The 72,089-nt window shown below is 37.0% G+C and overlaps 4 protein-coding genes and 1 pseudogene across 4 annotated transcripts; 2 read left to right on the forward strand and 3 right to left on the reverse strand.

Annotated features, from left to right (window-relative positions):
* The first annotated feature begins 15,517 nt into the window (after positions 1-15,517).
* Positions 15,518-19,214, forward strand: LOC145159761 (rho GTPase-activating protein 5-like). The gene is made up of 5 exons (XM_079078797.1): positions 15,518-16,150; positions 16,525-16,645; positions 16,943-17,062; positions 17,202-17,432; positions 18,503-19,214. Exons 1-5 carry the CDS (start codon positions 15,732-15,734, stop codon positions 18,908-18,910), a joined length of 1,299 nt encoding a protein of 432 aa, XP_078934923.1. The 5' UTR covers positions 15,518-15,731; the 3' UTR covers positions 18,911-19,214.
* An 832-nt stretch (positions 19,215-20,046) lies between these two features.
* Positions 20,047-20,667, forward strand: LOC145157979 (protein FANTASTIC FOUR 3-like). The gene has a single exon (XM_079076944.1). It carries the CDS (start codon positions 20,047-20,049, stop codon positions 20,665-20,667), a length of 621 nt encoding a protein of 206 aa, XP_078933070.1.
* Positions 20,668-27,771: 7,104 nt separating this feature from the next.
* On the reverse strand, positions 27,772-29,225 carry LOC145159762 (copper ion binding protein). The gene is made up of 4 exons (XM_079078798.1): positions 29,083-29,225; positions 28,432-28,561; positions 28,271-28,309; positions 27,772-28,113 (listed from the first exon to the last, which is right to left on the reverse strand). The coding sequence occupies exons 2-4, from the start codon at positions 28,531-28,533 to the stop codon at positions 27,919-27,921; spliced, it is 336 nt and encodes a 111-aa protein (XP_078934924.1). The 5' UTR covers positions 28,534-28,561; positions 29,083-29,225; the 3' UTR covers positions 27,772-27,918.
* Positions 29,226-41,740: 12,515 nt separating this feature from the next.
* LOC145157980 (nucleobase-ascorbate transporter 1-like) lies at positions 41,741-44,373 on the reverse strand (annotated as a pseudogene).
* Positions 44,374-54,456: 10,083 nt separating this feature from the next.
* NF-YB11 (nuclear factor Y, subunit B11) lies at positions 54,457-55,750 on the reverse strand. Its single transcript, XM_079078799.1, has 3 exons — positions 55,441-55,750; positions 54,877-54,995; positions 54,457-54,747 (listed from the first exon to the last, which is right to left on the reverse strand). Exons 1-3 carry the CDS (start codon positions 55,638-55,640, stop codon positions 54,593-54,595), a joined length of 474 nt encoding a protein of 157 aa, XP_078934925.1. The 5' UTR covers positions 55,641-55,750; the 3' UTR covers positions 54,457-54,592.
* Positions 55,751-72,089: the final 16,339 nt, after the last annotated feature.

A 72,089-nucleotide genomic window follows, 5' to 3' on the forward strand; every position in this document is an offset into this window, starting at 1 on the left:
GAAGAATCGTACCCACTCCATACGATTGATAACCTCTTCGATCACATGTAGGTTGCATCTTGTTTCTCCAAGATTGATTTGAGGTCAGGTTACCACTCGATGAGAATCAGGGAGAAGGAAGTGGAAAAGACAACGTTCCGAGTTCGTGGTGATGCCTTTTGGGCTCACCAACGCACCAACAATGTTCATGGATTTGTTGAACCGGGTATTCGGGTCGATGCTCGAATAGTCAGTTATTGTTTTCATTGATGATATTCTGGACTACTCCAAGACCAGGGAGCTATTGGATTAGGTGTCTAAGCCCATAACTATAATTGGTATGTACTTGACCCGAGAGTAGCATGGTCCATTTGGGTTGCATATCACCAGGACAATTTGATAGGATGGACTTTTGAGATGAGGTTATTTATGATTTATTAATATATTATAAGTTCTAATATATTAATATGAAATCATATTATTTAATTAGTATTGATCAAGAATTAATTTGGAATTAATTTTGTGATCAAAAGAGACTAATTAAATATATGGGGATTGATTTAGTAAATCATTCATTCTTATGGTGTGGGCCAATGATCCATGATTCTTTAGGTTGGGCTAAACCAATGTTACAACCCATGGATGCTCCATGGGGGTTTAAACCCATGGAGCCTAAGGAATATGGAAGGTCATGCACATTAAGGTTTACATGGTGTAACCCTAATCTTGCCACACTATATAAGAAGCCCTTTAGCATCCAAAAATGTGCACTAGATACACTTGTGTTCTTGGAGATCATTGAGTCGATTTTGGTGTTAAGATATTCTCTCAAAAAGTCATCCTTTGTCCAAAGGTGTGTTGTGATTCCATTTGAGGTGCAACACTTGGGGCACTAAGTTCTTAAAGGCAAAACTCAAGAAGTTCTACAAGATACAACAAAGAGGTAATTCTATTACTCATTTCTATGTTGATTATGTCAATTATATGCTAGTTGTAGGCTTAATGCTTTGGAAACAATATTGCATGTATAATTAGAGAAAACATAGATCCAAAGCATTTAGGGTTGTATGTGCACCATAGGATGTTGTAGTATACTAAAACCCTTCAGTGGTATCAGAGCCATGGGTTGTTTTCCAATATACTTGATGTTTTATTGGTTTTCAAAGCAAAAAAATCGAATTTTCTGCATTCTGGGCAGTGAACTCGCCGAGTCCACTGGGGGACTCACCGAGTCCACTCAGAAAAAGTCCAACTCGACGAGTCCAGTTCATGTACTCGCCGAGTTGGTGCTCCAGTGGGCAGTTTTTCGACTTTTTTGGCCTGTTTTGGATTAGAATCATTACCAAAAAATGTTTTAGTTCATAAAATATGATTTTGTTGATATGGTAATGATGATTCTCATCCAAATAAAAGATAATTGTCAAAGTTTCATGATTTGTATTAGTTTATATGATTAGGCTAATTTCTTGAAACTTGTTTGATATGAACTATCTTAACTTATGAGTTTAATTAGATCATAGGCAAATTGTTTGATTTTGTTACTTGGAGTTTTTGATCTAATTGTTTTTGATGAAATCCATAACTTGTCCTCAAGTTATGGAAAGTGAAAAGTCTCATTTTTAATGTCATCATAAAATGGTTTTAAGTTTTCCATAACTTGTCCTCAAGTTATGGAACTTGAAGAGTCTTTTACATAAATGCTTTTATGAACTCCATAACTTTTCCTCAAGTTATGGAATGTCAAGAGTCTTTTCATAAAACCTATATTAAACTCATAAGTTATGGATTCCAAAAGTTTTTGAATAGTTCAAAACTTGCCCTCAAGTTTTGGAATTTGTAAATGCAAAGTCTCACTTTGAAACATTTAGTTCCAAACCCTAGAATTTTAAAAATGTAAAATTCAACCCTTATAATATTATAATATTATAGGTTTAATATTTATATATATATATATATATATATATATATATATATATATATATATATATATATAAGAGTAAAGTCAGTCTTACCGTTAGTAGGCCTCATTCACGAAGCCGGTCTATAAGGAGGGTATAAGGTTACTGCCTATAAAATGGCAGTTTAATGGGTGTCCACTCTCACCACCGCTTCCCTGACTGGTGGAGGGTCGTTAGCCGAACGGGTTTGACAGGACATTTAAATTTTCATTAAAAGTATAATGAATTACTAAGTAACTAAACACTTATAAATTCCTAATCTTAGTTACTTAGGAAAAATGTGAATTTGGTGCTAACCCATGAAATTGCAGTTTGCACATTGTTAAGTCGTTAGTGGAGCGTGTGTGGTTAACCGACACACTAATCTGGGACTGACAGTGCGTGGAAAAGGGTAGCTTGATGTTAATCATAGATCAATGGAGCGTGTGTGGTTAACCGACACATTGATTAGGTGGTTGTAATATTGGGTGTACCAAACTAATTTGCATGGTTATTCACCCCTTGTTTGTGATCCTCAGGATAACATAATCTATTCAAATAACTTATCAATAGCTCTCAAGTATAATTAATGCAAAAAAATTATTTTTAGGCCATTAACTAATACTCATTTTGTGAATTGTTTTCCAATTGTTCGTGACTGTCAACTTTGAGAAATTTTAAGGTATTCCATATGCAGTTTCAGGTATAATGACTTTAATTAAGAATAAGGAATACTACTCGATAGGTCCTTTCTACAGTTTTGTGGTCCTTATGTGATGGTTTACTAAATACCTAGTTTAGAACTATAACACACATAAAAAGTTTATAGGGTGCTTTATGATAACTATACACGAGCCTTAACTTTAGAATACAGTGTATGAGCCTTAATTAGAATCATCATTATGAGATTGGACCTTGATATTGATTTGGGTTGGGAAAAGAAACATATGCATTTGCTTATTTTGAAACTTGTTGAATTATTTCCTTGAAATTGTTGATATTGTCTAGATTGCCTTTGAAATGCTTTATAACTATTGAATTTTAAACAAATGATTTATTGAACCACTGAGTTTTGGAATCCTTGAACTACTGAAGCTATTGAACTTAAAATGATTCAAAACTTTTTCTGGGGATTTGACTTTGAGTTTAGGTGATCGCCATTACTCTTTAAGAATTGACCCTATGTATGCTCACTAGGTTTTCCAAACACAACACTTGTATTTCGACATGTACTCTGATAGTTTCTAAATGAAGGTTGAATATATATACTGGCTTGGACATTCTAGAATACATCGATTTTGTAATGTCTATACTTCATTTATATTTTGATATGGATTATCAGTTCCTCGCATCATAAAAAACTTTGTATTTGGACTTTGGGACCTATTTTCCGCATTTCAGATTTAGAAGGTGAATTTATAAATGTTTTTTAATTATCCCATGCGATAGTTGTTTCACTCGGGTGACCAAATCTTTGATGCCAAGTAAGTGGTTAAAGATATCCCTTGCTATTACATCTCATAACTGGACATGTCGTCCGAAAATCCTTCACGGTAAAACCAAAAGGGTCGAATTTTATGGAAGCATTATTTTCAATGGTAAACCATCCAACATAGATAATGTTTTTAATAGTATTAAGGGCATAAAGATTTTTTTTTAATTTCAGATTTGGTAGCATAATAACGGTATTGGAACCCCTGGGATCACCGTTGTTCACAATATTATTATTTTCATAATTTAAATAGGATGTAAAATTACTTTGGGATAGTATCGTATGGGAGACTTCTATTATATCCGTATACCATGTGTCATTACTTGGATTTATTGTTTGCATGGCATGTTTAATGTTTGTCGAGGCATAAAAATGAGGTCTGAATTACCTAAAAGCAGTGTGAGCTTTTTGAGGTCTAGAACCAAGAATATCAAGTGCCATTGGTCAAGTCCAATTTTTTGTAGGATGTGGACAAGTTAGGGTGGTCGAAAATTATGAAAAGGATGCCCAAAGGGGCTATTGGGTTCAAGGTTGTGATGAAGCTCACTGTTGGGATGTGTAATTTTGTTGGGTTGAGGATTGGTGTGTGGCGGGTGACGTACCTTGTTGAGCTATTGCAGTGGCCGATTTTTATAGTGTCTTAGGCTATTTCGATATCTCCCACGGTTTCCACCACCACTTTTTCGACTACCACCTCGATTATTATTTTGCAATAGGAGAATATATCTTTGAAGTTGTCAAGTAGGAAATTCCAAGTCTTTTGAGTGATTTTATTGAGTTTTAAGATGTGTCTGGTGTAACATCCCGGGTTTCAGGTATTTTCAAATCCATCCTTTGGTTTTTAAATATGTCATTTTGGGTCCTTGGAATATAAAGATGTAGCTCGAAGAAGCCCTAGTGGCAAAATGGTAAATTTAGGAGCATGAGTAGTACGCTAGGCGTACATGTGAGTACGTTGAGCGTACTAAGGGTGCACCCTAGTACGCTGGGAGCACACATATGTATGCTGGGCGTACTAATAACAGGGTGAAACCCTAATTTTTAGGGTTTGATGAGTATTTAAGCACCTTTATGGATCATTTTGCTTCACTCTTTCAGCCTCCAAGTCCTTGAGGCGTTCTTATCAAACCCTAACCCCATAAGTGAGTGTTTTGAACATAAAGTGTGTTATTTGTGTGCTTAAAGGAGAAGGAAGTGCATTAAGGAGTCGAGGAAGGAAAGCAAGCTTGTAGATCTTGGATCATCATCCCATTTGGAAGCTCCAGAAGGTAAAAAGTTGCTACCTTTGTGTTTGGTTTGCTTAGATCTCATCTTGGTAACTTTATGATGTTCTTTTGTCCCTAAAAGTCCCACTATTGTGCATGTTTGATTTTGGACGTTTTGGGTTGTCCTTCTAGACCCTAGGAAGGGTCCTTAGTTATAAAAATGAGGTCCCAATGGCCAGAAGTGTCTCATGCATTTGGAAAAAGGGTCTTAATGGATTAAGACCTTGTATTAAGAACTTATGGACATGTAAAGTCATAAAGTTGGAGACTTTATGACTCTAGGGTGCATTTGGACCTTGGATCTGTAATATGGGCTTAAGTGCTTAAACCATTAAGCACTTAATGGACTTTTGGATCTGCGAGGGTACGCCCCGCGTAGGGAGGAGTACGCCCCGTGTACTTGGTCATCCACCCCGATGGTGGTCAATGCGAGGCTCGCGTATGGCCTGCGTACCTCCGGTGTACGCCCAACGTACGTCGTTTATGGGCTTTTGATATTTGGGCTTCGAGGTTTTGGCCACCTTTTGGGATTGTATGGCTTGGGCCCTCATTGGACTTTCTCAGTATGAGTGTTTTAGGTCAGTTGGAGAGTTGGACCTTATGATAAGGCCCAATAAGGGGTTGGGTCCAATTTGGAAAATTGGGCCAATTATGGGTCATGAAGTAATTTAGGCCTTTTGGATAAAAAAATTAGGACTTGGGCCTTGGCCCAATTGGGGAAAAGGTAAAGTGGACATTTACCCTAAGTATGCATCCTTAGTCAAGGATGGTAATCCAATTGTTAATTGGATGTTTGTTTTGTTGTGATAGTTCGGGATTTTCGTAAGCCAGCAGCCGAAGGTTTTCTGTGTGGTTCGACATTGTGAGGTGAGTTTTCCTCACTGTACTTGCGGGTCGAAGGCACCAAGGCTGGCCCCTCAGATTTGATATCCTGTTATGTATGCTATAGTGTTGTAGTGATTTGATTAGATCGGTATCGTGGTATTTAAGATGTTGCCATGCTTAGTGATCTGTAAGATCTGTCTGTTTGTTTGTTGGCTGGTTAATAGTATGTTTATCTGTATTATGTGCACATGATTGGTTGGTGGCTGAGGCTTCGCTGCTTTGTGCGTAAGCCAACAGGCCGAGGGGCGGGGGGGGGGGGGGGGGGGGGCATTTCAACCTGATGGTTGAGGGCCTAGGGTATTCCATCTCGAGGATGATTGGACCCATAGTATGTTGGCATTCCAACCCGATGGTTGAGGGGCCTGGGGTATTCTAACCAAATGGTTGATTGGACCCATAGTATATTGGCATTCCAACCCGATGGTTGAGGGGCCTGGGGTATTCCAACCCGATGGTTGATTGGGCCCATAGTATGCTGTTTTGTATTTGTGTTATTTGTTATGTATTGGTATTTTGGGGGAACTCACTAAGCTTTGGGCTTACAGTTTTGGATTATGTTTCAGGTACCTCAGAGGACCGCGGGAAGGCGAAGGAGTGATCGTGCACCTCCTCATGTTTTACCTTATGATTTTGGGATTTCTCTGATATTGAACTTATTTTGAAAACAAGATGTAAACAATGATGCTTTTTGGGTTGTTTAAAAAGTTTAAATTTTTCATGAATTTTATGGGTGTTACAAGTTGGTATCAGAGACTTGGTTTGAGTGAATTGGAGGAACACTTGTGTGAATCCAGTCTCAAACTAAGGAAAAGATTTTAAAATGGTTTTCAAATGGTTTTCAAAATAATCTAGGAGGATGCGATGTGTATGATCAGTCGGATCCAGTAAGTAGACCCCAAAGTACCATATTATTATCTGATATTGTGATATGTTAGAACAACATGTTAATGATAGGATAGGGACCTTTAGGTATTGCGTGATAGAATTGCCTGATTATATGATGCCTCATAGCCTAGGGTTCTTCTCTAATGGAATTGACATCATTACTGTAGTTGCTCAGTGAATGCATCATGGTTATACATAACTAAGATCTTATAGCCTGAGAATGTTTGGTTTGGCCTTATTTCATGTTCTTGTTTGATGAAGGGCTTAGGGTAGGAACAAATATTCGAATGTCTATAGGGTCCAGCGTTATGTATGGCTAGCATGCACGAGTGTTGTAGGGTTGGTGGAAGTTTCATGGATGAGTCATGTGGGGTCAGCCAGCCAGTTTTGATATATATTTATATAGCATTCCTCTAGGGTGAGGGGACTGAGAGTATGAGTATGTTAGCAAGTTTTGTTAGGGTGTTGTGATGACTCTCTGAAGCAACTACGGGTAGGTGTGGAAGGTAGTAACAGAGAAGTCACAATCCCTAGGGATTTGTTGGGAGTTGGTTCCCCGTTATGATATGTGTGTTATCTGATATCCTCCTGGTTTATTTTTAGTATGATGACTACGCGTCGAGTTGAGGCAGGATCCGGATCGGGATCAGGAGCTGGTCGTCAGGGTGAGTCAGTTGCGTTGGATGAGAGGATCAGGGAGATCCTGCATGAGGAGGTTGTTGCTCGGTTCCGAGCTTAGTTGCCAGAGATGTTTAGGTCTATCAAGATCGCCATGGTTGAGTACTTTAATGAGCGTTATGTTGTGTTGTCTGAGACTGCTGTTGCTGCTGCAGCTAATGCAACCATTGCGGCTGCAAGGGTTGGATCGGGTCGGGCTTTTTAGTATCGGGACTTTGACAATACAAAGCCCCCGACTATCGATGGGGTGCAGGATCTGATCATCGCCATGAGGTGGCTATCTGATGTGGAGGGATGTCTCTTCACTTGTTTGTGCCCTGCTGACCAGAAGGTCAGATGTTCTCTGAACCTTCTGAGGACCGGAGCAAAGGATTGGTGGAGGCTCGCTACCAGTTCCTATTCTGCTGAGTAGAGAGTTGTTGTGACTTGGGAGCAGTTTTCTGAGATGTTCTGCTCCCGGTATGTGCTGCTGGTGGAGCGAGAGAGGTTGGCTCATGAGTATCTAGACTCCAGGCAGGGCTCTGAGACGGTGACGGCGATCACCAAGATGTTTACGGAGAGGGCTATGTTCTGCCCTGAGTTTGCTGCATCTGAGCAGACTCAGATGACCCGTTATTTGAGCATGCTCAAGAAAGAGATCAGGCAGTTTGTTTCTACTCAACGCTATGGTTCATTGTTAGAGATGCAGTATGCCGCCAGGCGGCGTGAGATTGAGATTGATTTGCAGACTAGGGAGTCGAGACCGGCCCCGACGCAGTCGCAGCTTGCGCCGAAGCGGTTCAGGGCCACTGAATCCAGGTCGGGGATTCAAAGGGGCCGCACTTGTGGGAAGTGCGGCAAGGTGCGTGATGGAGCTTGTCGGTCTTCTTCGGGTTGCCACAAATGTGGCAAGCAGGGCCACATTGCGAGGGATTGTCGGCAGTAGACTCCAGCTTCTGGCGTCAGACTTTGTTACCATTGTGATCAGGTGGGCCATATGAAGGCCCAATGTCCTTTGCTTGCTGCCAGGCCGGCGCAGGCTCCAGTACCGACTACTTTGAGGATACCATATGGGAGTTAGGGCAGGGCGGAGCCCCCGAGGGTTCGAGGGCGCGCTTTCCAGCTTACTGCCGAGGAGTGCAGAGCAGCACCAGATGTTGTGACTGGTATGTTTCTATCCGTTATCTTGTTTATTATGTTTGTATTATGCTTATATATTTTTACCTTTTGTAGGTACGTTCCTAGTGAACTCGTTGCTTGCTTTAGTGTTGTTTGAATCGGGTGCGAGTCGGTCCTTTGTTTCTCAATCATTTAGTAGGGAGTTTGCTATGCCCTTAGGGGAGTTGGAGTGCCCGTTGCAAGTTTTTATCGCCAACGAACACGTAGTTTCTGCTTCTTCAGTGTATCAGGGTTGCGTTCTGGAGATCTTCAGGCTATCCTTTCCGATCGATTTGATCCCTATCCCCATGGGGGATGTCTGCGTGCCTGTGGGTATGGATTGGCTGAGCCCGTTTCGGTGCTATGATCGATTGCGAGGGTCAGCGCGTGGTAGTTCGAACCCCAAGTGGGGGAGAACTGGTTATTTATGGAGAGGGCACCAAGATGGGTTCAGGGTTTTGTTTCGCAGCCAGAGCTCGACAGTATATTCAGCACGAGTGTGCGGGTTATTTGGCTTATTTGGTGGATATGCGTGTTGGGGATCAGGTTTCAGTTTCAGAGGTCCCGATGGTCAGGGAGTTTGCCGATGTATTTCCGGAGGAGTTACCCGGTGTGCCTCCTAAGAGGCAGGTCGAGTTCAGGATTGACCTCGTGCAAGGTGCGACCCCGATAGCCAAGGCGGCGTACAGTTTGGCACCGCCTGAGATGCAGGAGTTTTCATCTCAATTGCAGGAGCTACTAGGCAAGCAGTTCATCAGACCGAGTAGTTCTCCTTGGGGTGCGCCGATTTTATTCGTCAAGAAGAAGGATGGTTACACCGGATGTGTATTGATTACGGGGAGTTGAACAGGCTAACGGTGAAGAACTGTTATCCCCTTCCGTGGATTGATGATCTCTTTGATCATTTGTAGGGTGCATCTTGATTCTCCAAGATAGACCTGAGGTCTGGGTACCATCAGGTCAGGGTGAGAGAGGAGGACGTGGAAAATACCGCGTTTCGGACTCGTTATGGGCATTACGAGTTTGTGGTGATGTCATTCGGGCTCATCAATGCGCCTGCAGTATTTATGGATTTGATGAATCGGGTATGCAGGCCGATGCTTGATCGTTCAGTTATCGTCTTTATTGATGATATCTTGGTATATTCCAAGACCAGAGAGCAACATGAGGAGCATCTTCAGGAGCTTCTGGGGTTTTGAGACGAGAACGAATTTATGCCAAGTTCTCAAAGCGCAAGTTTTGGTTACGAGAGGTTCAGTTCCTTAGACACCTCGTTAACTAGGACGAGATATTGGTCGATTCGGTCAAGATCGAGGCGGTGATGCAGTGGGAGGTTCCGAAATCTCCTTCGGATATCAGGAGTTTCTTGGGATTGGAAGGGTACTACCGGAGATTCATTCAGAATTTCTCAAAGATTGTAGTACCCCTCACTCATCTGACGAGGAAGAGGGTGGATTTCTGGAAGGGCCCTGATCAGCAGTCAGCATTTGAGACCCTTCGGCAGAGACTATGTTAGGCCACAGTTTTGACCCTCCCGGAGGGAATTGAGGATTTTGTGGTTTTCTGTGATGCATCCATCACTGGGTTGGGAGCGGTCCTCATGCAGAGAGGACGAGTGATCGCTTATGCTTCGCGGCAGCTGAAGCCGCATGAGACGAGGTATCCCACGCATGATCTTGAGTTGGGGGCTGTGGTTTTTGCCCTAAATATTTGGAGGCATTATCTTTATCGGGTCCGCTGTACTGTCTACACGGATCACAAGAGCTTGAGACACATTATGGATCAGTAGAACCTGAACATGAGGTAACGCAGGTGGTTGGACGTAGTCAAGGATTATGACTGCGAGATCCTTTACCATCCGGGTAAAGCGAATGTGGTGGCGGATGCCTTGAGCCGCAAGGCGGCTGGACCTTTTGATGGGGTGTCATGTATGAGGATATCAGTGGATTCTCAGCTTGTGGGATTGATTAGGGAGGCTCAGGCCGAGGGTGTTCGGGAAGAGATTCAGAAGATTGACAGGATCAGGGGTGAGATCACCAGATTTATCCCGGATAGTCGTGGGCTGTTGACTCGTTGTGGTCGGGTATGGGTTCCTATGTCTGGTGGGGTCAGACAGATTGTGTCGGAGGAGGCTCATAAGTATCGTTTTTCTATCTATCTGGGGGCCACCAAGATGTATCAGGATCTGAGATTGAGCTATTGGTGGCCGTGTATGAAGAGGGAGATCGCCTGGTACGTTGATAGGTGTTTGACCTGCAGGATGGTCAAGGCCGAGCATCAGGGCCGCATGGCAAGCTGCAGACTCTGGAGGTTCCCATGTGGAAATAGGATCATATTTCGATGGACTTCATCACCAAGTTGCCAAAGACGACAAAGGGTTTTGATGCTATTTGGGTAATCGTGAATCGATTGACCAAGAGTGCCCATTTCCTGGCGATTCGGGAGAGTTCGTCGGCCGAGAAGTTGGCCGATGTGTATATTCACGAGATCGTTGCTCGCTATGGGGTTTCGGTCTCCATTGTTTCAGACCGTGATGTGCGGTTCACCTCCCATTTTTGGAAAAAGTTCCATGAGGAACTGGGCACTAGGCTACATTTCAGCACAACTTATCATCTGCAGACCGACGGCCATAATGAACTGACGATACAGACTCTTGAGGATATGTTGCGAGCCTGTGTCATTGATTTTGGTGGGAGCTAGGACTCCTACCTGCCTCTTGCAGAGTTCTCTTACAATAACAGTTTTCACTCCAGCATTGGTGCTCTGCCTTTTGAGCTTTTGAATGGGCGGAGATGTCGTACCCCAGTTTGTTGGGGGGAGGTTGGTCACATAGTTATGGGGTAGAACGAGGTGGTTCTTCAGACTACAGAGATGATTCAGCAGATCGGGAAGAGATTGCAGACTGCTCAGAGTCGGCAGAAGAGTTATGCCGACCGACGCTGATCCGAGTTGGAGTTTCAGGTCGGCGACATGGTGTTGCTGAAGGTCTCACCTTGGAAAGGTGTTATTCGCTTCAGGAAGAGGGGGAATTTGGGTCCCCGATATATTAGGTCATTCCGGGTTATTGACAGGGTTGTCAAGGTCGCTTACAGATTGGATCTTCCTGAGGAGCTCAGTCAGATTCATAACACATTCCATGTTTCGCAGCTGCGAAAGTGCGTATTGGACGAGGATGCAGTTGTGTCATTGGATGACATTCATGTTGATGAGTGCCTGAACAATGTTGAGAGACCAGTAGCTATCCTGGAGAGGAAAGTAAAGGTGTTGCAAAGCAAGGAAGAACCTTTGGTAAAGGTACAATGGGAGCATCAGAGGGGCTCCGAGTGGACCTAGGAGCTGAAGGCAGAGATGCGGGAGATTTACCCAGATTTGTTTGTTGCAGTAGACTTCGAGGACAAAGTCTAGATCAAGTGGGGGAGAGTTGTAACATCCCGGGTTTCAGGTATTTTCAAATCCTTCCTTTGGTTTTTAAATATGTCATTTTGGGTCCTTGGAATATAAAGATGTATCCCTACGAAGCCCTAGTGGCAAAATGGTAATTTTGGGAGCATGAGTAGTATGTTGGGCGTACATGTGAGTACATTGAGCGTACTAAGGGCGCGCCCTAGTACGCTGGGCATACTAATGTCAGGGTGAAACCCTAAATTTTAGGGTTTGAGGTGTATTTAAGCACCTTTATGGATCATTTTGCTTCACTCTTTCAGCCTCCAAGTCCTTGAGCCGTTCTCAGCAAACCCTAACCCCATAAGTGAGTGTTTTGAGCATAAAGTGTGTTATTTGTGTGCTTAAAGGAGAAGGAAGTGCAACAAGGAGTCAAAAAAGGAAAGCAAGCTTGTAGATCTTGGATCATCATCTCATTCGGAAGCTCCAGAAGGTAAAAAGTTGCTACCTTTGTGTTTGGTTTGCTTATATCTCATCTTGGTAGCTTTATGATGTTCTTTTGTCCCTAAAAGTCCCATTATTGTGCATGTTTGATTTTGGACGTTTTAGGTTGTCCTTCTAGACTCTAGGAAGGGTCCTTAGTCATAAAAATGAGGTCCCAATGGCCAGAAGTTTCTCATGCATTTGGAAAAAGGGTCTTAATGGATTAAGACCTTGTTTAAGAACTTATGGACATGTAAATTCATAAAGTTGGAGACTTTATGACTCTAGGGTGCATTTTACATTGGATCTGTAATATGGGCTTAAGTGCTTAAGCCATTAAGCACTTAATGGACTTTTGGATTTGCGAGGGTATGCACCGCGTAGGGAGGAGTATGCCCCATGTACTCGGTCAGCCACCCCGATCGTGGTCAATGCGAGGCTCGTGTACGCCCTGTGTACCTCCGGTGTACGCCCAACGTATGTCGTCTGTGGGCTTTTGATTTTTGGGCTTCGAGTTTTGGGCCACCTTTTGGGCTTGTATGGTTTGGGCCCTCATTGGACTTTCTGAGTATGAGTGTTTTGGGCCAGTTGGAGAGTTGGACCTTAGGATAAGGCCCAATAAGGGGTTGGGCCCGATTTGGAAAATTGGGCCAATTATGGGTTATGAAGTAATTTGGGCCTTTTGGATAAAAAATGAGGACTTGAGCCTTGGCCCAATTGGGGAAAAGGTAAAGTGGACATCTACCCTAAGTATGGATCCTTAGTCACGAATGGTAATCTAATTGTTAATTGGATGTTTGTTTTGTTGTAATAGTTCGGGATTTTCGTAAGCCAGCAGACGAAGGTTTTCTGTATGGTTTGACATTGTGATGTGAGTTTTTTCACTGTACTTACGGGTCGAAGGCACCAAGGCCGACCCCTCGGATTTGATATCCTGTTATGTATGCTCTAGTGTTGTAGTGATTTGATTAGATCGGTATCCTGGTATTTAATATGTTGCCATGCTTAGTGATCTGTTAGATCTGTCTGTTTGTTTGTTGGCTGGTTAATAGTATGTTTATCTGTATCATGTGCACATGATTGGTTGGTGGCTGAGGCTTCACTGCTTTGTGCGTAAGCCAACAGGTCGGGGGGGGGGGGGGGGGATTCCAACCCAATGGTTGAGGGCTTAGGGTATTCCGTCCCGATGATGATTGGACCCATAGTATGTTGCCATTCCAACCCGATGATTGAGGGGCCTAGGGTATTCCAACCCAATGGTTGATTGGACCCATAGTGTGTTGGCATTCCAACCCGGTGGTTGAGGGGCCTGGGGTATTCCTACCCGATGGTTGATTGGGCCCATAGTATGTTGTTTTGTATTTGTGCTATATGTTATGTATTGATATTTTGGGGGAGCTCACTAAGCTTTGTGCTTGCAGTTTTGGATTATGTTTCAGGTACCTCAGAGGATCGCGGGAAGGCGAAGGTGTGACCGTGCACCTCCTCATGTTTTACCTTATGATTTTGAGATTTCTCTGATATTGAACTTATTTTGAAGACAAGATGTAAACAATGATGGTTTTTGGGTTGTTTAAAAAGTTTAAATTTTTCATGAATTTTATGGGTGTTACATCTGGTACCATGATAACGGTTAGAACTCAATTTGATATCATTTTCATTAATTTGATATCTTATATATAAATCAGTCCTTACAATTATATTTGAAAACATTGTCGAACTATTGTTAATGATATGAGGAACCTAATTTAATACAAATACCATCTAATAGTTTCTAAAGAATACTTTCCAACTTTTTAAATCAAATTTTAATCTTCTTCGAGATAAGCTCGAGCATGAATCATTAAGTTTAATTGATTTGTTGACTTGTGTTTAAGCTTAGACTAAAAAGGTTAAACGAAGTTCAGACTCGTCTCAACTTATTTGCAATATTTTTATAAAAAAAAACTTTATTGGTATCAATAACTTTAAAACCGAACAAAAGATTCAATAACAAAAATCACCACCAAAAGGGGTGTTTGGGATTGCTTATCAATAAGAACTTTTTAATAAATATGCTTATTAGATTATCGTATGTCAAAAAAGAGTGTTTGAATTAGTTTATGTGGTGTCAATAATCTATAAGTTGATAAGTTATTTTACAAAAATGTTTGGATTAACTTAGAGTCATTTTTATAGTTATGTTAGCTGAATAAGTGATGAAAAGTCATAATTTCTAACTTTCAAAATGACTTTTTGAAAGATAGCAAAAAAACACTTTTGAAAAGTGTTTTTTTTAACTCACCAAACACTATTTTAGGTTTATTAGTTTTTTTTGAAAAACTAATAAGTCAATAAGTATTTTTGAAACTCAATCCCAAACATTCTCAAGCATCTCTAATGATTAAGCTATGTTAAACTTTTTTTTTTGGAAAGAAGATTCTCCCCTAACGAGGGTGTTCGAGCCAACTTTCGCACACCTCGACTAATCCATCGTGTGAACATGAAGCTATGTCTCATGCCCTGGAGTCACTGCAGACAAACCTCCATGACTACAAGAATGTAGGTGACGGGGCCAATGGATTATCTACACATTTTCCTAAGTCTTACCAAACCGGCCCCACCCTTATGGTTAAGCTATTTTAAACTTAAAAAAATTATCAACTCATCATTCCACTAATTTTAACATATAATTAAATAACCTCTCCGGTTGTTAAACTCTTCTAATATCTTTTTTTAAACTTAACTAATCTATTCTTATTAATCTAAAATGTTTTATAAAAACCCTTTGTTTACTTAGTCTTTTTGTAAACATACATTATATCTAAAATGTTACAAACAAACAAAAATATACATACAACTATGTCGAATTTTTATTTCATATACATAAAATACGAAAAAAATTATTAGGTCATAGTTATAAAAATAAAAAAGAATTGTAAATGTTATATAACCAATATAAAATTTATATTTCAAAAATAAATTGTCACTAAATATTTAATAGAAATAATTAGTTATTAAAAAATAATAAGTATTTAAAATTAAAATTAAATTAAAAAGGTAAAATACAATATAATTAAAGAATAACATAAGATCTACTAAGCATAAAAATATATTGATATTCAATATATATTTTTATATATTTTTATTGAATGATCAATAAAAACTATATGTTCTAGTGATTTGAAATGATGAATAAGAAATAATAACAATAAATTGAAGATGATCTAAGTTCCAATTCAATAAAATGACAATGATGCAAATAATTTATAATCAAACCAAACTTTTGAAATATCAAATGAGATTGGGATATGTAAATCAAAATATAATGGAGAAATTTAAAATATAATATTTTGATTAAAAAAAAAAAGGAAAAAACTTCCCCATTTCTCTATGGAGTTTAGACGCTCCATCCAAAAAGCATAAAAAAATCTCCCACTTCATGATGCTCACGTTCTATTAATCAATCCACAATTCCCTCCCAATTTTCCATTTCCCCCAAATCAAAATCTGCCCTCCAATCATTTCGTTAATCCCACCACCAAAGGCCAAATCTCAACCAATATTATTTTACTCAAAAATCTCTACAAATCCAAACAGACAAAACCCACCTTCTTGTTTTCTACAGCCATGACAGAGGTCCTCCATTCTCCATCTTCATCTTCTTCTTCTTTGCAAACCCACCATGACACTGCATTGTTTCAATGTGTAAATCAAGAATCGGAAGAATCAGTAGAAAGGGTTTCTAGGGTTACCGATTGCCAAGAAGATGACGACGAAGACGATGAATTGAATGTTCGAAGAGAAAGGGATAATCAACAGCTGTCGTTATTGGCACTTTTGTTTACCCTATTCAGGAAATCTTTCTGGGTTGCTGCTTCTTGCAAGACCACAGCTACAGAAGAGAAGCAAGATCTTTCTGCTATGGAGATTGGATGGCCCACTAATGTGCGCCATGTAGCGCATGTTACGTTCGATCGCTTCAATGGGTTCTTGGGCCTTCCTGTTGAGTTTGAACCTGAAGTTCCCAGAAGAGCCCCTAGTGCAAGGTACATTTCAAATTTACAATCTTGAAATTCAGGTCTTTTAATGTTTTTACTTGATTATTCTTGTTTGTTGAAGTCATTAGCACGTGTTAATTCTTCGCCATTTTCTTAATAGGTATCAATTTAGAGATAATAGTGTTCTTGTTGTTCATAGTTGTAATTCATTTAAAACAGCCGAATTAAAGAGAATCTTATATCAAACCTAATAACCATTATATGCAAAGTTTCATTAATTCTTGCATCTTTTTTCCATATGTGCCTCTAATCAAGAAAATAGACTTTTATCACATGACCAAATCTATAGCCCTATTCAAAAACCATTTTGAGTTCTCCAATCACATTTTGACAACTGTTTTTTTCTTCTTCTTTATTTATAGTGCTACAGTGTTTGGTGTTTCCACTGAATCAATGCAGTTATCACACGACTTCAGAGGTAACAGTATCCCAACAATCCTCTTGCTCATGCAGCATCGCTTGTATAGTCAGGGTGGCTTACAGGTATGCCAAAATTTTATGTTTTTTTTTTTTTTTTTATAATTTTAGATATCACAAAATAATAAACATTACCTATGAAAATCAAAATAGCTAAGAAGCTTAGGTAGTTAGGTCTTGTTTCTTTCTTTTTCCTCTTTTTTCTTGTTTCATCATGCCAAATTTACACATTTACCCTTGTCCCTTTTTTGTCATTTGACATTATAATCAGAAATTGTTAAACACTGAAAACAAACTATCAACTGATTGCAATTTGGTATCATATAAACTTATTCAAACACTTTTTCTATGCTATATTTTCAGGCTGAAGGTGTTTTTAGAATCAATGCAGAGAATAGTCAAGAAGAACATTTGAGGAATCAATTGAATAGTGGAGTGGTTCCAAATGGTATTGATGTGCATTGTTTGGCAGGTCTTATTAAGGTATATGATATATGGATTGAAGTGTTTGTTTGGTATGATGGAATGGAATCACATATTCCATTTCTATTCCGTAATCCTCGATTCCATTCCATTCCCTCTTTGATTACTACATTTTTTTTTATGTGGTTTTGATTTTCAGGCATGGTTTAGAGAGCTACCGAGGGGAGTGTTGGACCCACTTTCAGCTGAGCGGGTAATGCAGTGTGAGTCAGAGGAAGATTGTGGTGCCCTGGTCAGGCTTCTACCCCTGACCGAAGCTGCCCTACTTGATTGGGCAGTTAATCTCATGGCTGATGTTGTCCAACAACAACATTTCAATAAAATGAATGCTCACAACATCGCCATGGTTTTTGCACCCAACATGACACAGGTATATATTATTATTATTATTATTATTATTATTATATTCCATTCGTAAATTAAAAAAAATATATTCAAAATCGTTGACTTTGACTTAATTTCATGAAAATGTTTGACTTTACATTTGTTTTATATATTGTTTTTTTTTCCTGGAATAAACCTCATCGTTTTATATTTCTTTCCGAAAAAAAAAACCCTCAAACTTTTTTTGTTCGGAAAAAACACTTATGTTTAACAAGTTTTTTTTATGGGGTTAATATCGTAACAGATCTTATATATTGTATTTTTTTCGGATTAAACCTCAACTCTATTCTTTTTTTTTTTGAAAAAGACCTTGCATTTTCCCATTTTTCCCAATTTGACCCTTTTAGCAATTTATTTCGGAAAAAACTTGTCAAACATGAGGGTTTTTTTCGGAAACAATTAAAAGGTTGAGGGTATTTTCGGAAAAAAGTAAAAGATTGAGGGTTTTTTCCGGAAAAAATGAAAAAATACAATTTCGTTTTCATGAAAAAAGTAAAGTTGAGGTTTAATCCAGAAAAAAAAAAAAAAAAAAAAATCAATATATGAGGTCTTGTATGATATCAACTCTTTATTATGATAAGAACTACTAAAAGGGTCAAGTTGAAAAATGCAAGGTCTTTTTCAGGATTAACCTCAACTTTCTTTTTTTACTGAAAAGACCTTGCATTTTTCTTTTTTTTTGATCAGGATCTTTTAGTCATTTTTTTCTAAAAACTTGTAAAATGTGAGGGTTTTTTCTGAAAATATTAAAAAAGTTGAGGGTTTTTTCGGAAACAGTTAGAAGGCTGAGGGTTTTTCTGGAAAAAAAGACAAAGTTGAGGGTTTTTTTTTTTTTTGGAAAAAATGAAAAAATACAAGGTTATTTTCAAGAAAAAAAAATAAAGTTGAGGTTTAATTCAGAAAAAACACAAAATGTAAGTTTTTTTTTTTTTTTAAATCTACAAGGTGTTTGTTCAGGAAAAAAATTCAAGTTCAAGATTTAAATCGAAATAAAAAAAAAAAAATATATATATTAAGGTTTTTACGATATTAACCCTGGTTTTGATTTTGTGACAGATGGCAGATCCACTGACAGCTTTGATGTATGCAGTCCAAGTAATGAAGTTTTTAAAAACCCTCGTCACAAAAACCCTCCGTCAAAGACAAGATTCACTTGTGGAAGTGGAACCCTCTGCAAGTCCGCCACAAAGGCCGCCAGATGAGAACGACCACCACCACCACGGGCCGCCATGTCTCCGCCACAGTGAAGAGGGAGAAAAGGAGGTGGATTCTAGTGGCTCTGAGTCTGTTTTGTTGGATAATGTAACGGATGATGATCATCTCAGCTGCTCAACCTCCACTGAAGAATCTTATGGAACTGGGTTTTGTGAAACTCCGGTGGTGGTGGTGGTGGAGAAGACCAAGGGGATTGTGAATCTGAGCTCGATAACCGCGCTGATGGAGAGGATTGAGACGTGGCGGTGATCGGAGAGTGGTGGTGGTTGGAGGAGGAGGATGGTGGGTGTAAGTAGTAAGTAGTAGTGATTGTGTTTTAGGGTTTGTGAAGGGTTTGTATGAACTTGTTTGTGGAATTTCTTTTTTTATCAATTTAAATTCAATCATTTTTTTTTTTTTTTTTTTTTTTTTTTTTTTTTTTTTTTGAATTTGAACTAGTTCTCTTATATTTTTTGTCAATTTATACGTTGTGTTATTATATAACATATTGTAAATTTATCATAGAATATGTTTTTAGGGTTAAATGCAAGAAACAATAATCTAATTTCATTTATTTCTGTGTTATGATATCTTAGTTTCGATTATTTCTGTTACAATGTTATACTTTTGACTTTTTTCAAGGGATTATAATTTGAAAAATCTTATGTGAATTATATCATTGTACTTATTAACCTTTTTTCTTTGTTATGATATTACAATTTTGAAAAATCTACCTAATTTATTATGCAATTCCATTTTATTTTTCCTCATTAGAACATTAGATTTGGAAAAACATCAAAATAAAATAAGACTACTTAAAATTGCTTTGTATTTAATAACATTGATATAAATACAAAGAAATTTTCGACTTGGTTACAACTTATAACATTGTATTTTGAAAAAATTGTCTATTTATAGCGATATCTATTTATAGAAATAAAAATGGGATGCTAAAATCAATAAAGTACATCGTTATTTATTGTTATTTAAGCCTTCTTTTTGTTACTTTTGTCAAGAATCAAGACATTCACGTGGTGAACAATATATTGACTTTGGTAAGATTGAAATAATAATAAAGTATATTAGAAGGATGAATTTCAAAGAAATCTTGACCACTAATATATATCCACATCACCATATCAATTGACCACTCATCCCTTAATTGTTTCTTCAACTGTCAAACACATGATCACCTATTTGATAGCACCCCTTTCCCTCCTCACCTTGTGGACCTTGACCTAATCAACTACGCCTACCCACCCTACCCACCCCACCCCACCCCTCATCATGTTAACCTTGTATCTAGGAGGCTTTATCTGTGTTCCCACTTGTTTTGTGTATTTGTGTTGTTCATCACACAATCATCATCTCTAAAAGGATAATAAAAAAAAACAGTACCTGAAAATATGGCTGCCTGTGGAAGCCTTCGGCATATCTTTGATAAGCCATCGCCATTAGAGACCCCAAAAGCTTCCATTGATGATTCATGGAAACGCATCAATCCCAATAAAGCCATTGACGATATGTTCAGTGAGCTTCATTTCAATGAGAAAAACGATTTACTTCCATCCACCAACCATTATCAATGCACGAGTGTTGGCATGAATTCAGAAAGCTTATCCATGTGCACCGAAGGCCTTGGTTTTGAAAGCTTTGATGACGTGGTGGAAGATATGAAAGAAAAACAAGATGTTCATATTGATCATCAAGGTAAACAACAGGAGGAAAGAACGACAAAGCATGCAGTATCAGAGATATTACCAGGTGATCAGTCTAAGAGGTCGAGGATAAAAGGAATGGAATTCCCTCCACCAATTTCTTCTATTGGAATCAGTGGGAAGCCATGGGTGTACCTTGAATCTTTCCGTAGCAATGGAAGGTTTATTCTTAAGGAAGTAATGATCCCGACTCAAGAACTCTTGCATGCATGTCGAGAAGATGGAAGATTGAAGTTGCAGTTTATTCAGTCTGATGGTGAAGCATTAAATGGAGAAGACGATGATGAAGAGAGAAAAAAATGGAGGTGAAGTCGATAACAATGGTGATGGTACATGATCAAATGAGATTAGAGGAGAGTCGCCATATAGATGGGAAGTGTTTAATTTCTTTGTGAATAATCATTTGTTTTTTGCATGAAGTATAATCATCTGTTGAGTAGTGTTTATGATGTAAATTTCAAGCATTTTCATGATTCTAGAAGTAATAAAACTTTGTCATAGGTTCGAGAAGGATGTGTGTTCATATTTGGTGGAGCAAACGTTTATATTATAAATTTATGTGGGAAATAATCAATCTGGTTAATGCTAAGCCCCATTTACGGTTGTCGTTAATGGGGATGAATGTTCCTCAGGTTTTTGAAGAACTAAAGTGAAAACTTACTTTCGCCACTCAACACAAAGGGAGAGATTGTTAGGTCTTGCAGTTTACAGGTGTTGTGGTTGAGTCATAGTGCGAAAGGTTTCGTAATTGTATATCATAAGTCTTTTGTGTATATTGTGAAAGTATTGTTTGTTTCGTAATTTATGTAACCTAGGTTTCGCGGTAAGTGAGCTTATTAGTTTACAGTTGTCACTGTCTAGGTGTCTTGTTTTAATTGGTCAGTCTCTAACCGACTCCTTAGGTGTGAACTTATATAAAGGGATGTTAGTTAGATAGAGAGGATACATTTTGTCAAGTTCTTATGATCAATATTGTTACGAGCTCCGTATTCTCTATTTGAAATATTATTTACTTTCGTGTGTTGAAGAATCAAATGATGTATCTTCAAGATAAACGCTGCTACAAGACCACGAAACTGAATGGGATTCTTGCGAAGGTTGAACTTTGCAATGTGAATACAAATAATGATATCAAGTGTGTTTCCGACATGTTAAGATGGAGGATAACTGTTCGGATGATGGTGCTTGCGTATGTTCCTCGGGTTTTTGAAGAACTAAAGTGAAAACTTACTTTCGCCACTCAACAGAAGGGGGAGGTTGTTAGGTCTTGCAGTTTATAGGTGTTGTGGTTGAGTCATGGTGCAGAAGGTTTTGTAATTGTATATCATAAGTCTTTTGTGTATATTGCGAAAGTATTGTTTGTTTCATAATTGATGTAACATAGGTTTTGCGGTTTTACATGTCTAGGTGTCTTGTTTTAATTGGCCAGTCTCTAACCGACTCCCTAGGTGTGAATTTATATACATGGATATTAGTTAGATAGAGAGGATACCTTATGTCAAGTTCTTACGATCAATATTGTAATGAGCTTCGTATTCTCTATTTGAAAACATATCTTATTTACCTTTGTGTGTTCAAAAATAACCAAAAACCAAATTTGAACCCAAAATTCCATCTAATAAGAACCTTCAAACTCCAGTTTCTTGTAAGTATATTAAAAAATAATTTAAAGTGGGGTTATTGACATAAAAGTCCCTAAGTTTTTTCAAAATTGTGCGGTTTTGTCCCTGTAGCGAATTTGGGTGTGGTAATGCCTAGTATTGGGACTAATTGTGTCAAAATCGCCATTTACTAGTTACCCCGGTTACACTGCCTACCCACCATCCCTTTCTTCCCTAAACCTCCTTCTCTCCAACCTTCTTCTTCTTCTATTCTGAATCAAACCTCAATGAATCGAACACCTTTCTTCCCCATACCCCCACCCCCGTATTTCCCCCAAACCACCGCCCTGAAACCCAACTCCCACCGTCGCCCCTAATTGTTCATCACCATCATCCCCTTCACCTCTCTACTCTCTAAAATGTGAATTAGAGCAAAAAAGATGCAAATTTTGGTTTAGGTTCCATTTAGGTTTAACTTCAGTTTCGTGCACTCGTGTTTCAGTTTCGTACACTCGTGTTTCAGTTTGTGCATTTGTATTGCTAGGGGCTTGATTTTCTCTGTGATTTCTCAATTTATATTCTGGGTATGATATTTGGGTGTGAGCACCCACTGCATCAATCTGGGCACTGAGTTTAGATATGGGTAAAAAGGGAAGTTGGTGGTGGACGATTTCAATGTAAATATGGTGGCGACTGTGGATTTCAGTGATGGTAGCAGTGGTGTTTGATATTTGATGGTGATGGTGATCAATGTTTTAAAAACCGGTTTTTTAGTTGAACCGGTATGGTGACCGGTTCCCGGTTTAACCGGTTCGACCGCCGGGTTAACCGGTATCTATAATTTTCATATTTTTTCCTATTTTTCTATACATACATACATATATAAATCATGAATTTGATGTTTACAAGTTCAAACATTAAAAATATATATAAAAATAAGTTGTGGATCAATCCAAATACTTTAAAATAACACATAACCATAACTTTTAGTGTTTTACATCAAAATATATACGTCAAAAAGAAAATAAAATATAATGCCGAAACAAAACATAGTTTTAAATTAATACAAACACATCAAAAAACTTTATAACATTTACCATATGTTTTTATTTAGAAAAAACTAAATAGATTTGAAAAAAATCACAAAAGTTTATTATGCAAATGATTCTTTTCCATGTAGTTTTATTCGGTTTAACCGGTTTATTTTGACCGGTTCTGTAACGACCCAATTTTAAAAAGAAAATTTTCATTATATTTTTTTCCTTTTAAAACCAAAGCCAATCCCCTAAACCATAAAATCCCAAAACATTTATTTTCAAATCAACATTCATTACTTCATTGTTTTCCTTTTTAAAACATCAGAGGGTCCCAAACACATCAAAAGAGAGATAGAGTGCACGCCCCGTCATCATGCCTTGCCCTTGCCCTTAGGCTCAGAAGTACCTGAAACAAATCAACAACCTGTAAGCGAAATGCTTAGTGAGTTTCCCAGAACATACTACACACATTCGCATACATATATCCTGATAGCTAAAAATTAAGCTATAAACATGCCACAGAACTATGCAATACGATTCAACAAGAGTGCCATGGGCTACCCCACATGGTCTTTACCTAGGACCGTCATGGGCTACCCCACATGGTCTTACATCCAATGTCATGGGCTACCCCACATGGTCTTTACCTAGGACTGCCATGGGCTACCCCATGGTCTTATATCCAATGCCACGGGCTCCCCCCGGGGTCTTCCATACCAACATAATATCACACAACATATCAATTCATAAATGAATAACACACACATAACATGATAACATAATGGGCCGGCCTTGGTGCCGTAGACCCATAGGTATGGTGAGAAGACTCACCTCCGTCCAATGAATACAATTACTGCCCTCCCAATAATCCGCAACCTACCAAGCTGAATAATAACAATAATATATAATCAATGATAAGACCTTAAATTACCCAAGGAAAGGCCCAACCTTCAAACTCTACCCCCAAGGCCCAATTACCCATTTCTTGCAAATTGGACCCCAAAATCCAAGTCCAATATCCTTAATGGGCCCCTTGGCCCAATAAGGCCCAACCAATAAGTCCTTGGCCCAAACAAATGAAAATGCCTCAATCTTACAGAGTCCAAACAAGCTCATCAGCCAAATGAGGCCCAAAGGCCCAAAACAGATTAGGGCCCATCTGAGCTGCGTACGCCCAGCGTACCTCCCTGGTACGCGCAGCATACTGAGGGTCTAGTGACTACGCGCTGCGTACAGACAGTTACGCCCAGCGTACAATCGTATTAAGCACTTTTCCCATTAAGTGCTTAATGCTCGAATCTCTCACGTCCAAAAGCTAGATCTAAGATTGAAAAGATGTCCCAAGGCATAAAGTTGGCAACTTTATGCCCTTGAATGTCTCATACACTCCCAACCACCCCATTAAGACCTTTTCAAGGTCTTTTACCCAAGCATGAGGTCACAACTCTCATCAAGCTTCCATTTTTATACTTCTAAATGACCAGGGGACCTCAGATCTGACTTTCATATCAAAAGGGAAGGCTTAACTCAACAAAAGAGGTCCAAAGTTCATAAAAGGGACAAACCACCAAAACCCTAGCTAGATCTAAAGATTAGAAAGGAAAGATGCAAGCTTTTTACCTCCAGAAGCTTTGCAAGATGCTTTTGGTGCAGGATCTTGAAGCACCCTCTTGATCCAAGCTTGCTTGACCACCTCTTCTTCTTGAAATACACACAAAAAGGCCACAAATGCACTCTTTAAAGCCTAAGAATGACCTCGTCAACCCGTTTATTTATATGGATCAGATTCACAACAACTAATGATGTTGTTGCTATCACAAGGCCGATAACTGCAGCCCCATCCTGCATTTTCAGTTATATAGATGAATAATCTTGTTTCTCAAATATGTCTATGATCATTATAAGACCTGAGGGTATACCCATCTTTTACCTTTCACTTTTTGAGTGCCACATCCGCTTTCCACTCACTTACATTTCACTCACCAAAAGACAGGAAATTGTCACCTTTCATTACATTTCATTTTTTTTAAATAAAAATAATTGAATTTTTAGATTTATAATTCAAAAAATAAATATAATTCATTAATGATGATAAATAAACACAAAATTAATTAAAATAAAAATACTTCATCATTTAAAAAACAGATATATAAAAAATCAATCAAAATTAAAAAAAAAAAAAAACTAAAAAACTACCAAGATTAAAAAAACACAACCTAGATTTTTAAAAAACGACCTAGAAAACATAATTAGCAATTACATAATATCCGAATTTGAAAAAAAAATATGTCACTCGGAATCGTCGTCCTCGGCCTCGTCATCGTCATTTGAATCCTCACACGAATCCCTGATGAAAATATCCAAATCTTCATCTGATTTGTCAAACAAATCATCGTGTCAATACTCTGCTTGAGGCTGTATGTGAGCCCCATAAACGTGCTCCGCCAAATCCGCACGAAGGGAGTAGTGAATGTCGTGATCATGTACTTCTCTTCTATTTACCCTATACTCTTGCGTACCATTGCGTACCAATGACTACTCTTTCGACATTTGGCAAAGCTTCATTTTCGTTGTAGCGGCATATCGCTCTTCCTTCATTTTCTAGAACCATATTATGTAATATGATGCACACGTACATTATATGTTGCAACTTTTTCACTTCATATGACCGTGCCCCGACTTGTGGTACTTGCCAACCACGCCCATTGAGTACACCAAATGTTCACTTCATGTCCTTCCTAGCTGACTTTTATGCCTGTTTAAACTTTTTCCTTTTTTCGTCGTTCGGACATATGAACGATTTCACAAAAACATATAAGGTAAGATATATCCTGTCAGTAAGACAGTACCCGCGCTTATATGTTACCCCTTTTGCTTGAAAAGGTACATCGTGCGACTTGCCCAGGTAGATTTCGTTGAATACCGGCAACTGGTCTAGAACATTGATGTCGTTGTTTGCACCAGTTGGACCAAAAAATGCATGTCCTATCCAAAGATCATGTGATGTGATTGCTGCTAGAACAACCGTCGGCTCTCTGTGGTCGCATCACATGTATTGACCACGCCGTGCGTTGGGGAACAATGCCCAAGACCAGTGCATGCAATCGATATTACCCAACTTTCCCGGGAACCCAAGCTTACTTTCTTGTACCATGTACAATTGGTGGACATCGTTGACGGTTGGTTTGAGCAAATATTGTTGCCCGTAAACCAAAGTAATAGCTTTTGCGAACTTGTACGCACTTTCCCGTGTGGTACGCTCGGACATCCTCAAATACTCATCCCATTTGTCTGCGCCCATACGAGTCGTATGCTAACTGACAAATTGCGGTTGTGCATTTTCGAATTGAAGAGAAACATTTTTTGCGTCTTGCATCCCGCTTCCATTGGAAATATGAAAAACGGCCTTTGAAATCGCCAAATACGTAAAAATAACTCTTTCCTCATCCGGAACCGCCGTCAAAACTTTTCAGCGTACACGTCATCATCTGTAAAATAATCTTCTATAAGAAGATTGTGCTCGGCTTCGTGATTTCTCCGCAACTGAGGGTTTCTTGTTTGAGGTCGTGAACGTGAACTTTGACCTTGTCGGTTTCGGAAATACGCCATAGTTTTTGCCATGACGGAACCGACAAATAATGTCTCTTCTTAAACCATCGAATCCGACGACGAAGATGACGACGTTGTGTTTGAGTGGGTTTTTTGAAAGAATATGTAGAAATAAGTGTGAAAATTATGCTAGGTTTGTTTGGTATTTAACTATTTATAGGGTGATAAATGTATTAAAAAAATTGAAAAATTAAATGTTCCAGCCCTTAAAGTAAAAAAAAATCATTTTTATTTTACTATGACACTTAGAAAAAGAAAAAAAAAACGGCCATTGAGGTAAAGAGAGAGGAGACGGGGTAGCCTCCCCTCACTCCTAAACTGCACCAACGGTATAGTGTTTCCGGCCACGGTTTAGCTTCCCGCATCCCTTCCCTGCTTCATGCCCTTTGGCCTAAGTGGATAAAATGATGATGTAAAAATAAAAGCAACAAACATTTTTAACCTCTGTCATGACTGCAACAGACGTGGGATCAAGTCCACGCCAAATAATAAAAGTAAAAGGTTTTATTTTTTCCTTTGAATTCATTTATCATGTAGTGTGAAAATGTTTGTATCCATATTTAGTATCGGTGTCCCCTTCAATAATGAATGAGCCACCAATCACCAAAACTGCATACGATATATTTCCACTTTAATTTTAATAATTCAATATTTTTCTAATTTTTCTTATAAATTTAAATTTCTTAAATATGCATACAATATATTTCCACTTTAATTTTAATAATTCAATATTTTTCTAATTTTTCTTATAAATTCAAATTTCTTAAATGTGCATACAATATATTTCCACTTTAATTTTAATAATTCAATATTTTTCTAATTTTTCTTATAAATTCAAATTTCTTAAATATTTAGAATTTCATATTTTTTTTAAATGAACTCATGTAATACATGGGTCTTACACCTAGTATCCTATTCAAACATAATTCATATATTTGATGGAATATATTCTTAAATTACATCTAATATTTACATATCCTTCCGATTTTAATGAGATTAATGCAGCTAATGTCTTTAACTTTATGATCCCAATATCATAGTTAAATACCAAAAAAAAAAAAAAGGTTTTAGTTATTTGTCATTTGCTTATAAACCAACACAACTGCTCGATAAAATGCTTGAACCAAATCCAAAACCAATTTATCATCATAAACCAACATCACAAATATTAAATATACCTCCATACAAACAAGTAAAACTCTTATTCAGTTATTTATCATCTTAAACCATTCAGACATGACATAAGATCAAAGAGGAACATGAAAAAAGATACAATTTTACCTAAATCTCTCCCATTTTTTGACTTAAAGTATTCAGTCATGGAGATCCTCAGATTTCTTGTTCTTTGACTTAAGGTACCATCCAAGTGCTCCAACAGCTGTCACAACACCAGCTATAACCGCATAGTTCCTGTTCTTGTCTTCTGATACTCCAATGGCGGGCCCACTTCCTTTCGCTTCACCACCACCACCACCACCGGAGGTTGCTGATGTGGCATCCGCTTGGGCCTGTACAAAAAATACCAAAATCAGCATTCCTTAATATCAAATCCAAATCATAGCCAAACATTATAATCAGTACAATCTATTATGTCATGTCACTTGTGTTGTCCTATGTAAGAAACGGGTGTATAAGTAGATGCATTTGGGGTTGCAGTTTGTGAACCTTGCGTGCAAGCTTTTCCATCTTCTCTCTCTCAGTTTTCTACAGGATCAAGAAGGAAACAATTAGAGAGTAGAAAGAGAAATATGGATCAATTTAAACAGGACTTTTCTTAAGTTGAAGGATATGGAATTCAACGTGTTTTGAAGTGCTTAATTCATTACCTTGATGTAGACATTCTCTGCAGCTTTTTCCTCCTCGCTTAGTATTTTTCCACTGCTTGAGAGCCTCCGAGACATGTATCTAAATGCCTGCTTTGCTGCCATGGTTGTCTTCTTCTTCAACTGCTTTCACCTAAAATAGTCATCAGAGTTTATCAGAAGTTCAGATGATTAGGTTTAATACCAAGTGGAATTAGCCTTACATTGTTGGAATAATCGGAATTGGGAAAGCTAAAATGATGAGCTTAAAAATTGTTGATTCAGTGTAGAAGACAATCAACATAAACATACAAGTACTTATAATCAAATAGATGCCGAGTTTATAATTTCAATTGGAGGTGCGAATTAAGAATTTATTCGTGTATATCGGTATATGTAGAGCAATACAAAAACATAATTATGTCAAATCCATCGTAGCTTAATAGCAAAACATAGGCGAATGATCTGAGAGCTCCTAATTGAACAGTTCGAATCAAAATGCGTACGAATCGTAAGAAAATCGAGCAAAATGAAGGCCAGATAAAAAGAATCAGTTGGTTTGACGGTGAATTATGATAAATTTTGTATCGATTATCAAAACCTAACGAAAAAGAACAGCAAACATGATAATAAACAGGATGAAATACTGGAAATTGTTGCAGAGAAGATACTTACAAAGTTACAAGTGACGTTGAGATGATCGAGAAGCAAAAGAGGTTCTGGGTTTAATCTTCGATCAATTGGGAATATCAAAATGGAAGAGAAAGAAAGAAGCTACTAGCACACGTGACACGCCACACGGGCACTTGTCAACAATATTTAACTAGTGTCATACATTAGATCTTTTGTGGGGCTCGGTTCGACTTCTTAACGTGTGACATCTCCATTTTCACGGCTAGAAAAGACCGATTTGTTTATGATTTGTTTAAAAATCAGAGTAACCTTTTTATTTAAAAGAGTTGTGGAATTTGTTCCCAAAACAAAATATGATAAAGATTTATCAAAGCATTTCCGTAGAAATGTATTTCATTAAAAAGACTCGGGATGTCATGTTCAATACAGATCATAAGCATAAACAGTACAATATAAGTCTTACTACATTATTTCATATTTACAGGCCTATATACGTAATCTCTCATCCCAAGCATCACATCTATGCTCATGCGCCACTACCTGTAATACAAGAAACTGAGTGGGTCAGGCTTGGGAGCCTGGTGAACACATAGGGTTTTCAACCCACAATAAATAAGTTTATTATTTTCATCAACCAAACGAACCCGATTACCCGTTCCCGTTATCCTCACTTTACGTCCCTAAAACATCTAACACAAGGGACCTAGTCTAAGGACTTTCATCGGGGTGACAACACATGCTTCAGGGGTTCCTCAGCAATTCATGTCAAATAAGGCAACCATGTGGGGGATGGAGTACTTCTGGTGAGCACACAGTTCAAATAAACACCTAAAGGTTGCGAGCCTGCTAGCGTTCCACTGGACTGTCTAGAATAGTCTGTGGTTGTCATCTATACTCTGCTAGATGACTGGATTGTCAATAACATCTATAACGAGGCCTCTCATTATTTTATTTGGTCACACAGCAACTGTTACATCTATCCATGTTTTACCCAACATATTTTGTAGATATAACATACATATACAGTCTAAATCATTTAAAACATGTATAAAATCGTTCATCCAGCATAGATAGCAAGTATACATATAATATGCACACGTAACATGTAATTTATATAAAATATTTCATATCTATGTGTAAGATGAAAGTAACTATGCACTCACTTGATTAGGTGGTGATTCTGCACTTGAACAGCGCTTCGTTATTTCAAAATAATTTTCCCTCGACAAAACCTAGTATCAATACCATTAGGGTTTAGTCTAACGTTAACCGTAACTAATTAATAGTCTAGATATTATTATTATTATTATTATTATTATATAAGCGTTAAACAACACTCAATATAACTCATAATAATAGCCCAAATAATTATTTTAAGGTCCTAATAACGTTACTGTAATTAATTAAAAACTATATTAAAAATAGCGTAAGCGGAGCTCACTTACAACGGGTTTTCTTAAAAACCGGGCTTTGCTCGGAGCAGCGTTTCCGAACCGAAAGACTCTTTTTCTCGGGACTCCGGGAGCCTCAGGGCTTCCTTCAGGTGCTAGGGGGTTTACCTAAACTTTAGGGGGGTTAGGGGGCTTAGAGAGAGAAACTAGTGAGAGAAAGAAAGAATGGGAAATGTGTGAAGAAAATGAGGGTGGGAGAGGTTCTATTTATAGGGTGAAATATGGCTGAACTTGGTGCCACATGTCACCATCTGGTGGCAAGACTTGGGGAGAAAGCAATGGCCAAGATTGTGCCACGTCACCCATTTTCGCACAGCACACTTCCGACTTCTAAAATCCGTAACTTTCGCATACGAGCTCCGTTTTTGACGTTCTTTATATCCACACGTAGATGAAAATAAGATCTACAACTTTCATTTTGACTTCATCGGCTAATTCTTGACCGATCTTAAATTTAACTATAGGAGGAGATTATACTATTAAATGGCCGCGTAAAATTCATAACTTCTTCATACGAACTCCGTTTTCGTCTGTCTTTTTACCGTTAAGTTCCTATTAATGAGATATTCAACTCTCATTTAGGTCGCGTAAGCCAAAAACCGCTCGAACTAAAATTCGAGTTTCAGGTCGTGCACTGTTATGCCAAATCTTAGAAAAATCATAACTTCCTCATACGAAGTCAGATTTGGGCGTTCTTTTTATGGACGCTCTCGGTTTAACATATACTACAACTTTTGTTTAGATTACTAAGGTCAAAAAGTCTTCCATCGTAAATTCACTATTTACGTTTCCTGGTGTCGTGCCGGTTCTGTCGCGAAACTTCGACGGGTCATAACTTCTTCGTTATAACTCGGATTTCGGCGTTCTTTATATCCCCGGAATCCTTGTTTCGACCACTAAAACTTTATGTAAATATATCGGGTTTATCTCACACTTTAATTTTGACGCTTATTTGTATCCTTTATTTATTATATATTTATATATAAGTAATAAGCACATAAATGCACATAATTCACATAATACTCAAATAATTCATCTTTATTACTTCCAAAAAGAGTTACAATAGTTGACCTAGACTATTACATCATCTATTAATGCTTAGCCCCGAAACCCGGGCATTACATAATGTTAACCCGTGATCTTTGATGGTACATTGTTTATTTTGATCAATGTCGATGATTTTACCCCTGATAATATTTGGAGGATTTCTTAACCTAAATTTTGGCATTTGATTCTAATCATTTGGATTTGGTGCTAGTTGTTGAGTAATCGCCACATAGAATATTCCAACCGGGAAAAGTGCTTTGTAATGTTGTTTCTTTGCATGGTCCGGAATTTAGACCATTTTGTAACACGTTTTGTTTACCAACAAACCAACAAAATATACAAACATACTAATTAAAATTGAAAATGCACTACAAAATTTCAATAGTTAAACGATCTAAGTTATCCAATTTCAGAAAAATCATATACTTTTTGTGGCATATAGTACTTGCCAACATATCAAAAAACATTAAAAAAAGACAAAGTAATAGTTAATATGAAGTTGAAACCTTGTATCACGCTTTTATGTGTTCCAATTTCAGAAAACCCGACTACTTGAAGCAAAATGAAGAAACTTAAATAGAGAATGTTTTGATGTTCTAAAATGGACATATTTCATTTTATTCATTTAAATAGTAAGAATTTAGGTGCAAAGAAAATCCGGTCAAACAGGTTATAGAAGAAACCATTGTACTTTGATTTGTGAATGTACTTTTTTTTTGTCTAATTATATATTTAACATTCATTTCTAAATCTTAATTTTTTTAATTTTTTGTTTTATTTTCTTATTTAACCATTGTACTTTGAAAGTACAATGCTTTAATAACAAAAACAACATAATTTTTTTTTGAAAATATGAATTAAAAATGAAAGTATGATGCTATATTTAGAAGTACAATGCTTAAATAAGAAAATAACATAAATTTTATTGAAAATAAGTACACTACTATTATTTTCAAAGACGAATTACCATTTTGCCCCATCCCCATTTATACATTTGTTTAAAAAATGACAATTGTCAAATGACCGTTATGCCCCCCCCCATTGTGATTTGTGAATGTACATTTTTTGTTTGTCTAATTATAAATGTAACATTCATTTCTAAATCTTCATTTTTTTCTAATTTTTTGTTTTATTTTCTTATTTAACCATTGTACTTTGAAAGTACATTTTTTTTTTGAAAATATGAATTAAAACTGAAAGTATGATGTTATAATTAGAAGTACAATGCTTAAATAAGAAAATAACATAAATTTTATTGAAAATAAGTACACTACTATTATTTTCAAAGACGAATTACCATTTTGCCCCCATCCCCATTTATACATTTGTTTAAAAAATGACAATTGTCAAATTACCGTTATCCCCCCCCCCCCCCAATTGTAATTTGTGAATGTACCTTTTTTGTTTGTCTAATTATATATTTAACATTCATTTCTAAATCTTCATTTTTTTTTAATTTTTTGTTTTATTTTCTTATTTAACCATTGTACTTTGAAAGTACAATGGTTTAATAAGAAAAACAACATGATATTTTATTTGAAAATATGAATTAAAAATGAAAGTATGATGCTATATTAAAAAGTACAATATCAACTTGAATCTAAACCAATTAACATACCCTTTCCACTTTAGGAAGGTATCTTGACTGATAATATTCTTTTCCTTTCAATTTTCAGGATGAGTTTAACCCATGAGCTTCCATCCTACTGCCAAATAAACCCGATTTCAACAAAACATGGTAAGTAAGTTGCATAAATTGTTCATTAATCAGGAAAAGGACACAAAAAGTGTTTACCTGATATCCACCAATTAAGTGAAGGAAAACACATGCATTAGCCAAAGGTTCAATTCAACGATTGGATGTTACAATTCTCTCCCCCTTAGGATGATTCCGTCCCAGAATCATGCATCAGCAAACAGATGTGGGTAGCGACTCATCATGTCACTTTCTGTTTCCCAAGTGAGATTCAGCCCATTCGAATGCTTCCATCGGACTAGCACTAAGTCGACCATCTTGCGTCGTAACTTCTTAGTCTTACGGTCAACAATTGCCTCGGGCTCTTCAATCAGCCTCTTATTCTCATCCATCCTTAACTCTGAGATTGAAAATATGTCGGGAACTTCTCCCGTGAACTTCCTCAAATAACACACATGGAAAGTGTTATGAATACCATCTAGTTCTTTGGGTAATTCGAGCTTGTAAGCTTGGTTCCCAATCCTCTTAAGAACTTTGAACGGTCCAATAAACCTTGGACTCAACTTTCCTCGTTTCCCAAATCTTATAAATCCCTTCCACGATGAGACTTAAAGCAAAATTGAATCCCCAACTTCAAAGGTCATCGGCCGTCTTTTCTTATCAGCATAACTCTTCTGACGATCCTGAGCTGCTAACATACTTTCCCTGATCACCTTCAACTTCTCAGCAGTCTCATGGACTATCTCGGGGCCCATAAACTGCTTTTCTCCGGCCTCAAGCCAAAAAGACGGCGTACGACACTTTTGTCCGTATAAAGCTTGATAGGGTGCCATCTTGATGCTCGAGTGGAAACTATTGTTGTAGGAAAACTCTACCAAAGGTAAGTGCTCGTCCCAGTTCCCTTGGAACTCCAGGGTACATGCTCTCAGCATATCTTCCAGTGTTTGTATCGTTCTTTCGCTCTGACCATCAGTCTGCGGATGATAAGCCGTACTCAAACACAACTTCGTACCCAATTCCTCTTGTAGACTTCTCCAAAACCTCGATGTGAAACGACTATCACGATCTGATACAATCGTTTGAGGAATACCATGAAGTCTCACAATTTCCTTCACATAAGCATTTGCAAGCTTATCCATAGACCACTTTTCGTTGGCTGCTATGAAGTGTGCACTCTTAGTGAAACGATCCACGACCACCCAAATCATGTCGTGACCGTTCTTCGTTCTGGGCAGTTTAGTCACAAAATCCATGGTGATGTCTTCCCATTTACCCATGGGTACAGGTAAAGGTTCTAAACTCCCATACGGTTTATGATGTTGTGCCTTAACTCTTGCACAAGTCACACACTCGGCCACATACTTTGCAACATCGAGCTTCATCGTTGGCCACCAGTAGTAGGGTTTTAGGTCCCTATACATTTTAGTGCTACCGGGATGAATCGAGTACATGGTCTTGTGAGCTTCTTCCATCAGAAGATCTCTTATTCCTCCCATCTTAGGTACCCAAATTCTATCTTGGAATACCTTCAGTCCATGACTGTTTGTACCGAACACCAACGTCTTTCCTAAACGTTCTTCTTTTCGGTCATTCTTCTCAGAAGCTTCCTCCTGAGCTTTCTTTATACTTTCCACAATTGTCGAGACAACTTCAATTCTCAACGCTCTTGGCCTTTTCATTTCAAGGTTTACTTTCCGACTGAGAGCATCGGGGACAACGTTTGCTTTACCGGGGTGGTAAAGTATCTCGCAGTCATAGTCCTTGAGTAATTCTTGCCAGCGTTGTTGTCTCATGTTCAATTCCTTCTGATTAAAGAGATACTGGAGACTCTTATGATCAGTGAAAAGCTTGCACTTCGTGCCATAGAGGTAATGCCTCCATATCTTTAAGGCAAATACTACCACTGCCAACTCTAGATCATGAGTGGGGTAGTTCTTTTCGTGCTCTTTCAATTGTCGAGATGCGTATGCTATCACCTTTTCTCTTAGGGTCAGAACACAACCCAACCCGACTCCAAATGCGTCACTGTAGACTGCGAAGTCTTCGACTCCATCGGGTAGAGAAAGAATCGGTGCTTCACATAACTTTTTCTTTAGTTTCTCGAATGCCTCATCGTGTTTCTCACTCCATGAATATGTAGCTCCTTTATGGGTCAAAGCTGTCAATGGAGCAGCTATCGAAGAAAAGCCTTGGATAAATCTTCGATAATATCCGGCTAGTCCCAAAAAGCTTCGAATTTCTGTGGGACTTTTCGGTCGTTCCCACTTCATCATAGCTTCGATCTTTGCTGGGTCAACCATTATCCCTTCTTGGTTAACCACATGACCCAAGAATTGGACTTCTCAGATCCAAAAATCACACTTGGAGAACTTTGCATACAACTTCTCCTTCTTCAAGACTTCCAACACTTCTCGTAGATGCTTGCCATGCTCCTCTTGGCTTTTCGAGTAGATCAGAATGTCGTCGATGAACACTATCACGGATTTATCGAGGAACGGTTTACAAACCCTATTCATCAAATCCATGAATGCTGCTAGAGCATTGGTTAGTCCAAACGACATAACCAAGAACTCGTAGTGTCCGTACCTCGTTCTGAATGCGGTTTTCTCAATATCTTGCTCTCGCACCTTCAGCTGATGATATCCTGACCTAAGATCGATCTTTAAGAAATAGCTTGAACCTTGCAGCTGATCGAATAGGTCATCAATCCTCGGCAATGGGTACTTGTTCTTCACCGTTGCCTTGTTCAGCTCTCGGTAGTCTATACACATTCTCATGCTCCCGTCTTTCTTCTTCACGAACAGCACCGGGGCTCCCCAGGGTGATGAACTAGGTCGAATGAAACCGTTGTCCAACAGCTCCTGAAGTTGCGTCATGAGCTCCTTCATCTCCGTTGGTGCTAATCGGTATGGTGCCTTTGCTATCGGTGTCGTTCCTGGTAACAAGTCTATACGAAACTCCACTTGTCTATCAGGTGGTAATCCAGGAAGATCTTCGGGAAAGACTTCCGAAAAATCACACACGACTGGTATACTCTGCACCTCCTTCTTTTCCTTCTTAGTGTCGATAATAAATGCCAAGTACGATGCACATCCCTTGGACAAACATTTCCTGGCTTTCATCAGGGAGATGATTCCAGAATTTACTCGGCGTTTGTCCCCGTACACCATAAATGACTCTTTTCCGGGTGGGTTTATCCTTACTATCTTCTTTCGGCATTGAATCTCAGCATCGTTGGCGCTAAGCCAATCCATACCCAAAACGATATCGAAACCGTTCAACTATATGGGTAAAGCTCTTCGTGGAATTCATTTCCGTTTAGGTTGATGACGATGTTCCTAATACGGTTACTAACAGGTACGAACTTGCCACTGGCAACTTCCACAATTAGGGCATTATCAAGTTTTTCTACAGGCAATGCTAATTTCCCACCAAATTTATGCGACACAAAGGAGTAGTTGGCTCCGGAATCAAACAATATATTGGCAGGCAAACCATTTACAAGAAAGGTACCTGAAGCGACGTCTGCTGCCTCCTTCGCAGCCTCGAGCGTCATCTGGAAGGCTCTCGCCTTCGGCTTCGGTGGAATGTTGGGCCTTGTCGCATCTTTCTTATTCATCCTTATCAATGTGCCCTTCTTCACGACACTCGTAGCACACCCTCTTGTTGATGGTGCACTCATTGGCATAGTGCCCCGTTTTCCCACACTTGTAGCAGGTCACTTCCTCGCTATATTTTCCCGAGTGCTTCTTCTTGCACTTCTCGCACCATTTTGCTTCGTTTCCTCCTCCACCAAACTTCTTGGAACTGAACTTGCTCTTCTTATTGTTGGGTTTAGCAGACCCCTCAAATTTTCTCTTCTCGCCAACCTCAACCTTGCTGGCATCTCTTCCCTTGATCATCTCCTCCACAGACTTGGCAGCCCAGATAGCTGCCTCCAGAGTATGTGCCTGACGTACCAGCACCGCATACTCCCATGGGAGTCCCTTGGCGTACTTATCGATTTTTGTCAGCTCGTCCGGGACAAGACGCAAGGCAAACTCCATCTTTTCTGTGAAGTTATTGGTGTATTCATCGATTGACATGCTTCCCTTCTTCAGGGTCAGGAACGGGTTCTCTAGCTCGAGCAAGTTTTGGGCTGAGCAGTACTTGCGTTTGAATTGTACTAAAAACTCCGCCCATGTCAGCTGCAGGGGCTCATTGGGGCTCAAGGTCTTCCCCAAGGTATTCCACCAACGCACAGCGCCCCCTCAGAACTGACGTACAGCAAATGTGGTTTGTAGTTTGCCTCTGCAACCACACGTCATGAAAGCTAACTCCATCTCCGAGATCTAATCCATGACTCCGATCGGATCTTCCTTTCTAGTGAAAGTCGATGGCTTGGAAGTCAGAAAATCTTTGTACTTGCATCCATTCCTCTCGACTCCGTCATCTTGGTTGTTTTGTCGAACTATCGGTGGGTTGACTTGACCAACGGTCCCACTGTAGTTCCCCTCCTCAGACTGCCCTTCGTTCAACTCGGGCTATTCGATTGGTATGGTAGCTTCCTCTCGATTCTATTGGAGCAAACGTATGGTTTCCTCCATTTGACGATCTAACATCGCCTGGATCATTGCTTGCACTCCGGCCATCGTTATTGGCTCAGCAGCGGCTACCACAACCGGTATTTGCTCAATCACTAGAGGTTGGTTTCTGTTCACATTTGCATTCTCAGCTCCACTGCGGGTTCTTGCCATTTTGATTTATACACCGAATAAGGTGAATTTAGATCTTTATTTAGGATAGACGTTTAAGTCATCATTATCGCTCCGAAACGTATACATGCTAGTTCTAATATCGTAGTCGTACGTTTAGAATCCTAAACACATAAGGTTTCCAGATCCGGTCGGCAATAGACCATAGATCCGAACAAATAACAGCATATCAGGCACAAAACATTTAGCACATAAAGCATATTAGGCATACTTCCTAAATAAGCTAGTGCTCACATCTCACAATCATCGCTTAGCATTCTAAGTTTAAGTCTAGAAATCCTACCAATTCCTAGTTCACTTAAACTAATGCTCTGATACCAACTGTGACATCCCCATTTTCACGGCCAGAAAAGACCGATTTGTTTATGCTTTGTTTAAAAATCAGAGTAACCTTTTTATTTAAAAGAGTTGCGGAATTTGTTCCCAAAACAAAATATGATAAAGATTTATCAAAGCATTTCCGTAGAAATGTATTTCATTAAAAAGACTCGGGATGTCATGTTCAATACAGATCATAAGCATAAACAGTACAATATAAGCTTTACTACATTATTTCATATTTACAGGCCTATATCCGTAATCTCTCATCCCAAACATCACATCTATGCTCATGCGCCACTACCTGTAATACAAGAAACTGAGTGGGTCAGGCTTGGGAGCCTGGTGAGCACATAGGGTTTTCAACCCACAATAAATAAGTTTATTATTTTCATCAACCAAATAAACCCGATTACCCGTTCCCGTTATCCTCACTTTACGTCCCTAAAATATCTAACACAAGGGACCTAGTCTAAGGACTTTCATTGGGGTGATAACACATGCTTCGGGGGTTCCTCAGCAATTCATGACAAATAAGGCAACCATGTGGGGGATGGAGTACTTCTGGTGAGCACACAGTTCAAATAAACACCTACAGGTTGCGAGTCTGCTAGCGTTCCACTGGACTGTCTAGAACAGTAGGAGGAGATTATACTGTTAAATGGTCGTGTAAAATTCATAACTTCTTCATACGAACTCCGTTTTCGTCTGTCTTTTTACCGTTAAGTTCCTATTAATGAGATCTTCAACTCTCATTTAGGTCGCGTAAGCCAAAAACCGCTCGAACTAAAATTCGAGTTTCGGGTCGTGCACTGCTATGCCAAATCTTAGAAAAATCATAACTTCCTCATACGAAGTCAGATTTGGGCGTTCTTTTTATGGACGCTCTCGGTTTAACATATACTACAACTTTGGTTTAGATTACTAAGGTCAAAAAGTCTTCCATCGTAAATTCACTATTTACGTTTCCTGGTGTCGTGCCGGTTCCGTCGCGAAACTTCGACGGGTCATAACGTCTTCGTTATAACTCGGATTTCGGCGTTCTTTATATCCCCGGAATCCTTGTTTTGACCACTAAAACTTTATGTAAATATATCGGGTTTATCTCACACTTTAATTTTGACGCTTATTTGTATCCTTTATTTATTATATATTTATAAATAAGTAATAAGCACATAAATGCACATAATTCACATAATACTCAAATAATTCATCTTTATTACTTCCAAAAAGAGTTACAATAGTTGACCTAGACTATTACATCATCTATTAATGCTTAGCCCCGAAACCCGGGCATTACATAATGTTAACCCGTGATCTTTGATGGTACATTGTTTATTTTGATCAATGTCGACGATTTTACCCCTGATAATATTTGGAGGATTTCTTAACCTAAATTTTGGCATTTGATTCTAATCATTTGGATTTGGTGCTAGTTGTTGAGTAATCGCCACATAGAATATTCCAACCGGGAAAAGTGCTTTGTAATGTTGTTTCTTTGCATGGTCCGGAATTTAGACCATTTTGTAACACGTTTTGTTTACCAACAAACCAACAAAATATACAAACATACTAATTAAAATTGAAAATGCACTACAAAATTTCAATAGTTAAACGATCTAAGTTATCCAATTTCAGAAAAATCATATACTTTTTGTGGCATATAGTACTTACCAACATATCAAAAAACATTAAAAAAAGACAAAGTAATAGTTAATATGAAGTTGAAACCTTGTATCACGCTTTTATGTGTTCCAATTTCAGAAAACCCGACTACTTGAAGCAAAATGAAGAAACTTAAATAGAGAATGTTTTGATGTTCTAAAATGGACATATTTCATTTTATTCATTTAAATAGTAAGAATTTAGGTGCAAAGAAAATCCGGTCAAACAGGTTATAGAAGAAACCATTGTACTTTGATTTGTGAATGTACTTTTTTTTGTCTAATTATATATTTAACATTCATTTCTAAATCTTAATTTTTTTAATTTTTTGTTTTATTTTCTTATTTAACCATTGTACTTTGAAAGTATAATGCTTTAATAACAAAAACAACATAATTTTTTTTTTGAAAATATGAATTAAAAATGAAAGTATGATGCTATATTTAGAAGTACAATGCTTAAATAAGAAAATAACATAAATTTTATTGAAAATAAGTACACTACTATTATTTTCAAAGACGAATTACCATTTTGCCCCCATCCCCATTTATACATTTGTTTAAAAAATGACAATTGTCAAATGACCGTTATGCCCCCCCCCATTGTGATTTGTGAATGTACCTTTTTTGTTTGTCTAATTATAAATTTAACATTCATTTCTAAATCTTCATTTTTTTTTTAATTTTTTGTTTTATTTTCTTATTTAACCACTGTACTTTGAAAGTACATTTTTTTTTAAAATATGAATTAAAAATGAAAGTATGATGTTATAATTAGAAGTACAATGCTTAAATAAGAAAATAACATAAATTGTATTGAAAATAAGTACACTACTATTATTTTCAAAGACGAATTACCATTTTGCCCCCATCCCCATTTATACATTTGTTTAAAAAATGACAATTGTCAAATTACCGTTATGCCCCCCCCATTGTAATTTGTGAATGTACCTTTTTTGTTTGTCTAATTATATATTTAACATTCATTTCTAAATCTTCATTTTTTTTTAATTTTTTGTTTTATTTTCTTATTTAACCATTGTACTTTGAAAGTACAATGGTTTAATAAGAAAAACAACATGATATTTTATTTGAAAATATGAATTAAAAATGAAAGTATGATGCTATATTAAAAAGTACAATATCAACTTGAATCTAAACCAATTAACATACCCTTTCCACTTTAGGAAGGTATCTTGACTGATAATATTCTTTTCCTTTCAATTTTCAGGATGAGTTTAACCCATGAGCTTCCATCCTACTGCCAAATAAACCCGATTTCAACAAAACATGGTAAGTAAGTTGCATAAATTGTTCATTAATCAGGAAAAGGACACAAAAAGTGTTTACCTGATATCCACCAATTAAGTGAAGGAAAACACATGCATTAGCCAAAGGTTCAATTCAACGACTGGATGTTGATAATCTGGCACTTATGAGATGCTTTCTGCAAGATGTGTTCATAGTTATTGGTTTTTTCACATATATGAAAAAAGAGAATTTAGCATCAATCTACTCAAATTGAGACTAAAAAAGCATTAAACAAAAAAAACCTTCTCCAAAAGCGAAACCCAAACTGGAATAAAAAAAATTCTTCTGATGCATTTTGACCGATATCCCCCTAATCGATAATAATTATAACATTTTAGTGAAAATTATTAAAATAATGACAGTTAAGTTACTAAATAACAACTTAAATTAAGCCTTAGACCATTATTATAAATGTTTTTAAAACGAATAACAATGTCATGAAATCGGTTCCATCACTTGCTAAACAGTAAAAAACTTGAATAAAACTAACCTAAAAAATCACTTCATATATAGAAACATTGTCAAAAACCAATAACTATAAGTGTTTAATCATAAAATCTTGAAAAGACTAACCTAATATGGAGAAAAAAAATCATGAAACCAACATAAATCTGAACAATTCTTCGACTCCCAACTCTGGTTAATCCAAGAAGACCCACATGTTCCCTGAAATAAGATGATGTTTCAAACTTGTTCTTACAAAAGAAATTTCCCATAGTTCATAAAATTTAGTCTTGTAACACTTTCTGATATATGCAACCTACTTTCAAACTTTCCATAATTCATAAAGTTGTCGATTTATACCAAATAAAAGTCTATTCAATTACAAACATTTCATCAACTTATACCCAATTCTACATATTAGTTTTCAGATGTCTAATAATTATGCATTTAAATGACAATTTTCATATAAAGACATGTAATATCATCAAACATGTCAATTTTCATTCTAATAACACCAAATTGGCAAATGGTTCATACACTGACACTATGGATCCAATTCCAGTTCCATAAAGACCATCTAGAAGCACACTTATTCCCTGATAAAAACAAATTTGACTTCCAGATTTAGAATTTTTTTGACCTTAAAATTTTCATCCTTTTTATATAATATAAAGAACTCACCTGCCATCTAATGCCTCTGCAAAGTACATAAGCAGGAGGTGGAGCTGCAATTGCCAGCCTTATAAGCACTCTTATTAAAAAAACAAAAAAAAAAAAAGAAACAATTTTTTTAACTTTTTTTTATAATTATGACACGCACTTACCTCATCCATTGACACAAGAACTAAAGACATCGTCGCGAACGAATGGCCAACCGAAGAAGTAGGTGGACCTCACTATAACGGGTATGGAAACTTAAGCCTGAATGATTTTACTATTTTAGGACAAAATCAAATATGTAAAAAGGATATTAAATGAATCTATTTAGTTTATTAATACTAACCATGGAGCAGTGGATGTGAGATTTGCTTTATCTGTTCTACAACTTATTTGAGCTGTATTAGGTCTATTTCTATATGCTCCACTAGTTTTTAGTATGATTGAATAGATCCATATAATTGATATGCATATTAATACAGGGAACCTCTCAAAAATGGGAACATCTTTCAGTAGTCTTGTGTGCTTTAAATACTGCAAGTTTTGAGGAATTATTAGATTCTTTAAGGCAATAATAAGACATCATTGAAATGAATTATCACATAAAAGAAAAACTTACCTGTGAAACTCCAATAACTAAAAGTAGCATAGTCAACCTGATTTCCACACAATTTCCTAGCTGAAAAAGGAAACATACAACAAAATATATTACCAAAATGGCGCTAACATTAAGTCATGCATTGAATTAAGTCTGAATATGAATAAATGACTATTTTACCCTTTTTTTAGAAATGACATAAAAATAAACATACCATGGGAAATCCACGCTCAAATAGCCCTAAACCAACTAAACCAACAACAGGAGCCATGCCAAGTGGACTGAAAATTCTATGAATTTTTTTCCAAAAAAAAATGAAAAATTAAAATTAGAAAATGGAAAATTAGTAAAGAAAGAAAAATGTTTAAATATACTGTGAAAATTAAGAGACCCCAAAGCTGGCTATAACCAGCAACAATTTGAATGCTAGAAGCAACGATTAAACCTCCTTGGTTAGGTCTCATTGTTTGTATAAATATCTGCAAAACCAATTGAACACAAAAATTTCTTTCACGTTATACGTTCTCATATTTTGACAATGAAGGGTATAAAAGACATTTTACAACATACATCATGATGATTGGGGATCCGTTGCAGAGATGAATCATTTATGATGTAAAGTATGGGCATAACATAAGCAAATGAGCTTCCAACAAAGAAGGTAACCTGGTTCCAAAGAGTCTTTGAAGAAGTGTGTTATTCCAGCTACAAATAGTAATGTTTGTATAACACACGCCTTATCACCCTACAAGAAAAATATTAAATAAACAGAGAATTTGAATTAAAAATAGGAGAGAGAGAGAGAGAGAAAGAGAGATGAAGGAAATTAAAATATGCTTACATTTGATCCACCCATCAATGGGACTAATAGTGAAGGGATCATTACACTTGTTCCAAGCATAAGAATGTAGTTTTGAAATGCTAAAAGAATTGTTTCAACTGCAGTACAATGTTATATAAATTGAGATATAAATCTTGATTTCACATTTATTTCTATTTATTCTTTGCTAAAAAAACACCGATCATGATTTAAAAGAATGGATCGGATAGAACCCTAATTATGGTTCATAAAGATCAGCATTCAAATCATCATGATTTCGGATTGATTCCAATCCAAAAAAGATAGATTTGTTCTTTCTTTGTCATTCTATGCACCAAAATTTCTGTTCATCAATGAAGTGATAGTAGGAATCAGTAGAAAAAACGAAGTAAAGTCTGTAACAATTATTAAATAACCTTTTAATAGAGTTTCTTCTCAATTGTTGAACAATTTACTTTTGCTTCAGCTTCTCTCTTCATAATTTATGCTCGATCAGAATGTGGAAATGGCGATTATCAATTAACCAACATTTATGACCATACCAGATTCACTGGAGGACCATTTTGCCCCCATCAGTACATATGACAACTCATATGTATGATATAATTCTATTATTTATGCTCAGCTCTTCTGGTTATCTCAAGCATCCACAATTACATAAAAGATAAATCATAAAATCAACCCTCAATCTAAAATAAATTGAATAAATCAACAATTACACAAATGATAAACCCTAAACTAATGATTTCATAAATAATACATATATCTTTTCTTAGGAATCATGATTGATGAAGAAATATAGGGTGTGAATTTGGTGATTACTGATTCCCAAAATTGACCAAACATTAATGGCCATAGGGGTGTTCAAAACCGGATATCCGAAAATTCGGATATCCGAAAATTCGAATAGTGTTTATTTGGTATCCGATTCCGTATCCGAAATTCCGGATACGGATTCGGATACTAAAATCGGATATCCGAAATTCTTACTTTTGGTCACTATCAAATATCAATCCAATTAATTAAACAACCACTATTAAGTTTTATTAGAATTCATTACCCGTTTGAGACACATTAAACTATCAACCATTCATAGCCTACTTGATTAAACTTAAATAAAACAAATTCAAAACCATCGATTATTAATTTAAGACACATAAAACATTAAAGCATTAAGTATTAACGAAAAACATTAACGATGAAGCTTCATTCTTAAAAAGCTCACTGACTCATAAATTAAATTGTTGTATATTAGAATAGAGTAGCATGTTGTTAGTCATTAGAATATCATCTCATGGTTTAAACAAAATGAAATATCTATCAATTTTAACAATTTGTCACCAAATCACCGAATAATAACATAAAAACATTAATCCTAACATTAAATCTTCCTAATTTATATTTTCAAATAATAGCATAAGATAATAAAAAAATATAGAAAAGTGTATATTTTCGGATATCGGATATCCGAAATATCCGAAACTTTATAAAACTAATATCCGTATCCGAATCCGGAAAAGCGGATATCCGAATTTTCGGATATCCGAAAATCCGGATATCCGAAACTTCGGATAATTTCGGATCGGATTTCGGATTTTTCGGATCGGAATTTCGGATACGGATATTTTTGAACACCCCTAAATGGACATTAGCTTCAATTATATATCGAACTTGATTATACAATCGACTAAATATCAAAGGAATCGAGACAATAAGCTAACCTTACGTGAAGAAAGAATATACGAATTGGCAAAAACATTAAATCAAACGAATCAATTAGTTTTACCAATTGAAACAAACAAATGCAATGAGATACAAACAATCGAAATCGAGTAAACAAATGATTTTTTACCTTAAGTGAAAAGTATGTCAGACGAATCGGAAGCCATTGGAGCAACAGAAGCAACTATTTATTCCAACAATTGTCAATCGACAACTATGATTCAAGCAATTACAGTGAAATTCAACTCTTTATATAGGCAAGACAGTTAATCAAAACCACCTGATTTCTAGCAATCATGGAATCGTGTTGTGCAGTTGTTGATTAAAACCAATTTGCGGTTAAGAGTAAAAGTCCGACGCGTTTCCAAATCAATTGCTTCTTGAGGAAACAACAGCCAATTGTGTACAACGTGAGTAGAGACGGAATCGTGGGGGAGAAGAACCAGGAGGCGATGAACTGCAAAAAACCGCCAAAATCAAGTTTATGCGGACGAGATTGAAAGAACGTGGAGTTTAGACGGCTGTGATTTTGAGGACGACGGTTAGACTCACCGTCGTCAATAGTATTAATAATTTGTTTATTATAATATTTTTTGACTTATTTATCGGGTCTCTAATTTTTGAGTTTTTCGTGGAGTTTTTTTAGGAAGGATATGAAAAAAAAAATAACTTTTTCTTTCCTTCCCCTTCTTTTCATTCTTTTTTCCTTTTCCTTTCTTTCTCTTCCAATCATCCCAAAAAGAGAGGAAAAAAATCTAGAGTAAATTACACGAATGGACCCTATGGTTTAGGATAATTTGCACATTTGGTCCCTATCTTATTTTTCTAATTCGGAAGGTCCTTATTATTTGTTTTTGTTACGCTTTTGGTCCTCGTCTTACCTAAAAAAGACTATTTCCCTTGATTTTTTAATTTATTTAAATAAACACACTCCCAACCTCACCCTCTCACCTTACCTTAAATACCTCATCATTTTTTTCTATGTAAATAATAGTCTTTTTAGGTAAGACATGGACCAAGCGCGTAACAAAAACAAACAGTAGGGACCAAACGCGTAACTAAAACAAACATTAGGGACCTTCCGAGTTAAAAAAATAAGTTAGGGACCAAGCGTGCAAATTACCCCAAACCATAGGGACTATTAATGTAATTTACTCAAAAATCTAAGAAAATAAGTCCTTTTTTTCCATAACAATCCTTTCATTCTCTTCCTTTTTCCCTTTCTTTCCATAACAATCCTTTCATTCTCTTCCTTTTTCCTTATTAAATGAAACTCGAAAACACATATTTCATTCCCTTTCCTCCCATTTCCTTCTTTATAAAAACTTGAGAGAAGATACAAGCATAATGATATTGTGTTTTGTTTAAGGGAAATTGACTTATCAGACTAATTATCTTTTTGTTTTGTTCATATTTGGGTAACCTCCTTTTTTTGTACACATCTAGGTAACAAACTTGTTGGAAGTGTTCACATAAGACCATTATGAACGGTTGTAGCAAGTTACAATTGGTCATAATGATCATCTGTGAAATTTCCAATAAGTTTGTTACCTAGATGTATACAAAAAAACGAGGTTACATAGATATGAACAAAACGAAAAGTTAATTACTTTAATAATTCAATTTTGCTTTATTTTTTATTTTACATTCTAAATTCAACCTAAATCGTAAATATTTTCAAAACCACACAATTTTGGTAAATATATTTTTAAAATATACTACTTCGGAAGTATATAAAAAAATAAAATAATAATAATAATAAAACCCTTCAAATTAATAGGAAAAAAACACATTGTCGTTTTATAAAAGGGTTTAGGTCATTTTTGGTCACTTAACTTTTGGTTTTGTGTTAATTTGGTCACTTAACTCTTTTTAAGTTTTAAAAGGTAATCAAACTTTTGGCTTTGTGCTCATTTAGTCACTTAACTTTTGGTTTGGTCACATTTAGTCACCTAACTTTTAAAATTGTGTTCATTTAGTCACTAAACTTTTAAATTTTTTTAAAAGTTTAGTGACTAAATTAGCACAATTTTAAAAGTTAGGTGACTAAATGAGCACAAATCTAAAAGTTAAATGATCAAACCAAAAGTTAAGTGACTAAATGAGCATAAAGTCAAAAGTTTGATTACATTTTAAAACTTAAAAATAGTTAAGTGACCAAATGAGCATAAAACCAAAAGTTATGTGACCAAAAATGACCTAAACCCTAAATTATAGAATTTTATCGTTTAAGATATTAAATGTAAAAATTAAAATTTACTAAAAAACTAAAAGTATCAGAGATGAAGAACAATAACATGAAATAGAACATCGTCTTCAATAAAGTTTGCTTAATATATTACAAGAATTTAAAATATAAAAAATAGAAATAGTTTTTATCTATATCAATAGCATTGCTCTTGTCTTTTATATATATATATATATATATATATATATATATATATATATATATATATATATATTATGCTACAAAAAATGGCCCCGAACATGTCTTGGCCAATTTGAATGGTCATTATTTTAAGAAAATTTAAGTGAATATATTAATATTACAAAAATTATGATTGACCGTCTTAATAAAAAGGAAAATTGACTTATCTTGGTAGTTATATTTTTGTTTTGTTCACATTTAGGTAACTTTGTTTTTTTGTACATATCAAGGTAACGAACTTGTTAGAAGTGTTCATATATGACTATTATGACCGGTTGTAACTTGTTATAGTCAATCATAATGGTCATATGTGAACACTTCTAAAAGTTCATTACTTAGATATGAACAAAAAGAAAAGGTTTATTTTCTTTTAAACAACCAAAAAACAACTCTAAGACGCGACAAACACGATAAAATTAATATAAAATAATTATCATTTTATTTAATTTATATTTAATTATATAAAACATATCAAACATATATTAATTTCGTATAATCTCGTGATGGATTTTGAATAACATAACATCATATTTTTTACGCAGTTCAAATTTCGCTTGTATCATTTATTTTGTGGCGGTGTGTCTTCAATTGACATCCATAGTTATTCAATCACATTAATAAAAGAATAAAGGTATATTTGTTTGGAAGGGCGCTAAAGGAGGTACATATATGAAGATGAATATTATTTCAAACGCAAATTATATGAACTTTATTACATATTTTTAATTTAAGTATTATCTTTTATTTTTCTATAAAAATCATTCAGAAAAAAATAGACAAAAATGCAAAAATGTCCCTGTAGTATGCATTTTTTTCGGATTTTAGTTTAAACTTCGATTTTTTTGGCTTCGTGGTCCTTTTGTCTATGTTTCTACGTGGATTTGGTCATCATTAAACTGAAAATGACTAATATGCCCTTTTAATTTATTTTTCTTATTTTTTTAAAAAACTTTATCTTTTATTTTAATATTAATGCAATAATAAATGAAGTGGGCCCACCCGACCTCTCTCTCTCTCTCTCTCTCTCTCTCTCTCTCTCTCTCTCTCTCTCTCTCTCTCTCTCTCTCTCTCTCTCATATAAAAGTAAGAACCAACTTTTGTGTTCGTGCCTCTTTTTTGCTTCAAACACATCCACAAAACTTCATTTATTCAATTAAAGAATTGCACCAAATCGCTTCTTTAATACGTAGATTTTCTAAATTTTCCAGCAAACAAGAATTCTCTGCGTCAAGCCCTGCAAACACCCACTACATCAGAGGTTAAAACTCGTTCATCACTGCCCTCAGATTCAACAAATAACAATTTTCCTTAATTTTAACATTTTCAGATCAAACACTCTTGTTAACCCAACAACATTACAATCTTCCTCTGTTGCTGCTCTGTCATGTTTGTCGCTGCTCTGTCATGTTTTGAAGGTTCAAGATGGTCAAATCTGATGGAGGTTTCCATAAATTACCACCGAGCCACTGTAGTACACACAAATCCAGATACGCACAAAGATACATTGATCAGAAAATAAATAAAGAGAGTTAGGGTTCATAAATGGAACAATGGTGTAGATTTAGGGTTTAAATAAACAAACTTGCGTTCTGATTTTCTGCATTGAAACGTACAACGAAGCTTAAATCCAAGTAAATCACTTTAGGTTCGAACTAACCAAATTCCGATTTGGAATCTACACTCATAAACTTACAATGGAGAAGACGAATCTCCTGCAAACCCCCCACCATCTTCTTCCCAGTCAATTTTGATTTCATCTGCAAACCTTAAAAAACATATGGTTTGAAGATGCATATGGTTTGAAGTTAAACTGATCTGGGTCGGTCTGAATCAAGGATTGAATTCAAACGAGTTTCGAACTGGATTTACAATATGCATATGGTTTGAATATGAAATCAAAATCAACCCCATTTTCTTCTCCACCATAACCCTTAGGGATTAGAATTTGGCTCAGAAACCCGAACTGAACAGCACCGAACCAAATTTGTAACGTCCCAAAATTTAAGACTAAAAATTTCGATTTTTATATTAATAAAACCATTATCTAAAACATTATCATAAAACCATAGTGAAATTAGAGTATATTAAAATCATCCAAGTACATCAAAGTTAAAAAAATACGGAACAATATGGTATGTGCCACACAATCATCCCGAGCTCTTCCCTTTCGATTCGAGAGTACCTGAAACGTAAACTGAAAACCGTAAGCACGAAGCTTAGTGAGTTCCCCAAAATACTGCATACCATACATATATGCCAGCTCAATGCTGTGTTGGGTCTATTTCACCCCCGGATCTATTTCGCCCCCAAGTCTATTTCAACTCATGCGTCGGCCCCAAGCTGTACCGGGTCTATTTCACCCCCGAGTCTATTTCAACTCATATGTCATCACAAGGTTGTATCGGGTCTATTTCACCCCCGGGTTTATTTCACCCCTCATACATATAGCAAACAAGCACACAGACATATAACACATACAACAGGAGTCACAAAGACTACAAGCACATAACATATCCTAGTGTCCTATAGTATAGTAAACAAACTCACATCGATCCTGCTGATAACGAAATACATAGGTTTCTGCAACTGGTAATCACCTCACTAACCAAACAAACAAAACCCTAATTAATAATTAGGTCAATAACCATAACCGGGGCCCCTACTCCTCAACTTCACTCCTATGGTAAAAGACTATTTTACGCGTCCCTTACTAGGCCCAACTAACTTGGACCAAAAATACAATAATGGCGTAAGGCCCAAAAATGGCCCAACTCATAAACCTAAGGCCCAACCATGGCCTAACAAACATAAGGCCCAAAATCCAGTTAAAGCCCAAAGCCCAAAAGAATCCTGAGTCCAAAAAGGGCCCAAATCGCTAAAAGCCCACATCATCGAGTACGCTCGACGTACTCCTCATACGCATGACGTAGGAGTGTTGACTCGAAAACGTGTAGTTGATCCAGTACGCGCATCGTTCCAGGAATTATGCTTCGTGTACCCGCTAGAGTCCCATTTGTCCAACTTTTGTCTTAATCACTTAAGCTCTTGATGTCCAAACCTCAGATCTACTTCATTTCAAGGTATTAATACATAAAGTTGCCAACTTTATCACTTTGCACGACTTAATGGGACCCAAAACCCAATTTTGTCCATTAAGACCCATAATAAGGACTCTAACTCATGCATGGTCCACTATGATTCAACAAGATAACATTTCTTTTCATAAGGAACATCATAGGGGTTAAGATCTAGCATTCCTAGATCCTGAAGTGACTCAAACTCACAAGGAGACTCACAAGACCATAATAAGCTCAAAAGAATGCCCTAATCTCAATCTAACACAAAGAGGTATCTAGATGAGAACTTTATACCTTCTGAAGCTAGCAAGTTTGATGGAGATTCTAGATCTACAACCTCAAGTCCAAAAAAAGCTTGATCGCCAAGCACCACCTTCTTTAATGCACACAAAAACAACACAAATTTACTTCTAAGCTCAAGAACACACTATGGGAGACTAGGATTTCATGGGGAACCTTTAGAAGGAAGGAGAGTGATGAAGAAGCAGTCTCATGCCTCATAATGATGATTATATATGGTACAAACCCTAAAAATTACAGTTTTCGGTTTATGTTTTAGGTACTTCCAGCTCGAAGGGGAAGGATCCGGCATGATCACACTGCATTACCCTCTGATTTCCGCATTTAGATATTTTGGGAACTTTTACGCTGATAACATTTTGTTATGACATGCTTTTGACTATTTTGATATGATTATTGTATGTTTAACATAAATTTTAAAATGAAAATTGTATCTGTATTTTTGGGTTGTTACATTAGGACTAGGAAAAAATGTTATCTTTTAAAATTGATGTTTTTTTTATTGTAAACTTAATTTTAGTTTTTAAAAATTATGTCTTTTTTGTTTTTTAAATATTATGTTTTGTAAAAGTATATATGTTTTATTAATTAAAAAAAGAAATACGAAAAAGAAAAAAAAACAAACTTGAAAAAAAAATTCAAAAAAAATGATATGGAAAATATTGGTGTTATAACATTGTTATAACATGCAAATCATGTCGTTGTTTGGTGTTATAACATCATTGCTTATCTGACATGTGATGTGACACCAAATTGGTGTTACATCTAGTTGCTTACATCCAATGCTCTAAAGAAAGTCTTTGTGTTTTCTCTATTCTTCATTTGAACAAGAAAGCGTGTATATCGACGTTGTATATGTCACGTGATGGTCCAGTGTGTGCAACAATGTTTTGTGTGTGTGTGGCCCCATTTTTAATTAATAAAATTTTAAATTAAATTTAAAACACATAAAAAGAATGTATTAGAAAAGTATTTTAGTCTTTTCAAATTTTCAATGGACTAAAATCACAAACATACATGATCAAAAGGATCATGAAGCCAAAATAATGAAGGTTTGGACTAAAAAAAAGACCATTCTTGCAATTTTGTAAAAAGATATCTATTATCCTTTATTTAGAGTTTCAAGCAAGGTTTTAAATAACGTAAGACGTGACTTAGCGGCAATATCAAGTCTTAAGCTTTTCAGAGCCTTGGCGAGCCACGGCATTTGTAAGGCGTGACTTAAGGTGACAATTTTCTATATAATTAATATTTTTATACACATATATGAGTTAAGACGGCGTTTTGATAAAGTTTGGCGGCAGATGCAAGCTTTGAAGCCATAACGCGCCATGGCGGAGCCATAACGAGCTTTTTAGAACATTGGTTTCAAGAGTTATGATGGTACACCATTAATTTACTTAAAAACTACATGGGACTTCGCCAAAGGAGGATTTTCAAAGACTTAGCGAACTATTTTTTAGTCAAGCATGATAGGAAAAAAATTGAATGGGAAATTACCGAGTTCCACTATTCACAAAACATAATTCTAAAGCTCTAGAACTGAGCATGAAAGTAATTCATAATTATGCATTACGCAAACTATTCGCAAAATCACAATATGTAAGAAAACATCATCTAGCAAGATTTTCAAGACTTTTTTCCGCGAAACAAGTGATTATTTTGTGAATCAACATAAATATAGTTTAGCACTGATCATTTGGTATGAAACACTTCAAAATTGAGTTACACCAAGTTCGAATCTAATAGATTTCAATCTTTTTCTGTCGTTAAAAAAGAGATTCTTTTGTCAAGCAAAGTCAATTTTTTAATTATTTATGACATACCTAAATTTATTAATTTTAATTATATCTTATAAATACTTCTATTGGTTTGATATGTTACTTGAATATAAAAAAGAAAATTTAATTTTGGATATAAGGTTACACTTAAAGACTATGAAATATATAATTTTTGGAATTTATTCAATTATTTAACTTTATTAAAAAAAATTGATTTCGGATATAAGGTCCAAGATATTTGTTTGTCTACACAACTCATGGCAAACCAAAATTTACCGCCTCAAAACACATCATACATAATGGCACCATTGAGTTCAACCTTCATTTATATGCAATTGGCCCCAATCTTCCATCATTTCCTACACAGATGCTGATTGGGTAGGGTGTCTCGACAACAGATATGGGATAACCCACTCCACAGTGTCTTAAGAGACAGTCTCGTCTCATGGTCTGAAAAACAACAATCTACTTTCTCCTGCTTAAGTTCCAAGTTAGGATATCGAGGCATTGCAAACATTGTTGCAAAAACCTATTAGATCATCAACGTATTTCTTGAACTTCATTGCTCCTGTATATGCTGGCTACTCTACTTTATTACAACCATATATCAGTTAGAGGTGAGCAAACCCGAACCAAGAAACCGACGAAACTGAAACCGAAGCAAAACCGACGATTAGTGTTTGAATTTTTTTAAAAGTCTTTTATGAGATTAACCTAAAAAAACATAAACTATGATTATGGATGGATATTGATTCTCTCTCCAATTTAAAAAAAAAATGTGAACAATACAACCTTTATTATCACTTAAATTCACATTTTTTGTGCTAAGCCCACCAATATAACTCATGGGTAGAACCTAAAGTGATTTAGAACTTGTTGATTCAAAGTTAAATGAGTTTTGTTTACTTATGAATTTCAATATCCTCACATATATCTATATCCATTTGTTCCTCCTTAAACCGTGTTAAACAACCAACAATTTTTTAGTGGTATTTTCAATTACGAGAATGATAAGGGTATTTATGTCTTTTCCACATACACAAGATTAAAACAGTGTTCTTTTCCCACCTTGTTCCACTTTTTGGGTGGGACAATCGCATAACCTCTTAAATTACATTAGTAAAAACTTTGATAATCACTATACCAATATAACATTTGTAATCATATCAAATATATTACATTTTTCATAAGAAGCTACAAAAAGTCTGTAAAAATCTGTCTTGAGATCAATTCAAACAAACCAACCCGTTTGACCTTTACAAAATTTTGTCCATTCAGTACTTTCATAAATAACTTTTTTTTTAACTTAAAATCGAAATCTGAAATATTTTCTAGTTTCAGACCAAACTTTGATAATCCAAACATGTCATTCAGTTTCATATTTGCATCAGAAAATTGCCTAGAAGAAATACAAGAGAAAAGTTTCACACTAACTTTCTTCATTCAAAAGCCCATATCCAGAAAAAACCATGACATAAAAACACTCACTCCCCATTGACAACAACATTCACATCTTCAGCTTCAGCTTCAGTTTCTTCTGCTTTTCCATTCTCCATTGGAGACTCTTCTGTTTTAGTCTTTTTGGCTTCCTTTGATTTTGATGTGTCTGACTTCCTTTTGGCATTCTTCTGCTTGAATTCTGCAAGTATGAACAACAACTTGTTAATGTAACAATCACAGAAAAATCAAGCTCAATACAGATCCATGGCTTCATATTAGTTAAGAATAAGAGCACACATATACTTTCAGGTTTAGGAATGTTTTCAACCTTCAAGGGAGGTTCTTAGAGATGCAATGAACTCTGGAAACTCTATCTCTTCAAGAGCCTTAAATACATCTTCAGCACTGATTGTTTGCCTCTTAGATTCCTTGCATATGTCATTTGCGCTGCAAAAGATTACATTGGAACTGAATTAGGGCAACATCAACCTTCGACTTTTCAACATCATTCATGGCAAATCAATGACTTTCGCATCAACCTTCTCAAATTCCGTTCAATATAACATCCATTCTTTCTGTTATATGATACTCTGAAAAAGGGAAGTATCCTATCCCTCCTGCTATAACTTTGCTATAATTTCTATTAGCACAAAATTAACCAGTGAAATGAGAATTAACGATACTTATACGTATATAGCAAAGAAGAAAAGGCCTTCAATGCTATAACTTCAACATTAGATCTCAATCGACTTGCATCTTAAACGCTACAAGTGGAATTTGCTATATACCTTAGATCTACATGAAATGTAACACAATTACACAAAGGTAATGTTGGTGTTCGATTTGTTAAAAAATTATATAAATTGAGCAAGGGGAAGGAATCTATACTGACGTAGCGGAAAGGTAATGGATGAAAATCCGAGAGCTTTCGGAGAAGGCCAAGAGAGAATCCTTTAAGACTTGAATTTCACCACCGTCTTGAGACAATTGAGACAGTTTATCCTTTACTAGTCTCTTCACTATCGCTTTCGGCAGCTCCTCCGTATCTGCAACAACTTTCTCCACCACCATTGCTGTCGTGGCCGTCGCCATAGTCGTGGCTATTCTTCTCAAATCTCAACCTCGATCTTAGTAATTTGCAATGCGTTTATCAATCTAGGGTTTCATTCCCGCCATTGTCCGAGAAAGCTTTTATACGAAATTAGAACGATCTTTTTTTCTTCAGGACCTTGTGGCTTGATTATATAATATTGGGAAATTGAGTATTCTAACATTTTTTATTTTTTTTAAATATAACTTTTTTTTTTTTGCAAAATGACAATTTGGTCAGGAATGGGGTGTTTCGGATCCGATTTCATATTCGGTTTAACGTGTAGATAATTCCGACTCGGTAAGCTGGTTCTCCTATAAATACAATTTAACCCATTTCAGACTAGATTTCGATATTCCCTTGTTTCAGATTACCCTACATCCATTCCGGACACCTCTACAACTGAAAATGTATTCTGATAGCAGTGAAGAAATACAGTTTTTATATGTAAGTTTCAAATTTGTTTTTAATTATATGCATTTCTTTTAGATTATACGTTAAAACATGTTTAGTTTACGTAATTATATATGTATTATAGGGTTTTCTGTGAATTTTAATCGTGTTAAGACAATTATAAGATTACATAGACTTATACATTTATACTACATCATACATCGTTATCAAAAACCTAATTTTCGCTAGTCCGGAACGTGTCCGAAATCCGAAAATCATGTCCGAAATCTAAAAATCATGTCCAAAATATAATGAACCGGGTCTGGAATTTTGGTCCGGACTACGGTTTCAGATTTTTTTTTTGTCCGGAATTCCGCTCCGGAACATACATACAAAAATCCGTGATTAATAATTCTTTTGATTGTAGCATGATAGAACATACGAAGTGGTTGTTACTACAACCTATAGTGGGCGTGAAATCATGGCACGCTTACAAAACCGACCATTTTGTGGGGTGATGTTTAGGCAATCATGTTTTGGTGATTGATTACGTGAACATGTTGATGTTGGATTAGGTGTCTAAGCTCATAACTATAATTGGTATGTACTTGACCCGATAGTAGCATGGTCATTTTTGGTTGCCTTCACCATAACAATATGATAGGATGAGTTTTGGAGAAAGAGGTTAATTGATGATTTATTAATATATTATAAGAATAATATATTAATTGAGAAATCATATTATTTAATTAGTATTGATCAGAAATTGATTTGGAATTAATTTAGTGATCAAAAGATACTGATTAAAAGAACAGGGACTGATTATGTAAATCAGTAATAATTGTAGTTTGGGCTAATGGATCCTATTGGTATAGGGTGGACGAAAATCTATGGGGAGACCATAGAGTTTTCGTCCAAGGCTTGCCATATATATGGGGGTCCATATGTTACTTAGGGCCTAAGCAAGGGAAATTAGGGTTTCCAGTTGGAAAACCCTACCAGCTCAATTATATAAGGAACCCCTAGGTTACATTTTTCGGCTATGCATTCTAATAAGAACCCTTTGGCCGAAAATTGTGAAGCTCCATAACCTTTCTCCTTCTTACTCATTGCTAGTGGTGTTTGTGACTCTCTTAGAGGTGCAACAATTGAGGCACTAAGCTCTTGACGGTCAAGATCAAGCAATCAAGAAGAAATGTATTCTTCTAACTTTTGTTTTATTCATTGAATCCGAAAAATATGCATGTTAGATTAGGGTTTTGCTTTGGAAAATTATTATGCATGTATAACTTGAGAAAAACCTAGATCCAAAGCAATTATGTTGCATGTGCACCATAGGAATGTTGTAATGCTCAAAACCCATCAGTGGTATCAGAGCTTAGGGTGTTTTTCTGTTATATTTGGCGCTATTGTGTTTTTCAAAGCTGGAACAAAAATCGATTTTTGGCTTCTGACTGCAGAACTCGACGAGTCCTAAGATGGACTCGACGAGTCCATGCCCTGACTCGACGAGTTGGTTCGTCAGATGACAGATTTTTCGGATTTCAAGCCAAAATTAGATAAGGATCATTACCTTAAATTGTTTTAACTGTTAAAATTCGAATTTTCTGTTATGGTAATGATTATCCTCATCTAATTGGAAGATAATGATCAAATTAATTGGAAGATAATTTCCAAATTATGTGATTAGTTTAATTATTTAAAATTTGATCTAGAAGTTTTGAATAGTTTCAAAAACTTGCCCTCAAGTTTTGGAATTTAAAATTTGATTAAAAGTTTTAATTTTGAAATATTAAATTCTAAAACCCTAGTGTTTTAAAAGTTTAAAATACAACCCTTATACTATTATAATATTAAAAGATTAATATATATATATATATATATATATATATATATATATATATATATATATATATATATAAAAGATGATTCAGTCTTACCATTAGTAGGCCTCATTCACGAAACCGATCTATAAGGGGGTATAAGGAAACTGCCTATAAAATGGCGGTTGAATGAGTGTCCACTCTCACCCACCGCTTCCTTGATTGGTGGAGGGTCGTTAGCCGAACGGGTAGGATAAGACATTAATTCCTCATTAATAAGTATAATGAATATTATAAAGTAAATAAATGTTCTTGTAAATTCTCAATCTTAGTTACTTTAGGTAAAATGTGAAAATGATTTTATTCCATGAAATTGCACTTTGCACCTTGCCAAGTCGTTAGTGGATCGTGTGTGGTTAACCGACACACTAACTTGGACTAACAAGGGTGGCAAAGGGTAGCTCGAGAATTATCATAGATCAATGGAGCATGTGTGGTTAACTGGCACATTGATTAGGTGGTAAATGACATCGAGAGTGCCAAGCTAATTTGCATGGTTATTCACACCTTGTTTGTGATCCTCGGTATCCCAGTCACAAACTTGAAGGGCATAATCGAGATTAAACATGCCATTGAAAAGTTCACAGAATCTCAAAAGAATCTAGGAATTTTATTTCATTTAAAACCTAATTGGTCATTTCGTTTTTCGTGGTGGAATTGGTAAATCGTCATTTACCTACCTTTATATAATTTGTGTCACACCCCAAAACCGGAACGGCGGAAACGTTATGGGGTGGAGGACGTCGTGTTTAGTATCACAAGACATGTATCATAGTAATCAAAGTAATGAACAACCATTTCATTAGAAAGAAAGTGTTTACAATGTGTGTGTTCACAAAACATAGAATACATATGCAAATAACAAAACAAGACTTGAAGTTATTATGCTCCATCTTCTGAATTCCCAGCGTGAGTACCTGTCTACTAGTCTCCTGAGAATACAAGTTATTTTGAAAGAGTTGATCAGCAATTAAGCTGGTGAGTTCATAAGATTTTAGTGATGTAAGTATGTTGTAGAAAGCTTAGTAAGTTGTAGAAAGTTGTAAGTTTTGTTTAGAAAAGTTCGCCTGTTCCTCCAGAAAATCCTATATTTCCTGCTTTGATGGAATCACATGTGATTCAACTAAAGGATGTTTAAGGCCAAGAAAAGGTGTTTACGGCCACACCATAAACCCAATGGAGTTTACGGCCAAGGTGTAAACTCATAGTAAAGTGTGCATAAGAGGGTGTTTGAATGCTAGGGAAACTTGAGGGACCATTGCTCTACACAAGGATGAGAAAAACCAACTTAATGGAGGGTGTTGAGGTGTTTACGGCCACACCATAAACCCTATGGCCGTAAACTCTCCAAATGGTCTCATCTTGGGTCATAAAGGCAAGGAGTTTCAAAGGTTCAAGTGTTCTAAGGGTTGGCAAGGGTCTAGAAGTGTTTAAGGCTCAAAACACGACACTTATAAGGGTTTACGGCCAGGGTGTAAACTCATGGCCGTAAACTCTCTTTGATGATGAGTTTGATGAAGTTTAAGGCTATGATCTAGTGTTTAACATGTACTACTAGATGATAGATGGAATACTCACACTTTGGAGTGTCTTTGAGGAGTTTTCGGCCACCAAGAACAAGTATGTGTTCTTGGTGTTCTTGGTGAAACTTGAAGATCTAAGAAAAGTTGATTTCCATGGATGAAATCAAAGAGTGTAACTAGGAGATGAAGTGTAACAACAAATCAAGGAAAGAACACTTACGTTTTTGATGATCTAAGATGATGAACTCGATGATACTTGAGAGAGAAAACTCGAGTTCTTGGGGTTGGAATGTAAGAAATGGCTAGAAGTGATCAAGAGCCATATATATGGTCTTCAGTTTACGGCCAAGGTGTAAACTCTATGAGTTTACGGCCAGGGTGTAAACTCATGGACATTGTGGTCGTGAAATCCTTAGGATGAGGTTAAGGCTTGATTTGTTGTACCGTGGCTTTAGCAGGTACTTCCTAACACTTATTCCTTAAGTGTACTAGGCTTAAAACTCCTTAGAATGACCTTTAACAAGGCTAGAACTCATTACCAATGAGTCTGACACTCAGTTGAGTTGACTGACTGAGCTTTCAAAGCAAAAAAAAATTCGGGTTGTCACATCATCCCCCCGTTAGATGGAATTTTGTCCCGAAATTAGCTTTCTTAGCAGTACTACTGGGGTTGCGCTCCTCTGATTTGTAGAATACCCTCTCGTAGACCTGGCAACTTTGCCCTAGTGTTCATGATAGGATTCGTACTTGGTCCATCTATCATTACCTCGTGTATACAAGTCGTATACAATTAGGATTAGTAAGACGGTCGGATGTGCGACTCTGCCCCAGGTCCACAACCAAACAAGGAACAGGAGATAGGGCGGAAACACACATACTATATCTGCGTAATCATAATCATATACTACCCTCGCGTATACACTAAATAATGATAGGTGGGCTGTATTCGTCCTTAGCCTCTGTGCTCGAACTTGGTCTGCTGGACGAGTGGTGTTTCATGACGGTCTGTGGAACATACGACGACAGGGCTTCGGAGGACAAAGCACCCTTCGCACAAGTACTTCGGGGTTTAGAATACAAAAGGCAAAATTGAGGTTTACGTCAGACTGTCATTATGAATGACGAAAGTTTCGCGAACTTGACAGTCGAGGCTATAGAAACATATGAACTTAGTATGGTGAAGACCACGCCAACTCATGATGAAAGATAGTAACGGACTCTTTACTGAACAAAGTTTTGACCGATTTGAAAGAAATGCTTGTTATACGATGATGCACCGCTAGTGTTCGATAATGTACTCTTTGTAACTGTTCTAGTGCTTTCTGTTTTCCTCTTGTTGATAACACTTCTACGTATCGTACCGCGATGAGCGAGTACATACCATGAAAGTGCTTTGATAACTAGTGTCGATACTTTAGACTATGATCCTCTTTGGTACCACTACGATCGCCTGTCATATACAAGTTATGAATAATTAAGATGAATAAGACAGTCGACTGAGTAACTCTGCCTCAAATCCACAACCAAACAAGGAACAAGAATTAAGGCGGAATCATTCACTCTAAGTTTGCAACATCTTAGCTATGCACAACCCTGATGTATATGCTGATCCATCATAGCTTCTCTGAATGGATCTTTTAGTTCTCCTGAATATTGTGATCCTTTCCAATAAGTGAGTTATTAAAATTACTTTTAAGTGTTTTCCCCCAAGCTTTAATCTTATATAAACATAAATTAATTTTTAAAGTAACTATTATTTCGAAAACGTACCGCTGCTCGAAGGCGACTCCGGGGTTGATTCTCCTGCGGTGATCATCAGAATGTGTCCATCCGTTCCTGAATTCTTTGTTATCGAGCAGTCCCTCTGGTAGTGTCCAGTCTCACCACAGCGATAGCAGGCTTGGTTTTCTTCAACTCCGGGGACTTGGGAGATCGGTTGAGCCGGTGCCCTGCAGAAACGGACCGTGTGTCCCCTTCTGTGGCAGTTCAAACACTGCATCACCCGACATACTCCAGTGTGGTGATAGTTGCACTTTCCACACTTCGGGAAGGTTCCATCATATCGACTGGCAGGTGCTGGAGCAGCATGCGTTGTAGCGGCGTACATGGTACTCGTTTGTTGCTCTTGCAGGGGTTCCTGTGTTGTTCGCTTCTTCTTCCTCTTGTTCCCCGATTTCCAATTATAGTCCTCTCCCTTTGATGGCTCGGAAATTGGGACTTCTACGCCATGGCGGACTTCATGGTCGATGAGTCGTTGTGCCAGGCGTTTGGCACTATCGAATGTGGCTGGGTTAGAAGACAACACATCTCCTTGGGTCGGGGCAATCAGACCCCAGATGTATCTTTCTGTCTTCCTGCTCTCCGAGATAACCATTCCGGGACATAGCGCTGCTAAGTCGCTAAACCTGTCAGTGTAGGCCACTATGTCTGAGCTGACCATCTTGAGCTCCCATAGTTCTTGTTCCAGCTTTTGTACTTCGCCCCTTGGGCAGTACTCTCCCATCATCATTTCCTTTAAGTTTTCCCAGCCCATAGAGTTAGCCACTGATAGATTCAGTGACTTAACATGGCCATTCCACCATGTTAGAGCTTTGCCAGAGAAGGTGCAGGCAGCAAACTTGACTTTGCTCCCTTCTGGGCATGAACAGATTTCGAAGACCGAATCTGTTTTCTCGAACCATTGCATCAGAGCAATGACTCCTCCATCTCCATTGAAGGATTTGGGTTTGCAGCTCATGAAGTCCTTATACGAACATTCCCTTGGGTGTTCGTGGGTATCTTCGTGGTTGGTTAGGTGAGCACCGCTACCAGATCCACTGATACCACTTGCGTGAATTTGGGTTAGGGCGGCTGCCGTTGCTGTTGTTACCGCTGCCTGAAAAGCAGCTAGGTCGAACTATAGTGGCGGGGGTAGTGGTGTTTGAGTTGGAGTTATCGGAGTAGAGCGTCTGTTTGATCTGCGAGGAGGCATCTTTGCTAACAGAATACAAAGATGAGAATGGATAAGTCTATAGCAGTGGATAAAAGCCGAAAGCTGAAAGACAAGGTTATCCTAGTTCTGAGTGAATCTGGTCCTGACTTCCACAGGGTTCTGGAAATGATTCATAATAGAGTCTATACCGAATAAAATTTATGAATTAGAAATGGCTATCCTCGAATGAATATCTGTGACCTGAATAACTGTTACCAGTTGCATGTAAAGAAAATAATCCTAACACATAGGGTGAGTAGTGTTTCCACTAACTCATTAAGTTAACCAAGATTATTATTTATTTGTGTGACGTATATGACGTTGTGGTTACTTCGGCTGATCCTTCCTTGAAAACTTCTCTTGAACTTACTCTTGTTCCTCCTTGACTCTTCTGTTGACTGCTATGAGGAAGTGATTACACCTATCTGGGTTTGTCGTGCGAGAATGGATGTGACTTAGAGAATCTATGAGATTTAAGGTAACTTTATGGGGTGATCCTTACAGAGTCCTCCTATAATTGTACAATGTATACAAGTTGTATATAATTTAAGATTAAATAGGCCTTCGAATAAGTGATCCTACTCCAAAACCACAACCAAACAAGGAACATGTAGTGAAGCGTAGATCACAAATTATAGACCTATCCGTAAGGGTCTTTCAAGTTATCACATAAGTTATTTATATAGTGCCTAAAATAGTCCTATAGTATTTTAATGTAATGTACTTAGTATGTTTCAAACTTGTTATCGCGTTATAGTGTCATAGAATACTCCTATAGTATTCTAACTTTCATGTTCTGATCTAGAATCTCTTGTATTGAGTTAGGTAAGTTTTAACACCGTTGCAACACCACATCACTCCCAAGCACATGTCGGTCGCATCTCAAATGAATATAGTTAATCAGGCTATATTGATCCCAGATACGATTACATAACTGCCTAGGTTTGACCGCGGTATTCAACCTTTAAATACTTATGTTCTGTTCTTCTTGTGATACTTGTTCTAGTATGTATACATGTATAAGCAAGTAGGTATGTTTTTATAACTTATTGTTATATTCTTAAAATATATTATTATCCAGAGCACTTATGCCCCATTGTTTTTATAGTTGTATATCTTTTATCGGTTGATATACTTAGTTCACTATAAACAATGCTCTGATACCAATCTGTCACAGCACAAAACCGGAACGGCAGAAACGTTCTGGGGTGGAGGACATCATGTTTAGTATCACAAGACATGTATCATAGTAATCAAAGTAATGAACAACCATTTCATTAGAAAGAAAGTGTTTACAATGTGTGTGTTCACAAAACATAGAATGCATATGCAAATAACAAAACAAGACTTGAAGCTATTATGCTCCATCTTCTGAATTCCCAGCGCGAGTACCTGTCTACTAGTCTCCTGAGAATACAAGTTATTTTGAAAGAGTTGATCAATAATTAATCTGGTGAGTTCATAAGATTTTAGTGATGTAAGTATGTTGTAGAAAGCTTAGTAAGTTGTAGAAAGTTGTAAGTTTTGTTTAGAAAAGTTCGTCTGTTCCTCCAGAAAATCCTATATTTCCTGCTTTGATGAAAGATAAGTAAAAATGACTCTACAATCCTTTCTATGAGTACTAAATGGATACAAGTTAAATAAAACTCAGAGTAAACAAACAATCGATTGTGTGTATCTGCCCTAAGCCCACAACTAAACAAGGAACAGGGAATGAGGCGGATGGCACACATCCTATTGGTTGTTAGATCCTTGTTGTATATAACCCTAGTGTATTCCCTTGGCACTCACGGAGTTAACTGTAATAGTTCCTTTATATTTGATGAAAAGATTCTTTAAGAAAACCCTTATTTCTTATAATAAAAACAGTAACCACAGTGGTTCCTTCTATAATCACTTAGTTTATACTAGCTATATATAATCTAATATCGAACAGATAGTTAATTGTGTGGATCTGCCCTAAGCCCAAACCAAACAAGGAACAGGGAATGAGGCGGAATGCACACATCCAACTACCTATCGGATATTAATTATATATAACCTTGATATATAAACTAAGGTATTGTAGGATTAACCACCTAAGGTCCTTTAAGTTATACTGGTTTAATAAAATGGATTAAACCCTTTACTGGTAAGTTTCTAGTTTTGTATACCAAAAGTTCTATTTGAAAAGTATGTTTTGTACTAGAAAAATGTGCATTGAATTACTGTCTTATGACCTGACCCATACCTGGTACCCCTTATGATGACTTAATGTATACGGAATATATATAACTAAGATCGAATGGATAATCGGCTGGGTGAATCCGCTCTAAGCCCACAACCAAACAAGGAACAGGAAATGAAGCGGAAAGCACACATCCTATTACCTGTCGGATCCTATTAACATATATCCCTTTATGTATACATTAAAGAATCATAAGGTTAGCATTATAGGTCCCCTTCTACTGAATGTTCATGTTACGACTAAGTTATGTATCTTGTTCATTATCGTCGGGTACTTTACAAATGTACCCTTTTTAAATAACTTAGGTTGGGTATAACTATCACCTCGTGCCTGCTAACCCTGGTACGTGAAATCGTACCAGTGTCAATGCAAACCCGGAAAGATATATTATTAAGTTTATCACCTCGTGCCTGCTAGTCCTGGTACATGAAATCGTACCAGTGTCAACGCAAACCCGGAAAGATATAGTATTAAGTTTATCACCTCGTGCCTGCTAGTCCTGGTACGTGAAATCGTAACGGTGTCAACGCAAACCCGGAAAGATATATTAACGTGTTTTTCCCGGTACTTAGTATAGTGTGTTCCTCTCTGTACTTGTTATAGTGTGTTCCCCTCTGTATTTGTTATAGTATGTTCCTCTATGTACTTGTTATAGTATGTTCCTCCCTGTTTCTCTTTATTGTGTGTTCTCTTTATATTATCGTGTATTGTATCTAGTATGAACTGAATCTCTAAACTATACCTATTATAGTTTACTAGTATGTTTACTTGGGCTGTTATTGAAAAGACTCCTTTATCTACTAAGTTATGCTTGTACTTTAAAAATGGAGTTCGGTTAAACTATAAAGCAACATAACTTTAAAAGAGTTTTTGAAATGTTTTGATCACTTATAAAAGACATAAGCATTCTTTTGAAAAATGTTTATAACAAACATTTACACAATTATCATTGTGTTCAACTTGTATTCCCCCCCTTAAAAGCATTTAAAACAGTTAAAAGATTCATTATGGGGTATGAACTCACCTGATGTGGGTGATTCAAACGAATGTGTGTAAGGATGAGAAGTTCCTCGGATGAAGTCCCGAGACTTAACGAATCCTAAATGACATATAATGGCACGTAATGACATAAATATAGTGTTTGGAAGCAACCAAATGCAAGGAAACACCTCACGGGACTAGGAAACACTTTGACCAAGTGTTGGAATCACATGTGATTCAACTAAAGGATGTTTAAGGCCAAGAAAAGGTGTTTACGGCCACACCATAAACCCAATGGAGTTTACGGCCAAGGTGTAAACTCATGGTAAAGTGTGCATAAGAGGGTGTTTGAATGCTAGGGAAACTTGAGGGACCATTGCTCTACACAAGGATGAGAAAAACCAACTTAATGGAGGGTGTTGAGGTGTTTACGGCCACACCATAAACCCTATGGTCGTAAACTCTCCAAATGGTCTCATCTTGGGTCATAAAGGCAAGGAGTTTCAAAGGTTCAAGTGTTCTAAGGGTTGGCGAGGGTCTAGAAGTGTTTAAGGCTCAAAACACGACACTTATAAGGGTTTACGGCCAGGGTGTAAACTCATGGCCGTAAACTCTCTTTGATGATGATTTTGATGAAGTTTAAGTCTATGATCTAGTGTTTAACATGTACTACTAGATGATAGATGGAATACTCACACTTTGGAGTGTCTTTGAGGAGTTTTCGGCCACCAAGAACAAGTGTGTGTTCTTGGTGTTCTTGGTGAAACTTGAAGATCTAAGAAAAGTTGATTTCCATGGATGAAATCAAAGAGTGTAACTAGGAGATGAAGTGTAACAACAAATCAAGTAAAAAACACTTATGTTTTTTATGATCTAAGATGATGAACTCGATGATACTTGAGAGAGAAAACTCGAGTTCTTGGGGTTGGAATGTAAGAAATGGCTAGAAGTGATCAAGAGCCATATATATGGTCTTCAGTTTACGGCTAAGGTGTAAACTCTATGAGTTTACGGCCAGGGTGTAAACTCATGGACATTGTGGCCGTGAACTCCTTAGGATGAGGTTAAGGCTTGATTTGTTGTACCGTGGCTTTAGCAGGTACTTCCTAACACTTATTCCTTAAGTGTACTAGGCTTAAAACTCCTTAGAATGACCTTTAACAAGGCTAGAACTCATTACCAATGAGTCTGACACTCAGTTGAGTTGACTGACTGAGCTTTCAAAGCAAAAAAAAATTCGGGTTGTCACAATTTGCAATTGGATTACGGCACCCCTCTACCGAATTGTAAATTATAGTGTTGAGTCCTAGCCTTAATATTTCATTTGGGTGTTATATTAAGGATTGCTTATCTAATCTAAACTTTGTTCCTGTTCTTTTTTAGATGTCTGGCTCAAACAACGCTTCCGGTTCGAACTCCAACTCCTCAAGCTCCTTTTCTATTTTGAACATTTGTGGGAGGGTCACTTTTGATGGTCCAATTTCAATGATTGGATCTGCAACATTCACATGGTCCTTCGATACGAGGAGAAAAACTATGTCCTCGACGAAAAGCTCAAAGAGATAGATGAAACCAAAGCTTATGCTGAAGAAATATCTGAGTATAGGGCTCACGAAAAAGACGCGACAAAGGTTTCGTGTATAATGGTAGCCACTATGACTCTTAAGCTCCAGCGGTTCTACGAGGACTACTGGCCTAACGAGATGTGCCAAGATTTGATGGAAAAGTACCATCAAAGTGCGCGTCAAGAAAGGTACGAGATTGTTGCCTCGTTGATAACGACCAAGATGAAAGATGGAGAGTCCATCACGAGCCACTTGCAAAGGATGCAAATGTATGTGGATCGGTTGCTCAAGTTGAATGTCAACTTTGACGAAGAGTTGGCGATTAATATCATTCTCCACTCTTTACCTCCTTGTTATGATCAGTTCAAGATGACTTATCATATGAACAAGGAGGAAATCACCTTGAGCAAGCTTCAAGGTTTGTTGAGAACTGCTGAAAGTGGACTAAAAGGCAAAGCTGTCGAGTCCACCCCTACTGCTGTTGCCCCCGTCCTCACTATAGGACATGGAAAAGGGAAGAAGAGGAAAGCTCCCTCTAAGAGCCACAAGGGAAAGTCCCATGATGGATCTACTTCAAATGGATCCAAAAGTAAAACCGGTTCTGCAACTCCCTCATCTGATCCTAAAGAAGCAACGTGCTTCTACTGTAACGACAAGAGGCATTGGAAACGATGCTGCCCGAAATACTTGCAGGACATCAAGGATGGGAAGATAAAGCCCTCCTTCGCAGGTATTTATACTATTCAATCTAATAACTCATAACATGCTAGTTCTTGGGTCCTTGATACAGGATGTGGTTTTCACATTTGCTCTGATTTGCAGGGGCTAAGAAGAAGTAGGGATGTGGAGCATGGGGAGATGAACCTGATAATGGGGAATAGGAAATCGTTGCCTGTCACCAAGATCGGGATTTACTCTTTAGTGCTTAGTAGTGGGTTAGGTTTAGAGTTGAATGATTGTTGTTACTCGTCTGAAATGACGAGGAATATTATTTCTTTTAATGGTTTGTACAAACAAGGTTTTAAATTTTCATTTAATAATGAAATTGGTTCTATTAATGCTTTCTATAATGGTACTTTATATTTTGAAGCATTGCCTTGTGATGGTGTATATGAAACTGTGATGGTTGTAGACAACTTAGGAAATAATGTGTTACATATCGATTCGTCTAATGGTTTAGACAAGGCATGCTTGTGGCATTGTCGTCTTGGAAATGTCAACAAGAAGCGCATAGCCCAACTCCAAAAGGATGAAGTCTTGGAGTCATTTGACCAAAAGTCGGATGACACGTGCAAATCTTGTTTACTTGGAAAGATGACTAAATCACCTTTCACTGGCACTTGTGAAAGAGGTGAGGGATTGTTGGATCTCATACAAACCAATGTGTGTGGGCCCTTCATATCCACCACAAGGGATGCTAACCACTTCTATGTTATGTTCACCGAAAATTATAGCAGATATGGGCATATCTACTTAATCAAGCACATGTCGGAAACCTTTGAAAAGTTCAAAGAGTTTAAAAAATAAGTGGAGAATCAATTGGGCATGAAGATAAAGATGCTCAGATCCGATAGGGGTGGTGAGTATCTTAGTATCAAGTTCCACGACTATCTTAAGGAATGTGGAATTGTTTCACAATTGACACCGCCTAGGACACCGCAGCTCAATGGTGTGGCTGAGAGGCGCAATCGAACCTTGTTGGACATGGTTCGTTCCATGATGAGTCGAGCTTCGTTACCTATCTCATTTTGGGGGTATGCCTTAGAGACTGCCGCCCATATCATTAATCTAGTCCCAACTAAGGAGGTTGCCAAAACACCTCACAAGATGTGGACATGGAAGGTTCCCTCGTTAGCACATATCAAGGTTTGGGGTTGCGAGGCTTTCGTAAGACGAGAGACTCACGACAAGCTTGAACCTTGTAGTGAGCGATGTATTTTCATCGGTTACCGACATAAATTCTTTGGATATATTTTCTACAGACCTAGTGACAACGTGGTCTTCGTAGAAAGGAGAGGGGTTTTCCGCGAAAGAGAACTCATATGCCAAGAGGACAGTGGGAGGCAAATTGATCTTGAAGAGCTTCAAGAGTCAAGCGATGAAGGAACCTCTAACACTAGCGCTCAACTTGAGGAAGAGATTCATGTTGAACCGATTGACGAGTCCTTACCTCTAAGACGTTCCAGTAGAGTTAGATTTCCACCTGTGTTGTATAGTTTCCATATAACTGTTGAAGGTGATACGTTTATCAATGATAGTGCACTGATAAATTTGGATGAACCTAACAACTACAAGGAAGCCATGGCAGGCCCGGAGTCTGCAAAATGGAAAGAGGCAATGGACAACGAGATTCAGTCCATGTATGACAATCAAGTTTGGAACTTGGTTGAAAATGTACCGGGTCGTAATACGGTCGGGTGCAAATGGATCTTCAAGAAGAAGATCGAAATGGATGGGAAAGTGTATACGTTCAAGGCACGGCTGGTTGCGAAGGGCTTTACTCAAACCCTCGGGGTTGACTATGATGAGACCTTCTCACCAGTAGCCAAGATCAAGTCTATTACGTTCATGTTAGCTATCGTTGCATTTCATGATTATGAAATTTGGTAGATGGATGTCAAAACCGCTTTCCTTAATGGGAAGCTGGCTGAAGATGTTTACATGTGTCAGCCAGAGGGTTTTGTGGATGCTAAATATCCCAATAGAGTGTGCAAGCTTAAGAAATCCATTTATGGATTAAAACAAGCATCTCGTAGATGGAATCTTTGTTTCGATGAGAAAGTCAAAGAGTTTTGATTTTCGAGAAGCAAGGACGAGTCCTATGTGTATGTCAAGGCTAGTGGGAGTATAGTTAGCTTTCTAGTTTTGTATGTTAATGACATACTACTCATAGGAAACGACATCCTGACCTTGTAGGAGGTTTAGTCCTGGCTTGGGAAGTGTTTTGCTATGAAGGATCTAGGAGAAGCTGCTTATATTCTAGGGATAAGGATTTTGAGAAATAGAAGTAGGAGACTACTATGACTTAGTCAAAGTACTTACTTGGACAAAGTGCTGAAACGTTTTAGCATGGAGAATTCCAAGAAAGGGGAACTGCCAATCCAAAGCAATACCAAGATGAGTAAGACTCAGAGTCCGAGTACCGATACCAAGATAGCGGAAATGAGTCGAGTGTTATATGCTTCCGCCGTTGGCTTAATCATGTAGCTATGACATGTACTCGCCCTGATGTGGCTTTTGCATTGAGCATGGTTAGCCGATATCAAGGGAACCCGGGTAGAGCTCTTTGGACTGCAGTAAAGAACATTCTTAAGTATCTGCGAAGAACTAAGGACTGGGTCCTTACACTTGGTGGGAGTGATGACTTGAGAGTGACAGGGTGTAGTGACGTCAGCTTTCAGACCGACAGAGATAACTTCCGCTCTCAGTCGGGCTGGGTATTTACCCTAAATGGAGGAGCCGTTACTTGGAAAAGTTCCAAGCAGGAGACCGTGGCTGATTCAAAGTGTGAATCAGAGTACATAGCAGTGAGCGAAGCGTTCAAGGATGCAATATGGTTGAAGAACTTCATTGGAGACCTTGGAGTTGTACCAGCCATAAAGGATCCTATGGAAATTTTCTATGATAACAAAGGAGTGGTTGCCTTAACCAAAGAACCAAGGGATCATGGTAGATCCAGACACATCGATAGAAAATACCACTTCATCAAACACCGGGTAGAAGAGGGATTCCTCGTAGTCAAGAGGGTATCGTCAGAGGAGAAGCCAACAGATCCTCTTACAAAGGGTCTGAGCAAGGTTAAGCACTTACAGCATGCGTGGAGCATTGGTCTGAATGACGATATTAGTCTTAGTGATTAGATAGATGTTTAGAAACTTTTAATATATAAATGTAATTGACATTTGATGATTAAGTAATGGAGATTTATTTATGAGTAAAGTTTACTATCTTGTGTCGATTGTTTACTATTGTTTCATTTTTGCATGTTTTACTTCCAGAATAATTAGATTGTTCAAATTATCCACAGTCGATCATACTTTGGAAGTAAGTTATGAGGTTAGACTGTCATGTATTGGTTTGTAGATTGTCTAAGTGCTTAGACATAGCAAAAGTTTGCTGCAACGTTCATGGGTACTTCTGATATAAGATTTGAGTATTGGATTAAACCCACACTCATTTGAATCACTTCATGGAATTTATCAAGAGTGATTGTGAGACGATAATATCGTATAATTTTTAAACCGAGATATATGAGTTGTTGTTTACAAGTCGGTTGTGCATTGATAATACGTAAACGCATCAGTAACTTGATGTTATAAAACGTGTTGTTGTGTATGATCTAACGAGTAAATAGTACAAACATATAAGTCAAAGTTTATTTGTTCCTTTTATCCTAAGAGGGTAAAAGCGATATCTTGAGCCCCTCGATGATTTTGTGTTGAATTATGTGTCGGGACCGGTCAGGACTGAATTGATGTGTTTAATTAAGTTCTATGTCAAACAAATCAGAAATCGGGAAACAAACTGTTGGACATTGAGAATGATTATGTTCCATGTCTTTGTCCACACGATATCTTGCAGAACGGAGGATTATATGATCACTTATCTAAAGGACGCGTCATTGACTAGGTCAAGAGTTCGACAACGACTTTTGAGATCTACGATTGCTAATCGGATTTTGTAGTTGTACTTGCAATTATAGTTATTAGACTTATCCAAGTGGGAGACTGTTGGATTAGGTGTCTAAGCACATAACTATAATTCGTATGTACTTGACCCGATAGTAGCATGGTCCTTTTGGGTTTCCTTCACCATAGCAATATGATAGGATGAGTTTTGGAGAAAGAGGTTAATTCATGATTTATTAATATATTAATTGAGAAATCATATTATTTAATTAGTATTGAT

This window comes from Lactuca virosa, chromosome 2 (assembly GCF_052849685.1).
Source record: "Lactuca virosa cultivar CGN04683 chromosome 2, Lactuca_virosa_CGN04683_v6, whole genome shotgun sequence".
In the NCBI taxonomy this organism is placed as follows: domain Eukaryota; kingdom Viridiplantae; phylum Streptophyta; class Magnoliopsida; order Asterales; family Asteraceae; genus Lactuca; species Lactuca virosa.

Excerpts from the sequence above, each read along its gene's own strand:
- LOC145159761 (XM_079078797.1), top strand. The coding sequence starts at position 15,732 with ATGACAGAGGTCCTCCATTCTCCATCTTCATCTTCTTCTTCTTTGCAA. Across the intron at positions 16,151-16,524 it reads AGAAGAGCCCCTAGTGCAAG|TGCTACAGTGTTTGGTGTTT; the intron begins GTACATTTCAAA and ends CTTTATTTATAG. Across the intron at positions 17,433-18,502 it reads TTGCACCCAACATGACACAG|ATGGCAGATCCACTGACAGC; the intron begins GTATATATTATT and ends ATTTTGTGACAG.
- LOC145157979 (XM_079076944.1), top strand. The coding sequence starts at position 20,047 with ATGGCTGCCTGTGGAAGCCTTCGGCATATCTTTGATAAGCCATCGCCA.
- LOC145159762 (XM_079078798.1), bottom strand. The coding sequence starts at position 28,533 with ATGGCAGCAAAGCAGGCATTTAGATACATGTCTCGGAGGCTCTCAAGC. Across the intron at positions 28,310-28,431 it reads CAGAGAATGTCTACATCAAG|AAAACTGAGAGAGAGAAGAT; the intron begins GTAATGAATTAA and ends TTGATCCTGTAG. Across the intron at positions 28,114-28,270 it reads TGGAAAAGCTTGCACGCAAG|GCCCAAGCGGATGCCACATC; the intron begins GTTCACAAACTG and ends TTTTTTGTACAG.
- NF-YB11 (XM_079078799.1), bottom strand. The coding sequence starts at position 55,640 with ATGGCGACGGCCACGACAGCAATGGTGGTGGAGAAAGTTGTTGCAGAT. Across the intron at positions 54,996-55,440 it reads ATCCATTACCTTTCCGCTAC|CGCAAATGACATATGCAAGG; the intron begins GTCAGTATAGAT and ends AATCTTTTGCAG. Across the intron at positions 54,748-54,876 it reads TCTAAGAACCTCCCTTGAAG|AATTCAAGCAGAAGAATGCC; the intron begins GTTGAAAACATT and ends TCATACTTGCAG.